Below are 72,089 nucleotides of genomic sequence, written 5' to 3'. Positions count from 1 at the left end.
TGGCCTGTTGCTCACTGTGACATGGCCATCACTGACCTGCTGCACACTGTGACATGGCCCCCATAGTGACATGGCCACCACTGACCTGCTGCCCACTGTGACATGGCCCCAACAGTGACATGGCCACCACTGACCCGCTGACCACTGTGACATAGCCCCACAGTGACTTGGGCACCACTGACCTGCTGCCCACTGTGACATGGCCCCCATAGTGACATGGCCACCACTGACCTGCTGCCCACTGTGACATGGCCCCCATAGTGACATGGCCACCACTGACCTGCTGCCCACTGTGACATAGCCCCCACAGTGACATGGCAACCAGTGGCCTGTTGCTCACTGTGACATGGCCATCACTGACCTGCTGCCCACTGTGACATGGCCCCCATAGTGACATTGGCACCACTGACCTGCTGCACACTGTGACATGACCTCACAGTGACATGGCCACCACTGACCTGCTGGCCACTGTGACATAGCCCCCATAGTGACATGGCCACCACTGACCTGCTGCCCACTGTGAAATGGCCCCCATAGTGACATGGCCAGCACTGACCTGCTGCAGACTGTGACATGGCCCCACAGTGACGTGGCCACTACTGACCTGCTGCCCACTGTGACATGGCCCCCATAGTGACATGGCCACCACTGACCTGCTGCCCACTGTGAGATGGCCCCCATAGTGACATGGCCACCACTGACCTGCTGCCCACTGTGACATAGCCCCCACAGTGACATGGCAACCAGTGGCCTGTTGCTCACTGTGACATGGCCACCACTGACCTGCTGCACACTGTGACATGGCCCCCATAGTGACATGGCCACTTTTGACCTGATGCCCACTGTGACATGGCCGCCATAGTGACATGACCACCACTGACCTGCTCCGCACTGTGACATAGCCCCTCAGTGACTTGGGCACCACTGACCTGCTGCCCACTTTGACATAGCCCCCACAGTGACATGGCAACCAGTGGCCTGTTGCTCACTGTGACATGGCCATCACTGACCTGCTGCACACTGTGACATGGCCCCACAGTGACGTGGCCACTACTGACCTGCTGCCCACTGTGACATGGCCCCCATAATGAAATGGCCACCACTGACCTGCTGCCCACTGTGACATGGCCCCCATAGTGACATGGCCACCACTGACCTGCTGCCCAATGTGACATAGCCCCCACAGTGACATGGCAACCAGTGGCCTGTTGCTCACTGTGACATGACCTCACAGTGACATGGCCACCACTGACCTGCTGCCCACTGTGAAATGGCCCCCATATTGACATGGCCAGCACTGACCTGCTGCCCACTGTGACATAGCCCCCACAGTGACATGGCAAGCAGTGGCCTGTTGCTCACTGTGACATGACCACCACTGACCTGCTGCCCAATGTGACATAGCCCCCATAGTGACATGGCCAGAACTGACCTGCTGCCCACTGTGACATAGCCCCCACATTGACATGGCAACCAGTGGCCTGTTGCTCACTGTGACATGGCCACCACTGACCTGCTGCCCAATGTGACATAGCCCCCATAGTGACATGGCCACCACTGACCTGCTCCCCACTGTGACATGGCCACCATAGTGACATGGCCAGCACTGACCTGCTGCCCAATGTGACATGGTCGCCACAGTGACATGGCCACCACTGATCCGCTGACACGGTGACATAGCCCCACAGTGACCTGGCCACCACTGACCTCCTTCCCACTCTGACATGGCCCCCATAGTGACATGGCCACCACTGACATGCTGCCCACTGCGACTTGGTCCCCACAGTGACATGTCCATCAGTGACCTGCTGCACACTGTGACATGGCCCCCATAGTGACGTGGCCACTACTGACCTGCTGCCCACTGTGATATGGCCCCCATAGTGACATGGCCACCTCTGACCTGCTGCCCACTGTGACATAGCCCCACAGTGACTTGGGCACCACTGACCTGCTGCCCACTGTGACATGGCGCCCATAGTGACATGGCAACCACTGACCTGCTGCCCACTGTGACATAGCCCGCACAGTGACATGGCAACCAGTGGCCTGTTGCTCACTGTGACATGGCCACCATTGACCTGCTGCCCACTGTGACATAGCCCCCACAGTGACATGGCAACCAGTGGCCTGTTGCTCACTGTGACATGGCCATCACTGACCTGCTGCACACTGTGACATGGCCCCCATAGTGACATGGCCACCACTGACCTGCTGCCCACTGTGACATGGCCCCAACAGTGACATGGCCACCACTGACCCGCTGACCACTGTGACATAGCCCCACAGTGACTTGGGCACCACTGACCTGCTGCCCACTGTGACATGGCCCCCATAGTGACATGGCCACCACTGACCTGCTGCCCACTGTGACATGGCCCCCATAGTGACATGGCCACCACTGACCTGCTGCCCACTGTGACATAGCCCCCACAGTGACATGGCAACCAGTGGCCTGTTGCTCACTGTGACATGGCCATCACTGACCTGCTGCCCACTGTGACATGGCCCCCATAGTGACATTGGCACCACTGACCTGCTGCACACTGTGACATGACCTCACAGTGACATGGCCACCACTGACCTGATGGCCACTGTGACATAGCCCCCATAGTGACATGGCCACCACTGACCTGCTGCCCACTGTGAAATGGCCCCCATAGTGACATGGCCAGCACTGACCTGCTGCAGACTGTGACATGGCCCCACAGTGACGTGGCCACTACTGACCTGCTGCCCACTGTGAAATGGCCCCCATAGTGACATGGCCACCACTGACCTGCTGCCCACTGTGAGATGGCCCCCATAGTGACATGGCCACCACTGACCTGCTGCCCACTGTGACATAGCCCCCACAGTGACATGGCAACCAGTGGCCTGTTGCTCACTGTGACATGGCCACCACTGACCTGCTGCACACTGTGACATGGCCCCCATAGTGACATGGCCACTTTTGACCTGATGCCCACTGTGACATGGCCGCCATAGTGACATGACCACCACTGACCTGCTCCGCACTGTGACATAGCCCCTCAGTGACTTGGGCACCACTGACCTGCTGCCCACTTTGACATAGCCCCCACAGTGACATGGCAACCAGTGGCCTGTTGCTCACTGTGACATGACCTCACAGTGACATGGCCACCACTGACCTGCTGCCCACTGTGAAATGGCCCCCATATTGACATGGCCAGCACTGACCTGCTGCCCACTGTGACATAGCCCCCACAGTGACATGGCAAGCAGTGGCCTGTTGCTCACTGTGACATGACCACCACTGACCTGCTGCCCAATGTGACATAGCCCCCATAGTGACATGGCCAGAACTGACCTGCTGCCCACTGTGACATAGCCCCCACAGTGACATGGCAACCAGTGGCCTGTTGCTCACTGTGACATGGCCACCACTGACCTGCTGCCCAATGTGACATAGCCCCCATAGTGACATGGCCACCACTGACCTGCTCCCCACTGTGACATGGCCACCATAGTGACATGGCCAGCACTGACCTGCTGCCCAATGTGACATGGTCGCCACAGTGACATGGCCACCACTGATCCGCTGACACGGTGACATAGCCCCACAGTGACCTGGCCACCACTGACCTCCTTCCCACTCTGACATGGCCCCCATAGTGACATGGCCACCACTGACATGCTGCCCACTGCGACTTGGTCCCCACAGTGACATGTCCATCAGTGACCTGCTGCACACTGTGACATGGCCCCCATAGTGACGTGGCCACTACTGACCTGCTGCCCACTGTGATATGGCCCCCATAGTGACATGGCCACCACTGACCTGTTGCCGACTGTGACATAGCCCCCACAATGACATGGCAACCAGTGGCCTGTTGCTCACTGTGACATGGCCACCACTGACCTGATGCCCACTGTGACATGGACCCATAGTGACATGGCCACCACTGATCCGCTGACCACTGTGACACAGCCCCACAGTGACCTGGCCACCACTGACCTGCTACCTACTGTGACATGGCCCCCAGAGTGACGTGGCCAATACTGACCTGCTGCCCACTGTGACATGGCCCCCATAGTGACATGGCCAGCACTGACCTGCTGCACACTGTGACATAGCCCCCACAGTGACATGGCAACCAGTGGCCTGTTGCACACTGTGACATGGCCCCACAGTGACGTGGCCACTACTGACCTGCTGCCCACTGTGACATGGCCCCCATAGTGACATGGCCACCACTGACCTGCTGCCCACTGTGACATGGCCCCAACAGTGACATGGCCACTACTGACCCGCTGACCACTGTGACATAGCCCCACAGTGACTTGGGCACCACTGACCTGCTGCCCACTGTGACATGGCCCCCATAGTGACATGGCCACCACTGACCTGCTGCCCAATGTGACATAGCCCCCACAGTGACATGGCAACCAGTGGCCTGTTGCTCACTGTGACATGGCCATCACTGACCTGCTGCACACTGTGACATGGCCCCACAGTGACGTGGCCACTACTGACCTGCTGCCCACTGTGACATGGTCGCCATAGTGACATGGCCACCACTGACCTGCTGCCCACTGTGACATGGCCCCCATAGTGACATGGCCATCACTGACCTGCTGCACACTGTGACATGGCCCCACAGTGACGTGGCCACTACTGACCCGCTGACCACTGTGACATGGCCCCCATAGTGACATGGCCACCACTGACCTGCTGCCCGCTGTGACATAGCTCCATAGTGACTTGGGCACCACTGACCTGCTACCCACTGTGACATGGCCCCCATAGTGACCTGGCCACCACTGACCTGCTACCCACTGTGACATGGCCCCCATAGTGACCTGGCCACCACTGACCTGCTACCCACTGTGACATGGTCCCCACAGTGACATGGCCACCACTGATCCGCTGACCACTGTGACATAGCCCCACAGTGACCTGGCCACCACTGACCTGCTACCCACTGTGACATGGCCCCCGTATTGACGTGGCCACTACTGACCTGCTGCCCACTGTGACATTGACCCCTTATTGACATGGCCAGCACTGACCTGATGACCACTGTGACATGGCCCCCATAGTGACATGGCCACCATTGAACTGCTGCCCACTGTGACATGGCCCCCATAGTGACATGGCCAGCACTGACCTGCTGCCCACTGTGACATAGCCCCCACAGTGACATGGCAACCAGTGGCCTGTTGCTCACTGTGACATGGCCATCACTGACCTGCTGCACACTGGGACATGGCCCCACAGTGACGTGGCCCCTACTGACCTGATGCTCACTGTGACATGGCCCCCATAGTGACATGGCCACCACTGACCTGCTGCCCACTGTGACATGGACCATAGTGACATTGCCTCAACTAACCTGCTGCCCACTGTGACTTGTTCCCCACTGTGACATGGCCACCACTGACCTGCTGCCCACTGTGACATAGCCCCCACAGTGACATGGCAACCAGTGGCCTGTTGCTCATTGTGACATGGCCATCACTGACCTGCTGCCCACTGTGACATGGACCCACAGTGACATGGCCACAATTGACCTGCTGACCACTGTGACATGGTCGCCACAGTGACATGGCCACCACTGATCCGCTGACCACTGTGTCATGGCACCCATAGTGACATTGCCACCACTGACCTGTTGCCCACTGTGACATAGACCCCACAGTGACATGGCAACCAGTGGCCTGTTGCTCGCTGTGACATGGCCACCACGGAGCTGCTGCACACTGTGACATGGTACCCACAGTGAAATGGCCACCACTGACCTGCTGCCCACTGTGACATAGCCCCCATAGTGACATGGCCACTACTGACCTGCTGCCCACTGTGACATGGCCCCCACAGTGACATGGCCATCACTGACCTGCTGCCCACTGTGACATAGCCCCCACAGTGACATGGCAACCAGTGGCCTGTTGCTCACTGTGACATGGCCACCACTGACCTGCTGCACACTGTGACATGACCTCACAGTGACATGGCCACCACTGACCTGCTGCCCAATGTGACATAGCCGCCATAGTGACATGGCCACCACTGACCTGCTGCCCACTGTGACATAGCCCCCACAGTGACATGGCAACCAGTGGCCTGTTGCTCACTGTGACATGGCCACCACTGACCTGCTGCCCACTGTGACATGGCCCCAACAGTGACATGGCCACCACTGACCCGCTGACCACTGTGACATAGCCCCACAGTGACTTGGGCACCACTGACCTGCTGCCCACTGTGACATGGCCCCCATAGTGACATGGCCACCACTGACCTGCTGCCCACTGTGACATAGCCCCCACAGTGACATGGCAACCAGTGGCCTGTTGCTCACTGTGACATGGCCACCATTGACCTGCTGCCCAATGTGACATGGCCCCCATAGTGACATGGCCAGCACTGACCTGCTGCCCACTGTGACATAGACCCAACAGTGACATGGCAACCAGTGGCCTGTTGCTCACTGTGACATGGCCATCACTGACCTGCTGCACACTGTGACATGGCCCCACAGTGACGTGGCCACTACTGACCTGCTGCCCACTGTGACATGACCCCATAGTGACATGGCCACCACTGACCTGCTGCCCACTGTGACATGGCCCCCATAGTGTCATGGCCACCACTGACCTGCTGCCCACTGTGACATAGCCCCCACAGTGACATGGCAACCAGTGGCCTGTTGCTCACTGTGACATGGCCACCACTGACCTGCTGCACACTGCGACATGACCTCACATTGACATGGCCACCACTGACCTGCTGCCCAATGTGACATAGCCCCCATAGTGACATGGCCACCACTGACCTGCTGCCCACTGTGACATAGCCCCCACAGTGACATGGCAACCAGTGGCCTGTTACTCACTGTGACATGGCCATCACTGACCTGCTGCACACTGTGACATGACCTCACAGTGACGTGGCCACTACTGACTTGCTGCCCACTGTGACATGGCCCCCATAGTGACATGACCACCACTGACCTGCTGCCAACTGTGACATGGCCCCCATAGTGACATGGCCACCACTGACCTGCTGCCCAATGTGACATAGCCCCCATAGTGACATGACCACCACTGACCTGCTCCCCACTGTGACATGGCCCCCATAGTGACACGGCCAGCACTGACCTGCTGCCCACTGTAACATAGCCCCCACAGTGACATGGCAACCAGTGGCCCGTTACTCACTGTGACATGGCCATCACTGAACTGCTGCACACTGTGACACGGCCCCACAGTGACATGGCCACTACTGACCTGCTGCACACTGTGACATAGCCCCATATAGACTTGGCCACAACTGACCTGCTGCCCACTGTGACATGGCCCCCACAGTGAAATGGCCACCACAGACCCGCTGACCACTGTGATTGGCCACCACAGTGACATGGCCACCAGTGGACTGTTGCTCATTGTGACATGCCCACAACTGATCTGCTTCCCACTGTGACATGACCTCACATTGACATGGCCACCACTGTCCCGCTGACACCTGTGACATGGCCCCCACAGTGACATGGCCACCACTGACCCGCTGACCACTGTGACATGGCCCCCATAGTGACATGGCCACCACTGACCTGCTGCCCACTGTGACATTGACCCCATAGTGACAAGGCCACCACTGACCTGCTGCCCAATGTGACATAGCCCCCATAGTGACATGGCCACCACTGACCTGCTGCCCACTGTGACATAGCCCCCACAGTGACATGGCAACCAGTGGCCTGTTGCTCACTGTGACATGGCCATCACTGACCTGCTGCACACTGTGACATGGCCCCACAGTGACGTGGCCACTACTGACATGCTGCCCACTGTGACATGGCCCCCATAGTGACATTGCCACCACTGACCTGCTGCACACTGTGACATGACCTCACAGTGACATGGCCACCACTGACCTGCTGCACACTGTGACATGGCCCCCATAGTGACATGGCCACCACTGACCTGCTGCCCACTGTGACATAGCCCCCACAGTGACATGGCAACCAGTGGCCTGTTGCTCACTGTGACATGGCCATCACTGACCTGTTGCACACTGTGACATGGCCCCACAGTGACGTGGCCTCTACTGACCTGCTGCCCACAGTGACATGGCCCCCATAGTGACATGGCCACCACTGACCTGCTGCCCACTATTACATGGCCCCCATAGTAACATGGCCACCACTGACCTGCTGCCCACTATTACATGGCCCCGATAGTAACATGGCCACCACTGACCTGCTGCCCACTGTGACATAGCCCCCACAGTGACATGGCAACCAGTGGCCTGTTGCTCACTGTGACATGGCCACCACTGACCTGCTGCAAACTGTGATATGACCTCACAGTGACATGGCCTCCACTGACCTGCTGCCCAATGTGACATAGCCCCCATAGTGACATGGCCACCATTGACCTGCTGCCCACTGTGACATGGCCCCCATAGTGACATGGCCACCACTGACCTGCTGCCCACTGTGACATAGCCCCCACAGTGACATGGCAACCAGTGGCCTGTTGCCCACTGTGACATGGCCCCCATAGTGACATGGCCACCACTGACCTGCTGCCCAATGTGACATAGCCCCCATAGTGACATGGCCACCACTGACCTGCTGCCCACTGTGACATAGCCCCACATTGACGTGACTACTACTGACCTGCTGCCCACTGTGACATGGCCCCCATAGTGACAAGGCCACCACTTACCTGCTGCCCACTGTGACATGGCCCCACAGTGACGTGACTACTACTGACCTGCTGCCCACTGTGACATGGCCACCATAGTGACATGGCCACCATTGACCTGCTGCCCACTGTGACATGGCCCCCACAGTGACATGGCAACCAGTGGCCTGTTGCTCACTGTGACATGGCCATCTCTGACCTGCTGCACACTGTGACATGGCCCCACAGTGACGTGACTACTACTGACCTGCTGCCCACTGTGACATGGCAATCATAGTGACATGGCCACCACTGACCTGCTGCCCACTGTGACATGGCCCCAACAGTGACATGGCCACTACTGACGCGCTGACCACTGTGACATAGCCCCACAGTGATATGGGCACCACTGACGTGCTGCCCACTGTGACATGGACCCATAGTGACTTGGTCACAACTGACCTGCTGCCCACTGTGACATAGGCCCCACAGTGACATGGCAACCAGTGGCCTGTTGCTCACTGTGATATGGCCACCACTGTCCTGCTGCACACTGTGACATGACCTCACAGTGACATGGCCACCACTGACCTGCTGCCCAATGTGACATGGCCCTCATAGTGACATGGCCACCATTGAACTGCTGCCCACTGTGACATGGCCCCCATAGTGACATGGCCACCATTGAACTGCTGCCCACTGTGACATGGCCCCCATAGTGACATGGCCACCACTGACATGTTGCCCACTGTGACATGGCCCCCACAGTGACATGGCCGCCACTGACCTGCTGCCCACTGTGATATAGCCCCCATAGTGACATGGCAACCAGTGGCCTGTTGCTCACTGTGACAATGCCACCACTGACCTGCTGCACACTGTGACATGACCTCACAGTGACATGGCAACCAGTGGCCTGTTACTCACTGTGACATGGCGATCACTGACCTGCTGCACACTGTGACATGGCCCCACAGTGACGTTGCCACTACTGACCTGCTGACCACTGTGACATGGCCCCCATAGTGACATGGCCACCACTGACCTGCTGCCCACTGTGACATGGCCCCCATGGTGACATGGCCAGCACTGACCTGCTGCCCACTGTGACATAGCCCCCACAGTGAAATGGCAACCAGTGGCCTGTTGCTCACTGTGACATGGCCACCACCGACCTGCTGCACACTGTGACATGACCTCTCAGTGACATGGCCACCACTGACCTGCTGCCCAATGTGACATAGCCCCCTTAGTGACATGGCCACCATTGACCTGCTGCCCACTGTGACATGGCCCCCATAGTGACATGGCCAAAACTGACCTGCTGCCCACTGTGACATAGCCCCCACAGTGACATGGCAACCAGTGGCCTGTTGCTCACTGTGACATGGCGATCACTGACGTGCTGCACACTGTGACATGGCCCCCCAGTGACGTGGCCACTACTGACCTGCTGCCCACTGTGACATGTCCCCCATAGTGACATGGCCACCACTGACGTGCTGCCCACTGTGACATGGCCCCAAGAGTGACATGGCCATTACTGACCCGCTGACCACTGTGACATAGCCCCACAGTGACTTGGGCACCACTGACCTGCTGTCCACTGTGACATGGCCCCCATAGTGACATGGCCACCACTGACCTGCTGCCCACTGTGACATGGCCCCCATATGACATGGCCACCACTTTCCTGCTGCCCACTGTGACATAGCCCCCACAGTGACATGGCAACCAGTGGCCTGTTGCTCACTGTGACATGGCCATCACTGACCTGCTGCACACTGTGACATGGCCCCACAGTGACGTGGCCACTACTGACCTGCTGCCCACTGTGACATGGCCCCCATAGTGACATGGCCACCACTGACCTGCTGCCCACTGTGACATAGCCCCACAGTGACTTGGGCACCACTGACCTGCTGCCCACTGTGACATGGCCCCCATAGTGACATGGCAACCACTGACCTGCTGCCCACTGTGACATAGCCCGCACAGTGACATGGCAACCAGTGGCCTGTTGCTCACTGTGACATGGCCACCACTGACCTGCTGCCCACTGTGACATAGCCCCCACAGTGACATGGCAACCAGTGGCCTGTTGCTCACTGTGACATGGCGATCACTGACCTGCTGCACACTGTGACATGGCCCCCATAGTGACATGGCCACCATTGACCTGCTGCCCACTGTGAAATAGCCCCCACAATGACATGGCAACCAGTGGCCTGTTGCTCACTGTGACATGGCCACCACTGACCTGATGCCCACTGTGACATGGACCCATAGTGACATGGCCACCACTGATCCGCTGACCACTGTGACACAGCCCCACAGTGACCTGGCCACCACTGACCTGCTACCTACTGTGACATGGCCCCCAGAGTGACGTGGCCAATACTGACCTGCTGCCCACTGTGACATGGCCCCCATAGTGACATGGCCAGCACTGACCTGCTGCACACTGTGACATAGCCCCCACAGTGACATGGCAACCAGTGGCCTGTTGCACACTGTGACATGGCCCCACAGTGACGTGGCCACTACTGACCTGCTGCCCACTGTGACATGGCCCCCATAGTGACATGGCCACCACTGACCTGCTGCCCACTGTGACATGGCCCCAACAGTGACATGGCCACTACTGACCCGCTGACCACTGTGACATAGCCCCACAGTGACTTGGGCACCACTGACCTGCTGCCCACTGTGACATGGCCCCCATAGTGACATGGCCACCACTGACCTGCTGCCCAATGTGACATAGCCCCCACAGTGACATGGCAACCAGTGGCCTGTTGCTCACTGTGACATGGCCATCACTGACCTGCTGCACACTGTGACATGGCCCCACAGTGACGTGGCCACTACTGACCTGCTGCCCACTGTGACATGGTCGCCATAGTGACATGGCCACCACTGACCTGCTGCCCACTGTGACATGGCCCCCATAGTGACATGGCCATCACTGACCTGCTGCACACTGTGACATGGCCCCACAGTGACGTGGCCACTACTGACCCGCTGACCACTGTGACATGGCCCCCATAGTGACATGGCCACCACTGACCTGCTGCCCGCTGTGACATAGCTCCATAGTGACTTGGGCACCACTGACCTGCTACCCACTGTGACATGGCCCCCATAGTGACCTGGCCACCACTGACCTGCTACCCACTGTGACATGGCCCCCATAGTGACCTGGCCACCACTGACCTGCTACCCACTGTGACATGGTCCCCACAGTGACATGGCCACCACTGATCCGCTGACCACTGTGACATAGCCCCACAGTGACCTGGCCACCACTGACCTGCTACCCACTGTGACATGGCCCCCGTATTGACGTGGCCACTACTGACCTGCTGCACACTGTGACATGGCCCCCACAGTGAGATGGCCAGCTCTGACCTGCTGCCCACTGTGACATTGACCCCTTATTGACATGGCCAGCACTGACCTGATGACCACTGTGACATGGCCCCCATAGTGACATGGCCACCATTGAACTGCTGCCCACTGTGACATGGCCCCCATAGTGACATGGCCAGCACTGACCTGCTGCCCACTGTGACATAGCCCCCACAGTGACATGGCAACCAGTGGCCTGTTGCTCACTGTGACATGGCCATCACTGACCTGCTGCACACTGGGACATGGCCCCACAGTGACGTGGCCCCTACTGACCTGATGCTCACTGTGACATGGCCCCCATAGTGACATGGCCACCACTGACCTGCTGCCCACTGTGACATGGACCATAGTGACATTGCCTCAACTAACCTGCTGCCCACTGTGACTTGTTCCCCACTGTGACATGGCCACAATTGACCTGCTGACCACTGTGACATGGTCGCCACAGTGACATGGCCACCACTGATCCGCTGACCACTGTGTCATGGCACCCATAGTGACATTGCCACCACTGACCTGTTGCCCACTGTGACATAGACCCCACAGTGACATGGCAACCAGTGGCCTGTTGCTCGCTGTGACATGGCCACCACGGAGCTGCTGCACACTGTGACATGGTACCCACAGTGAAATGGCCACCACTGACCTGCTGCCCACTGTGACATAGCCCCCATAGTGACATGGCCACTACTGACCTGCTGCCCACTGTGACATGGCCCCCACAGTGACATGGCCATCACTGACCTGCTGCACACTGTGACATAGCCCCCACAGTGACATGGCAACCAGTGGCCTGTTGCTCACTGTGACATGGCCACCACTGACCTGCTGCACACTGTGACATGACCTCACAGTGACATGGCCACCACTGACCTGCTGCCCAATGTGACATAGCCGCCATAGTGACATGGCCACCACTGACCTGCTGCCCACTGTGACATAGCCCCCACAGTGACATGGCAACCAGTGGCCTGTTGCTCACTGTGACATGGCCACCACTGACCTGCTGCCCACTGTGACATGGCCCCAACAGTGACATGGCCACCACTGACCCGCTGACCACTGTGACATAGCCCCACAGTGACTTGGGCACCACTGACCTGCTGCCCACTGTGACATGGCCCCCATAGTGACATGGCCACCACTGACCTGCTGCCCACTGTGACATAGCCCCCACAGTGACATGGCAACCAGTGGCCTGTTGCTCACTGTGACATGGCCACCACTGACATGCTGCCCAATGTGACATAGCCCCCATAGTGACATGGCCACCATTGACCTGCTGCCCACTATGACATGGCCCCCATAGTGACATGGCCAGCACTGACCTGCTGCCCACTGTGACATAGACCCAACAGTGACATGGCAACCAGTGGCCTGTTGCTCACTGTGACATGGCCATCACTGACCTGCTGCACACTGTGACATGGCCCCACAGTGACGTGGCCACTACTGACCTGCTGCCCACTGTGACATGACCCCATAGTGACATGGCCACCACTGACCTGCTGCCCACTGTGACATGGCCCCCATAGTGTCATGGCCACCACTGACCTGCTGCCCACTGTGACATAGCCCCCACAGTGACATGGCAACCAGTGGCCTGTTGCTCACTGTGACATGGCCACCACTGACCTGCTGCACACTGCGACATGACCTCACATTGACATGGCCACCACTGACCTGCTGCCCAATGTGACATAGCCCCCATAGTGACATGGCCACCACTGACCTGCTGCCCACTGTGACATAGCCCCCACAGTGACATGGCAACCAGTGGCCTGTTACTCACTGTGACATGGCCATCACTGACCTGCTGCACACTGTGACATGACCTCACAGTGACGTGGCCACTACTGACCCGCTGACCACTGTGACATGGCCCCCATAGTGACATGACCACCACTGACCTGCTGCCAACTGTGACATGGCCCCCATAGTGACATGGCCACCACTGACCTGCTGCCCAATGTGACATAGCCCCCATAGTGACATGACCACCACTGACCTGCTCCCCACTGTGACATGGCCCCCATAGTGACACGGCCAGCACTGACCTGCTGCCCACTGTAACATAGCCCCCACAGTGACATGGCAACCAGTGGCCCGTTACTCACTGTGACATGGCCATCACTGAACTGCTGCACACTGTGACACGGCCCCACAGTGACATGGCCACTACTGACCTGCTGCACACTGTGACATAGCCCCATATAGACTTGGCCACAACTGACCTGCTGCCCACTGTGACATGGCCCCCACAGTGAAATGGCCACCACAGACCCGCTGACCACTGTGATTGGCCACCACAGTGACATGGCCACCAGTGGACTGTTGCTCATTGTGACATGCCCACAACTGATCTGCTTCCCACTGTGACATGACCTCACATTGACATGGCCACCACTGTCCCGCTGACACCTGTGACATGGCCCCCACAGTGACATGGCCACCACTGACCCGCTGACCACTGTGACATGGCCCCCACAGTGACATGGCCAGCTCTGACCTGCTGCCCACTGTGACATTGACCCCATAGTGACAAGGCCACCACTGACCTGCTGCACACTGTGACATGACCTCACAGTGACATGGCCACCACTGACCTGCTGCACACTGTGACATGGCCCCCATAGTGACATGGCCACCACTGACCTGCTGCCCACTGTGACATAGCCCCCACAGTGACATGGCAACCTGTGGCCTGTTGCTCACTGTGACATGGCCATCACTGACCTGTTGCACACTGTGACATGGCCCCACAGTGACGTGGCCTCTACTGACCTGCTGCCCACAGTGACATGGCCCCCATAGTGACATGGCCACCACTGACCTGCTGCCCACTATTACATGGCCCCGATAGTAACATGGCCACCACTGACCTGCTGCCCACTGTGACATAGCCCCCACAGTGACATGGCAACCAGTGGCCTGTTGCTCACTGTGACATGGCCACCACTGACCTGCTGCAAACTGTGATATGACCTCACAGTGACATGGCCTCCACTGACCTGCTGCCCAATGTGACATAGCCCCCATAGTGACATGGCCACCATTGACCTGCTGCCCACTGTGACATGGCCCCCATAGTGACATGGCCACCACTGACCTGCTGCCCACTGTGACATAGCCCCCACAGTGACATGGCAACCAGTGGCCTGTTGCTCACTGTGACATGGCCACCACTGACCTGCTGCACACTTTGACATGAACTCACAGTGACATGGCCACCACTGACCTGCTGCCCAATGTGACATAGCCCCCATAGTGACATGGCCACCACTGACCTGCTGCCCACTGTGACATGGCCCCCATAGTGACATGGCCACCACTGACCTGCTGCCCACTGTGACATAGCCCCATAGTGACATGGCCACCACTGACATGTTGCCCACTGTGACATGGCCCCCATAGTGACATGGCCACCACTGACCTGCTGCCCACTGTGACATAGCCCCACATTGACGTGACTACTACTGACCTGCTGCCCACTGTGACATGGCCCCCATAGTGACAAGGCCACCACTTACCTGCTGCCCACTGTGACATGGCCCCACAGTGACGTGACTACTACTGACCTGCTGCCCACTGTGACATGGCCACCATAGTGACATGGCCACCATTGACCTGCTGCCCACTGTGACATGGCCCCCACAGTGACATGGCAACCAGTGGCCTGTTGCTCACTGTGACATGGCCATCTCTGACCTGCTGCACACTGTGACATGGCCCAACAGTGACGTGACTACTACTGACCTGCTGCCCACTGTGACATGGCAATCATAGTGACATGGCCACCACTGACCTGCTGCCCACTGTGACATGGCCCCAACAGTGACATGGCCACTACTGACCCGCTGACCACTGTGACATAGCCCCACAGTGATATGGGCACCACTGACGTGCTGCCCACTGTGACATGGACCCATAGTGACTTGGTCACAACTGACCTGCTGCCCACTGTGACATAGGCCCCACAGTGACATGGCAACCAGTGGCCTGTTGCTCACTGTGATATGGCCACCACTGTCCTGCTGCACACTGTGACATGACCTCACAGTGACATGGCCACCACTGACCTGCTGCCCAATGTGACATGGCCCTCATAGTGACATGGCCACCATTGAACTGCTGCCCACTGTGACATGGCCCCCATAGTGACATGGCCACCATTGAACTGCTGCCCACTGTGACATGGCCCCCATAGTGACATGGCCACCACTGACATGTTGCCCACTGTGACATGGCCCCCACAGTGACATGGCCGCCACTGACCTGCTGCCCACTGTGATATAGCCCCCATAGTGACATGGCAACCAGTGGCCTGTTGCTCACTGTGACATGGCGATCACTGACCTGCTGCACACTGTGACATGGCCCCACAGTGACGTTGCCACTACTGACCTGCTGACCACTGTGACATGGCCCCCATAGTGACATGGCCACCACTGACCTGCTGCCCACTGTGACATGGCCCCCATGGTGACATGGCCAGCACTGACCTGCTGCCCACTGTGACATAGCCCCCACAGTGAAATGGCAACCAGTGGCCTGTTGCTCACTGTGACATGGCCACCACCGACCTGCTGCACACTGTGACATGACCTCTCAGTGACATGGCCACCACTGACCTGCTGCCCAATGTGACATAGCCCCCTTAGTGACATGGCCACCATTGACCTGCTGCCCACTGTGACATGGCCCCCATAGTGACATGGCCAAAACTGACCTGCTGCCCACTGTGACATAGCCCCCACAGTGACATGGCAACCAGTGGCCTGTTGCTCACTGTGACATGGCGATCACTGACGTGCTGCACACTGTGACATGGCCCCCCAGTGACGTGGCCACTACTGACCTGCTGCCCACTGTGACATGTCCCCCATAGTGACATGGCCACCACTGACGTGCTGCCCACTGTGACATGGCCCCAAGAGTGACATGGCCACTACTGACCCGCTGACCACTGTGACATAGCCCCACAGTGACTTGGGCACCACTGACCTGCTGCCCACTGTGACATGGCCCCCATAGTGACATGGCCACCACTGACCTGCTGCCCACTGTGACATGGCCCCCATATGACATGGCCACCACTTTCCTGCTGCCCACTGTGACATAGCCCCCACAGTGACATGGCAACCAGTGGCCTGTTGCTCACTGTGACATGGCCATCACTGACCTGCTGCACACTGTGACATGGCCCCACAGTGACGTGGCCACTACTGACCTGCTGCCCACTGTGACATGGCCCCCATAGTGACATGGCCACCACTGACCTGCTGCCCACTGTGACATAGCCCCACAGTGACTTGGGCACCACTGACCTGCTGCCCACTGTGACATGGCCCCCATAGTGACATGGCAACCACTGACCTGCTGCCCACTGTGACATAGCCCGCACAGTGACATGGCAACCAGTGGCCTGTTGCTCACTGTGACATGGCCACCACTGACCTGCTGCCCACTGTGACATAGCCCCCACAGTGACATGGCAACCAGTGGCCTGTTGCTCACTGTGACATGGCGATCACTGACCTGCTGCACACTGTGACATGGCCCCCATAGTGACATGGCCACCATTGACCTGCTGCCCACTGTGAAATAGCCCCCACAGTGACATGGCAACCAGTGGCCTGTTGCTCACTGTGACATGGCCACCACTGTCCTGCTGCACACTGTGACATGACCTCACAGTGACATGGCCACCACTGACCTGCTGCCCAATTTGACATAGCCCCCATAGTGACATGGCCACCACTGACCTGCTGCCCACTGTGAAATGGCCCCCATAGTGACATGGCCAGCACTGACCTGCTGCACACTGTGACATGGCCCCACAGTGACGTGGCCACTACTGACCTGCTGCCCACTGTGACATGGCCCCCATAGTGACATGGCCACCACTGACCTGCTGCCCACTGTGACATGGCCCCCATAGTGACATGGCCACCACTGACCTGCTGCCCACTGTGAAATAACCCCCACAGTGACATTGCAACCAGTGGCCTGTTGCTCACTGTGACATGGCCACCACTGACCTGCTGCACACTGTGACATGGCCCCCATAGTGACATGGCCACCATTGACCTGCTGCCCACTGTGACATGGCCCCCACAGTGACATGGCCACCACTGACCAGCTGCCCACTGTGACATGGCCCCAACAGTGACATGGCTACCACTGACCCGCTGACCACTGTGACATAGCCCCACAGTGACTTGGGCACCACTGACCTGCTGCCCACTGTGACATGCCCCCCATAGTGACATGGGCACCTCTGACCTGCTGCCCACTGTGACATAGCCCCCACAGTGACATGGCAACCAGTGGCCTGTTGCTCACTGTGACATGGCCATCACTGACCTGCTGCACACTGTGACATGGCCCCACAGTGACGTGGCCACTACTGACCTGCTGCCCACTGTGACATAGCCCCCACAGTGACATGGCAATAAGTGGCCTGTTGCTCACAGTGACATGGCCACCACTGACCTGCTGCACACTGTGACATGACCTCACAGTGACATGGCCACCACTGACCTGCTGCCCAATGTGACATAGGCCCCATATTGACATGGCCACCACTGACCTGCTGCCCACTGTGACATAGCCCCCACAGTGACATGGCAACCAGTGGCCTGTTACTCACTGTGACATGGCCACCACTGACCTGCTGCACACTGTGACATGACCTCACAGTGACATGGCCACCACAGACCTGCTGCCCAATGTGATATAGCCCCCATAGTGACATGGCCACCACTGACCTGCTGCCCACTGTGATATTGCCCCCACAGTGACATGGCAACCAGTGGCCTGTTGCTCACTCTGACATGGCCATCACTGACCTGCTGCACACTGTGACATGGCCCCACAGTGACGTGGCCTCTACTGACCTGCTGCCCACAGTGACATGGCCCCCATAGTGACATGGCCACCACTGACCTGCTGCCCACTATTACATGGCCCCCATAGTAACATGGCCACCACTGACCTGCTGCCCACTGTGACATGGCCCCCATAGTGACATGGCCACCACTGACCTGCTGCCCACTGTGACATAGCGCCCACAGTGACATTGCAACCAGTGGCCTGTTGCTCACTGTGACATGGCCACCACTGACCTGCTGCAAACTGTGACATGACCTCACAGTGACATGGCCACCACTGACCTGCTGCCCAATGTGACATAGCCCCCATAGTGACATGGCCACCATTGACCTACTGTCCACTGTGACATGGCCCCCATAGTGACATGGCCACCACTGACCTGCTGCCCACTGTGACATAGCCCCCACAGTGACATGGCAACCAGTGGCCTGTTGCTCACTGTGACATGGCCACCACTGACCTGCTGCACACTTTGACATGAACTCACAGTGACATGGCCACCACTGACCTGCTGCCCAATGTGACATAGCCCCCATAGTGACATGGCCACCACTGACCTGCTGCCCACTGTGACATAGCCCCATAGTGACATGGCCACCACTGACCTGCTGCCCACTGTGACATAGCCCCACATTGACGTGACTACTACTGACATGCTGCCCACTGTGACATGGCCCCCATAGTGACATGGCCACCACTGACCTGCTGCCCACTGTGACATGGCCCCAACAGTGACATGGCCACTACTGACCCGCTGACCACTGTGACATAGCCCCACAGTGACATGGGCACCACTGACGTGCTGCCCACTGTGACATGGACCCATAGTGACTTGGTCACAACTGACCTGCTGCCCACTGTGACATAGGCCCCACAGTGACATGGCAACCAGTGGCCTGTTGCTCACTGTGATATGGCCACCACTGTCCTGCTGCACACTGTGACATGACCTCACAGTGACATGGCCACCACTGACCTGCTGCCCAATGTGACATGGCCCCCATAGTGACATGGCCACCATTGACCTGCTGCCCACTGTGACATAGCCCCCACAGTGACATGGCAACCAGTGGCCTGTTGCTCACTGTGACATGGCCATCACTGACCTGCTGCACACTGTGACATGGCCCCACAGTGACGTGGCCACTACTGACCTGCTGCCCACTGTGACATGGCCCCCATAGTGACATGGCCACCACTGACCTGCTGCCCACTGTGACATGGCCCCAACAGTGACATGGCCACTACTGACCCGCTGACCACTGTGACATAGCCCCACAGTGACTTGGGCACCACTGACCTGCTGCCCACTGTGACATAGCCCCCACAGTGACATGGCAACCAGTGGCCTGTTGCTCCCTGTGACATGGCCATCACTGACCTGCTGCACACTGTGACATGGCCCCACAGTGACGTGGCCACTACTGACATGCTGCGCACTGTGACATTGCCCCCATAGTGACATGGCCACCACTGACCTGCTGCCCACTGTGACAGGGCCCCCATAGTGACATGGCCACCACTGACCTGCTGCCCACTGTGACATAGCCCCCACAGTGACATGGCAACCAGTGGCCTGTTGCTCACTGTGACATGGCCACCACTGACCTGCTGCACACTGTGACATGACCTCACAGTGACATGGCCACCACTGACCTGCTGCCCAATGTGACATAGCCCCCATAGTGACATGGCCACCACTTTCCTGCTGCCCATTGTGACATAGCCCCCACAGTGACATGGCAACCAGTGGCCTGTTGCTCACTGTGACATGGCCATCACTGACCTGCTGCACACTGTGACATGGCCCCACAGTGACGTAGCCACTACTGACCTGCTGCCCACTGTGACATGGCCCCCATAGTGACATGGCCACCACTGACCTGCTGCCCACTGTGACATGGCCCCCATAGTGACATGGCAACCACAGACCTGCTGCCCACTGTGACATAGCCCGCACAGTGACATGGCAACCAGTGGCCTGTTGCTCACTGTGACATGGCCACCACTGACCTGCTGCCCACTGTGACATAGCCCCCACAGTGACATGGCAACCAGTGGCCTGTTGCTCACTGTGACATGGCGATCACTGACCTGCTGCACACTGTGACATGGCCCCCATAGTGACATGGCCACCATTGACCTGCTGCCCACTGTGAAATAGCCCCCACAGTGACATGGCAACCAGTGGCCTGTTGCTCACTGTGACATGGCCACCACTGTCCTGCTGCACACTGTGACATGACCTCACAGTGACATGGCCACCACTGACCTGCTGCCCAATGTGACATAGCCCCCATAGTGACATGGCCACCACTGATCTGCTGCCCACTGTGACATAGCCCCCACAGTGACATGGCAACCAGTGGCCTGTTGCTCACTGTGACATGGCCATCACTGACCTGCTGCCCACTGTGACATGGCCCCACAGTGACGTGGCCACTACTGACCTGATGCCCACTGTGACATGGCCCCCATAGTGACATGGCCACCACTGACCTGCCGCCCACTGTGACATGGCCCCCATAGTGACATGGCCACCACTGACCTGCTGCCCACTGTGACATAGCCCCACAGTGACTTGGGCACCACTGACCTGCTGCACACTGTGACATGACCTCACAGTGACATGGCCACCATTGACCTGCTGCCCACTGTGACATTGCCCCCACAGTGACATGGCAACCAGTGGCCTGTTGCTCACTGTGACATGGCCACCACTGACCTGCTGCCCACTGTGACATAGCCCCCACAGTGACATGGCAACCAGTGGCCTGTTGCTCACTGTGACATGGCGATCACTGACCTGCTGCACACTGTGACATGGCCCCCATAGTGACATGGCCACCACTGACAAGCTGCCCACTGTGACATGGCCCCCATAGTGACATGGCCACCATTGACCTGCTGCCCACTGTGAAATAGCCCCCATAGTGACATGGCAACCAGTGGCCTGTTGCTCACTGTGACATGGCCACCACTGTCCTGCTGCACACTGTGACATGACCTCACAGTGACATGGCCACCACTGACCTGCTGCCCAATGTGACATAGCCCCCATAGTGACATGGCCAGCACTGATCTGCTGCCCACTGTGACATAGCCCCCACAGTGACATGGCAACCAGTGGCCTGTTGCTCACTGTGACATGGCCATCACTGACCTGCTGCCCACTGTGACATGGCCCCACAGTGACGTGGCCACTACTGACCTGATGCCCACTGTGACATGGCCCCCATAGTGACATGGCCACCACTGACCTGCCGCCCACTGTGACATGGCCCCCATAGTGACATGGCCACCACTGACCTGCTGCCCACTGTGACATAGCCCCACAGTGACTTGGGCACCACTGACCTGCTGCCCACTGTGACATTGCCCCCACAGTGACATGGCAACCAGTGGCCTGTTGCTCACTGTGACATGGCCATCACTGACCTGCTGCACACTGTGACATGGCCCCACAGTGACGTGGCCACCACTGACCTGCTGCCCACTGTGACATAGCCCCACAGTGACTTGGGCACCACTGACCTGCTGCCCACTGTGACATGGCCCCCATAGTGACATGGCCACCACTTTCCTGCTGCCCACTTTGACATAGCCCGCACAGTGACATGGCAACCAGTGGCCTGTTGCTCACTGTGACATGGCCACCACTGACCTGCTGCACACTGTGACATGACCTCACAGTGACATGGCAACCAGTGGCCTGTTACTCACTGTGACATGGCGATCACTGACCTGCTGCACACTGTGACATGGCCCCACAGTGACGTTGCCACTACTGACCTGCTGACCACTGTGACATGGCCCCCATAGTGACATGGCCACCACTGACCTGCTGCCCACTGTGACATGGCCCCCATAGTGACATGGCCACCACTGACCTGCTGCCCACTGTGATATAGCCCCCACAGTGACATGGCAACCAGTGGCCTGTTGCTCACTGTGACATGGCCATCACTGACCTGCTGCACACTGTGACATGGCCCCACAGTGACGTGGCCACTACTGACCTGCTGCCCACTGTGACATGGCCCCCATAGTGACATGGCCACCACTGACCAGCTGCCCACTGTGACATGGCCCCCATAGTGACATGGCCACCATTGACTTGCTGCCCACTGTGACATAGCCCCCACAGTGACATGGCAACCAGTGGCCTGTTGCTCAGTGTGACATGGCCATCACTGACCTGCTGCACACTGTGACATGGCCCCACAGTGACGTGGCCACTACTGACCTGCTGGCCACTGTGACATGGCCCCCATAGTGACATGGCCACCACTGACCTGTTGCCCACTGTGACATGGCCCCAACAGTGACATGGCCACTACTGACCCGCTGACCACTGTGACATAGCCCCACAGTGACTTGGGCACCACTGACCTGCTGCCCACTGTGACATAGCCCCCACAGTGACATGGCAACCAGTGGCCTGTTGCTCACTGTGACATGGCCACCACTGACCTGCTGCACACTGTCACATTGCCTCACAGAGACATGGCCACCACTAACCTGCTGCCCAATGTGACATAGCCCCCATAGTGACATGGCCACCATTGACCTGCTGCTCACTGTGACATGGCCCCCATAGTGACATGGCCAGCACTGACCTGCTGCCCACTGTGACATAGCCCCCACAGTGACATGGCAACCAGTGGCCTGTTGCTCACTGTGACATGGCCATCTCTGACCTGCTGCACACTGTGACATGGCCCCACAGTGACGTGACTACTACTGACCTGCTGCCCACTGTGACATGGCCCCCATAGTGACATGGCCACCACTGACCTGCTGCCCACTGTGACATGGCCCCAACAGTGACATGGCCACTACTGACCCGCTGACCACTGTGACATAGCCCCACAGTGACATGGGCACCACTGACGTGCTGCCCACTGTGACATGGCCCCCATAGTGACATGGCCACCACTGACCTGCTACCCAATGTGACATAGCCCCCACAGTGACATGGCAACCAGTGGCCTGTTGCTCACTGTGATATGGCCACCACTGTCCTGCTGCACACTGTGACATGACCTCACAGTGACATGGCCACCACTGACCTGCTGCCCAATGTGACATGGCCCCCATAGTGACATGGCCACCATTGAACTGCTGCCCACTGTGACATGGCCCCCATAGTGACATGGCCACCACTGACCTGCTGCCCACTGTGACATAGCCCCCACAGTGACATGGCAACCAGTGGCCTGTTGCTCACTGTGACATGGCCACCACTGACCTGCTGCACACTGTGACATTACCTCACAGTGACATGGCCACCACTGACCTGCTGCCCACTAAGACATGGCCCCCATAGTGACATGGCCACCACTGACATGTTGCCCACTGTGACATGGCCCCCACAGTGACATGGCCGCCACTGACCTGCTGCCCAATGTGACATAGCCCCCATAGTGACATGGCAACCAGTGGCCTGTTGCTCACTGTGACATGGCCATCACTGACCTGCTGCACACTGTGACATGGCCCCCATAGTGACATGGCCACCACTGACCTGCTGCCCACTGTGACATAGACCCACAGTGACATGGCCATCACTGACCTGCTGCCCACTGTGACATGGCCCCCATAGTGACATGGCCACCATTGACCTGCTGCCCACTGTGACATGGCCCCCACAGTGACATGGCCACCACTGACCTGCTGCCCACTGTGACATAGCCCCCACAGTGACATGGCAACCAGTGGCCTGTTGCTCACTGTGACATGGCGATCACTGACGTGCTGCACACTGTGACATGGCCCCACAGTGACGTGGCCACTACTGACCTGCTGCCCACTGTGACATGGCCGCCATAGTGACATGGCCACCACTGACCTGCTGCCCACTGTGACATAGCCCCCACAGTGACATGGCAACCAGTGGCCTGTTGCTCACTGTGACATGGCCATCACTGACCTGCTGCACACTGTGACATGGCCCCACAGTGACGTGGCCACTACTGACCTGCTGCCCACTGTGACATGGCCCCCATAGTGACATGGCCACCACTGACCTGCCGCCCACTGTGACATGGCCCCCATAGTGACATGGCCACCACTGACCTGCTGCCCAATGTGACATAGCCCCCACAGTGACATGTCAACCAGTGGCCTGTTGCTCACTGTGACATGGCCATCACTGTCCTTCTGCACACTGTGACATTACCTCACACTGACATGGCCACCACTGACCTGCTGCCCAATGTGACATAGCCCCCATAGTGACATGGCCACCATTGAACTGCTGCACACTGTGACATGGCCCCCATAGTGACATGGCCACCACTGACCTGCCGCCCACTGTGACATGGCCCCCATAGTGACATGGCCACCACTGACCTGCTGCCCACTGTGACATAGCCCCCACAGTGACATGGCAACCAGTGGCCTGTTGCTCACTGTGACATGGCGATCACTGACGTGCTGCACACTGTGACATGGCCCCACAGTGACGTGGCCACTACTGACATGCTGCCCACTGTGACATAGCCCCCACAGTGACATGGCAACCAGTGGCCTGTTGCTCACTGTGACATGGCCACCACTGTCCTGCTGCACACTGTGACATGACCTCACAGTGACATGGCCACCACTGACCTGCTGCCCAATGTGACATAGCCCCCGTAGTGACATGGCCACCACTGATCTGCTGCCCACTGTGACATAGCCCCCACAGTGACATGGCAACCAGTGGCCTGTTGCTCACTGTGACATGGCCATCACTGACCTGCTGCCCACTGTGACATGGCCCCACAGTGACGTGGCCACTACTGACCTGATGCCCACTGTGACATGGCCCCCATAGTGACATGGCCACCACTGACCTGCCGCCCACTGTGACATGGCCCCCATAGTGACATGGCCACCACTGACCTGCTGCCCACTGTGACATAGCCCCACAGTGACTTGGGCACCACTGACCTGCTGCACACTGTGACATGACCTCACAGTGACATGGCCACCATTGACCTGCTGCCCACTGTGACATTGCCCCCACAGTGACATGGCAACCAGTGGCCTGTTGCTCACTGTGACATGGCCACCACTGACCTGCTGCCCACTGTGACATAGCCCCCACAGTGACATGGCAACCAGTGGCCTGTTGCTCACTGTGACATGGCGATCACTGACCTGCTGCACACTGTGACATGGCCCCCATAGTGACATGGCCACCACTGACAAGCTGCCCACTGTGACATGGCCCCCATAGTGACATGGCCACCATTGACCTGCTGCCCACTGTGAAATAGCCCCCATAGTGACATGGCAACCAGTGGCCTGTTGCTCACTGTGACATGGCCACCACTGTCCTGCTGCACACTGTGACATGACCTCACAGTGACATGGCCACCACTGACCTGCTGCCCAATGTGACATAGCCCCCATAGTGACATGGCCAGCACTGATCTGCTGCCCACTGTGACATAGCCCCCACAGTGACATGGCAACCAGTGGCCTGTTGCTCACTGTGACATGGCCATCACTGACCTGCTGCCCACTGTGACATGGCCCCACAGTGACGTGGCCACTACTGACCTGATGCCCACTGTGACATGGCCCCCATAGTGACATGGCCACCACTGACCTGCCGCCCACTGTGACATGGCCCCCATAGTGACATGGCCACCACTGACCTGCTGCCCACTGTGACATAGCCCCACAGTGACTTGGGCACCACTGACCTGCTGCCCACTGTGACATTGCCCCCACAGTGACATGGCAACCAGTGGCCTGTTGCTCACTGTGACATGGCCATCACTGACCTGCTGCACACTGTGACATGGCCCCACAGTGACGTGGCCACCACTGACCTGCTGCCCACTGTGACATAGCCCCACAGTGACTTGGGCACCACTGACCTGCTGCCCACTGTGACATGGCCCCCATAGTGACATGGCCACCACTTTCCTGCTGCCCACTTTGACATAGCCCGCACAGTGACATGGCAACCAGTGGCCTGTTGCTCACTGTGACATGGCCACCACTGACCTGCTGCACACTGTGACATGACCTCACAGTGACATGGCAACCAGTGGCCTGTTACTCACTGTGACATGGCGATCACTGACCTGCTGCACACTGTGACATGGCCCCACAGTGACGTTGCCACTACTGACCTGCTGACCACTGTGACATGGCCCCCATAGTGACATGGCCACCACTGACCTGCTGCCCACTGTGACATGGCCCCCATAGTGACATGGCCACCACTGACCTGCTGCCCACTGTGATATAGCCCCCACAGTGACATGGCAACCAGTGGCCTGTTGCTCACTGTGACATGGCCATCACTGACCTGCTGCACACTGTGACATGGCCCCACAGTGACGTGGCCACTACTGACCTGCTGCCCACTGTGACATGGCCCCCATAGTGACATGGCCACCACTGACCAGCTGCCCACTGTGACATGGCCCCCATAGTGACATGGCCACCATTGACTTGCTGCCCACTGTGACATAGCCCCCACAGTGACATGGCAACCAGTGGCCTGTTGCTCAGTGTGACATGGCCATCACTGACCTGCTGCACACTGTGACATGGCCCCACAGTGACGTGGCCACTACTGACCTGCTGGCCACTGTGACATGGCCCCCATAGTGACATGGCCACCACTGACCTGTTGCCCACTGTGACATGGCCCCAACAGTGACATGGCCACTACTGACCCGCTGACCACTGTGACATAGCCCCACAGTGACTTGGGCACCACTGACCTGCTGCCCACTGTGACATAGCCCCCACAGTGACATGGCAACCAGTGGCCTGTTGCTCACTGTGACATGGCCACCACTGACCTGCTGCACACTGTCACATTGCCTCACAGAGACATGGCCACCACTAACCTGCTGCCCAATGTGACATAGCCCCCATAGTGACATGGCCACCATTGACCTGCTGCTCACTGTGACATGGCCCCCATAGTGACATGGCCAGCACTGACCTGCTGCCCACTGTGACATAGCCCCCACAGTGACATGGCAACCAGTGGCCTGTTGCTCACTGTGACATGGCCATCTCTGACCTGCTGCACACTGTGACATGGCCCCACAGTGACGTGACTACTACTGACCTGCTGCCCACTGTGACATGGCCCCCATAGTGACATGGCCACCACTGACCTGCTGCCCACTGTGACATGGCCCCAACAGTGACATGGCCACTACTGACCCGCTGACCACTGTGACATAGCCCCACAGTGACATGGGCACCACTGACGTGCTGCCCACTGTGACATGGCCCCCATAGTGACATGGCCACCACTGACCTGCTACCCAATGTGACATAGCCCCCACAGTGACATGGCAACCAGTGGCCTGTTGCTCACTGTGATATGGCCACCACTGTCCTGCTGCACACTGTGACATGACCTCACAGTGACATGGCCACCACTGACCTGCTGCCCAATGTGACATGGCCCCCATAGTGACATGGCCACCATTGAACTGCTGCCCACTGTGACATGGCCCCCATAGTGACATGGCCACCACTGACCTGCTGCCCACTGTGACATAGCCCCCACAGTGACATGGCAACCAGTGGCCTGTTGCTCACTGTGACATGGCCACCACTGACCTGCTGCACACTGTGACATTACCTCACAGTGACATGGCCACCACTGACCTGCTGCCCACTAAGACATGGCCCCCATAGTGACATGGCCACCACTGACATGTTGCCCACTGTGACATGGCCCCCACAGTGACATGGCCGCCACTGACCTGCTGCCCACTGTGACATAGCCCCCATAGTGACATGGCAACCAGTGGCCTGTTGCTCACTGTGACATGGCCATCACTGACCTGCTGCACACTGTGACATGGCCCCCATAGTGACATGGCCACCACTGACCTGCTGCCCACTGTGACATAGACCCACAGTGACATGGCCATCACTGACCTGCTGCCCACTGTGACATGGCCCCCATAGTGACATGGCCACCATTGACCTGCTGCCCACTGTGACATGGCCCCCACAGTGACATGGCCACCACTGACCTGCTGCCCACTGTGACATAGCCCCCACAGTGACATGGCAACCAGTGGCCTGTTGCTCACTGTGACATGGCGATCACTGACGTGCTGCACACTGTGACATGGCCCCACAGTGACGTGGCCACTACTGACCTGCTGCCCACTGTGACATGGCCGCCATAGTGACATGGCCACCACTGACCTGCTGCCCACTGTGACATAGCCCCCACAGTGACATGGCAACCAGTGGCCTGTTGCTCACTGTGACATGGCCATCACTGACCTGCTGCACACTGTGACATGGCCCCACAGTGACGTGGCCACTACTGACCTGCTGCCCACTGTGACATGGCCCCCATAGTGACATGGCCACCACTGACCTGCCGCCCACTGTGACATGGCCCCCATAGTGACATGGCCACCACTGACCTGCTGCCCAATGTGACATAGCCCCCACAGTGACATGTCAACCAGTGGCCTGTTGCTCACTGTGACATGGCCATCACTGTCCTTCTGCACACTGTGACATTACCTCACACTGACATGGCCACCACTGACCTGCTGCCCAATGTGACATAGCCCCCATAGTGACATGGCCACCATTGAACTGCTGCACACTGTGACATGGCCCCCATAGTGACATGGCCACCACTGACCTGCCGCCCACTGTGACATGGCCCCCATAGTGACATGGCCACCACTGACCTGCTGCCCACTGTGACATAGCCCCCACAGTGACATGGCAACCAGTGGCCTGTTGCTCACTGTGACATGGCGATCACTGACGTGCTGCACACTGTGACATGGCCCCACAGTGACGTGGCCACTACTGACATGCTGCCCACTGTGACATGGCCCCCATAGTGACATGGCCACCACTGACCTGCTGCCCACTGTGACATGGCCCCCATAGTGACATGGCCACCACTGACCTGCTGCCCACTGTGACATGGCCCCCATAATGAAATGGCCACCACTGACCTGCTGACCACTGTGACATAGCCCCCACAGTGACATGGCAACCAGTGGCCTGTTGCTCACTGTGACATGGCCACCACTGACCTGCTGCACACTGTGACATTGCCTCACAGTGACATGGCCACCACTGACCTGCTGCCCAATGTGACATAGCCCCCATAGTGACATGGCCACCACTGACCTGCTGCCCACTGTGACATGGCCCCCATAGTGACATGGCCACCACTGACCTGCTGCCCACTGTGACATAGCCCCCACAGTGACACGGCAACCAGTGGCCTGTTACTCACTGTGACATGGCCATCACTGACCTGCTGCCCACTGTGACATGGCCCCCATAGTGACATGGCCACCACTGACCTGCTGCCCACTGTGACATGGCCCCCACATTGACATGGCCACCATTGACCTGCTGCCCACTGTGACATAGCCCCCACAGTGACATGGCAACCAGTGGCCTGTTGCTCACTGTGACATGGCCACCACTGTCCTGCTGCACACTGTGACATGACCTCACAGTGACATGGCCACCACTGACCTGCTGCCCACTGTGACATGGCCCCCATAGTGACATGGCCAGCACTGACCTGCTGCCCACTGTGACATAGCCCCCACAGTGACATGGCAACCAGTGGCCTGTTGCTCACTGTGACATGGCCATCACTGACCTGCTGCAGACTGTGACATGGCTCCACAGTGACGTGGCCACTACTGACCTGCTGCCCACTGTGACATGGCCCCCATAGTGACTTGGGCACCACTGACCTGCTGCCCACTGTGACATGGCCCCCATAGTGACATGGCCAAAACTGACCTGCTGCCCACTGTGACTTAGCCCCCACAGTGACATGGCAACCAGTGGCCTGTTGCTCACTGTGACATGGCCATCACTGACCTGCTGCACACTGTGACATGGCCCCACAGTGACGTGGCCACTACTGACCTGCTGCCCACTGTGACATGGCCGCCATAGTGACATGGCCACCACTGACCTGCTGTCCACTGTGACATGGCCCACATAGTGACATGGCCACCACTGTCCTGCTGCACACTGTGACATGACCTCACAGTGACATGGCCACCACTGACCTACTGCACACTGTGACATGGCCCCCATAGTGACATGGCCAGCACTGACCTGCTGCCCACTGTGACATGGCCCCCATAGTGACATGGCCACCACTGACCTGCTGCCCACTGTGACATGGCCCCCATAGTGACATGGCCACCACTGACCTGCTGCCCACTGTGACATAGCCCCCACAGTGACATGGCAACCAGTGGCCTGTTGCTCACTGTGACATGGCCACCACTGACCTGCTGCACACTGTGACATGTCCTCACAGTGACATGGCCACCACTGACCTGCTGCCCAAAGTGACATAGCCCCCATAGTGACATGGCCACCACTTTCCTGCTGCCCACTTTGACATAGCCCGCACAGTGACATGGCAACCAGTGGCCTGTTGCTCACTGTGACATGGCCACCACTGACCTGCTGCACACTGTGACATGACCTCACAGTGACATGGCAACCAGTGGCCTGTTACTCACTGTGACATGGCGATCACTGACCTGCTGCACACTGTGACATGGCCCCACAGTGACGTTGCCACTACTGACCTGCTGACCACTGTGACATGGCCCCCATAGTGACATGGCCACCACTGACCTGCTGCCCACTGTGACATGGCCCCCATAGTGACATGGCCACCACTGACCTGCTGCCCACTGTGATATAGCCCCCACAGTGACATGGCAACCAGTGGCCTGTTGCTCACTGTGACATGGCCATCACTGACCTGCTGCACACTGTGACATGGCCCCACAGTGACGTGGCCACTACTGACCTGCTGCCCACTGTGACATGGCCCCCATAGTGACATGGCCACCACTGACCAGCTGCCCACTGTGACATGGCCCCCATAGTGACATGGCCACCATTGACTTGCTGCCCACTGTGACATAGCCCCCACAGTGACATGGCAACCAGTGGCCTGTTGCTCAGTGTGACATGGCCATCACTGACCTGCTGCACACTGTGACATGGCCCCACAGTGACGTGGCCACTACTGACCTGCTGGCCACTGTGACATGGCCCCCATAGTGACATGGCCACCACTGACCTGTTGCCCACTGTGACATGGCCCCAACAGTGACATGGCCACTACTGACCCGCTGACCACTGTGACATAGCCCCACAGTGACTTGGGCACCACTGACCTGCTGCCCACTGTGACATAGCCCCCACAGTGACATGGCAACCAGTGGCCTGTTGCTCACTGTGACATGGCCACCACTGACCTGCTGCACACTGTCACATTGCCTCACAGAGACATGGCCACCACTGACCTGCTGCCCAATGTGACATAGCCCCCATAGTGACATGGCCACCATTGACCTGCTGCTCACTGTGACATGGCCCCCATAGTGACATGGCCAGCACTGACCTGCTGCCCACTGTGACATAGCCCCCACAGTGACATGGCAACCAGTGGCCTGTTGCTCACTGTGACATGGCCATCTCTGACCTGCTGCACACTGTGACATGGCCCCACAGTGACGTGACTACTACTGACCTGCTGCCCACTGTGACATGGCCCCCATAGTGACATGGCCACCACTGACCTGCTGCCCACTGTGACATGGCCCCAACAGTGACATGGCCACTACTGACCCGCTGACCACTGTGACATAGCCCCACAGTGACATGGGCACCACTGACGTGCTGCCCACTGTGACATGGCCCCCATAGTGACATGGCCACCACTGACCTGCTACCCAATGTGACATAGCCCCCACAGTGACATGGCAACCAGTGGCCTGTTGCTCACTGTGATATGGCCACCACTGTCCTGCTGCACACTGTGACATGACCTCACAGTGACATGGCCACCACTGACCTGCTGCCCAATGTGACATGGCCCCCATAGTGACATGGCCACCATTGAACTGCTGCCCACTGTGACATGGCCCCCATAGTGACATGGCCACCACTGACCTGCTGCCCACTGTGACATAGCCCCCACAGTGACATGGCAACCAGTGGCCTGTTGCTCACTGTGACATGGCCACCACTGACCTGCTGCACACTGTGACATTACCTCACAGTGACATGGCCACCACTGACCTGCTGCCCACTAAGACATGGCCCCCATAGTGACATGGCCACCACTGACATGTTGCCCACTGTGACATGGCCCCCACAGTGACATGGCCGCCACTGACCTGCTGCCCACTGTGACATAGCCCCCATAGTGACATGACAACCAGTGGCCTGTTGCTCACTGTGACATGGCCATCACTGACCTGCTGCACACTGTGACATGGCCCCCATAGTGACATGGCCACCACTGACCTGCTGCCCACTGTGACATAGACCCACAGTGACATGGCCATCACTGACCTGCTGCCCACTGTGACATGGCCCCCATAGTGACATGGCCACCATTGACCTGCTGCCCACTGTGACATGGCCCCCACAGTGACATGGCCACCACTGACCTGCTGCCCACTGTGACATAGCCCCCACAGTGACATGGCAACCAGTGGCCTGTTGCTCACTGTGACATGGCGATCACTGACGTGCTGCACACTGTGACATGGCCCCACAGTGACGTGGCCACTACTGACCTGCTGCCCACTGTGACATGGCCGCCATAGTGACATGGCCACCACTGACCTGCTGCCCACTGTGACATAGCCCCCACAGTGACATGGCAACCAGTGGCCTGTTGCTCACTGTGACATGGCCATCACTGACCTGCTGCACACTGTGACATGGCCCCACAGTGACGTGGCCACTACTGACCTGCTGCCCAATGTGACATAGCCCCCATAGTGACATGGCCACCATTGAACTGCTGCACACTGTGACATGGCCCCCATAGTGACATGGCCACCACTGACCTGCCGCCCACTGTGACATGGCCCCCATAGTGACATGGCCACCACTGACCTGCTTCCCACTGTGACATAGCCCCCACAGTGACATGGCAACCAGTGGCCTGTTGCTCACTGTGACATGGCGATCACTGACGTGCTGCACACTGTGACATGGCCCCACAGTGACGTGGCCACTACTGACATGCTGCCCACTGTGACATGGCCCCCATAGTGACATGGCCACCACTGACCTGCTGCCCACTGTGACATGGCCCCCATAATGAAATGGCCACCACTGACCTGCTGACCACTGTGACATAGCCCCCACAGTGACATGGCAACCAGTGGCCTGTTGCTCACTGTGACATGGCCACCACTGACCTGCTGCACACTGTGACATTGCCTCACAGTGACATGGCCACCACTGACCTGCTGCCCAATGTGACATAGCCCCCATAGTGACATGGCCACCACTGACCTGCTGCCCACTGTGACATGGCCCCCATAGTGACATGGCCACCACTGACCTGCTGCCCACTGTGACATAGCCCCCACAGTGACACGGCAACCAGTGGCCTGTTACTCACTGTGACATGGCCATCACTGACCTGCTGCCCACTGTGACATGGCCCCCATAGTGACATGGCCACCACTGACCTGCTGCCCACTGTGACATGGCCCCCACATTGACATGGCCACCATTGACCTGCTGCCCACTGTGACATAGCCCCCACAGTGACATGGCAACCAGTGGCCTGTTGCTCACTGTGACATGGCCACCACTGTCCTGCTGCACACTGTGACATGACCTCACAGTGACATGGCCACCACTGACCTGCTGCCCACTGTGACATGGCCCCCATAGTGACATGGCCAGCACTGACCTGCTGCCCACTGTGACATAGCCCCCACAGTAACATGGCAACCAGTGGCCTGTTGCTCACTGTGACATGGCCATCACTGACCTGCTGCAGACTGTGACATGGCTCCACAGTGACGTGGCCACTACTGACCTGCTGCCCACTGTGACATGGCCCCCATAGTGACTTGGGCACCACTGACCTGCTGCCCACTGTGACATGGCCCCCATAGTGACATGGCCAAAACTGACCTGCTGCCCACTGTGACTTAGCCCCCACAGTGACATGGCAACCAGTGGCCTGTTGCTCACTGTGACATGGCCATCACTGACCTGCTGCACACTGTGACATGGCCCCACAGTGACGTGGCCACTACTGACCTGCTGCCCACTGTGACATGGCCGCCATAGTGACATGGCCACCACTGACCTGCTGTCCACTGTGACATGGCCCACATAGTGACATGGCCACCACTGTCCTGCTGCACACTGTGACATGACCTCACAGTGACATGGCCACCACTGACCTGCTGCACACTGTGACATGGCCCCCATAGTGACATGGCCAGCACTGACCTGCTGCCCACTGTGACATGGCCCCCATAGTGACATGGCCACCACTGACCTGCTGCCCACTGTGACATGGCCCACATAGTGACATGGCCACCACTGACCTGCTGCCCACAGTGACATAGCCCCCACAGTGACATGGCAACCAGTGGCCTGTTGCTCACTGTGACATGGCCACCACTGACCTGCTGCACACTGTGACATGTCCTCACAGTGACATGGCCACCACTGACCTGCTGCCCAAAGTGACATAGCCCCCATAGTGACATGGCCACCATTGACCTGCTGCCCACTGTGACATGGCCCCCATAGTGACATGGCCACCATTGACCTGCTGCCCACTGTGACATAGCCCCCATAGTGACATGGCCACCACTGACCTGCTGCCCACTGTGACATGGCCCCCATAGTGACATGGCCACCATTGAACTGCTGCCCACTGTGACATGGCCCCCATAGTGACATGGCCACCATTGACCTGCTGCCCACTGTGACATGGCCCCCATAGTGACATGGCCACCACTGACCTGCTGCCCACTGTGACATAGCCCCCACAGTGACATGGCAACCAGTGGCCTGTTGCTCACTGTGACATGGCCATCACTGACCTGCTGCACACTGTGACATGGCCCCACAGTGACGTGGCCACTACTGACCTGCTGCCCACTGTGACATGGCCCCCATAGTGACATGGCCACCACTGACCTGCTGCCCACTGTGACATGGCCCCAACAGTGACATGGAACTACTGACCCGCTAACCACTGTGACATAGCCCCACAGTGACTTGGGCACCACTGACCTGCTGCCCACTGTGACATAGCCCCCACAGTGACATGGCAACCAGTGGCCTGTTGCTCACTGTGACATGGCCACCACTGACCTGCTGCACACTGTGACATGGCCCCCATAGTGACATGGCCACCACTGACGTGCTGCCCACTGTGACATGGCCCCCATAGTGACATGGCCACCATTGACCTGCTGCCCAGTGTGACATGGCCCCCATAGTGACATGGCCACCATTGACCTGCTGCCCACTGTGACATGGCCCCCATAGTGACATGGCCACCACTGACCTGCTGCACACTGTGACATGACCTCACAGTGACATGGCCACCACTGACCTGCTGCCCAATGTGACATAGCCCCCATAGTGACATGGCCACCATTGACCTGCTGCCCACTGTGACATGGCCCCCATAGTGACATGGCCAGCAGTGACCTGCTGCCCACTGTGACATGGCCCCAACAGTGATATGGCCACTACTGACCCGCTGACCACTGTGACATAGCCCCACAGTGACTTAGGCACCACTGACCTGCTGCCCACTGTGACATGGCCCCCATAGTGACATGGCCACCACTGACCTGCTGCCCACTGTGACATAGCCCCCACAGTGACATGGCAACCAGTGGCCTGTTGCTCACTGTGACATGGCCACCACTGACCTGCTGCCCAATGTGACATAGCCCCCATAGTGACATGGCCATCACTGACCTGCTGCCCACTGTGACATGGCCCCCATAGTGACATGGCCACCATTGACCTGCTGCCCACTGTGACATGGCCCCCATAGTGACATGGCCACCACTGACCTGCTGCCCACTGTGACATGGCCCCCATAGTGACATGGCCACCATTGACCTGCTGCCCACTGTGACATGGCCCCCATAGTGACATGGCCACCATTGACCTGCTGCCCACTGTGACATGGCCCCCATAGTGACATGGCCAGCACTGACCTGCTGCACACTGTGACATGACCTCACAGTGACATGGCCACCACTGACTTGCTGCCCAATGTGACATAGCCCCCATAGTGACATGGCCACCATTGACCTGCTGCCCACTGTGACATGGCCCCCATAGTGACATGGCCAGCACTGACCTGCTGCCCACTGTGACATAGCCCCCACAGTGACATGGCAACCAGTGGCCTGTTGCTCACTGTGACATGGCCATCACTGACCTGCTGCAGACTGTGACATGGCCCCACAGTGACGTGACCACTACTGACCTGCTGCCCACTATGACATGGCCCCCGTAGTGACATGGCCACCACTGACCTGCTGCCCACTGTGACATGGCCCCCATAGTGACATGGCCACCACTGACCTGCTGCCCACTGTGACATGACCTCACAGTGACATGGCCACCACTGACCTGCTGCCCAATGTGACATAGCCCCCATAGTGATATGGCCACCATTGACCTGCTGCCCACTGTGACATGGCCCCCATAGTGACATGGCCACCACTGACCTGCTGCCCACTGTGACATAGCCCCCACAGTGACATGGCAACCAGTGGCCTGTTGCTCACTGTGACATGGCCATCACTGACCTGCTGCACACTGTGACATGGCCACACAGTGACGTGGCCACTACTGACCTGCTGCCCACTGTGACATGGCCCCCATAGTGACATGGCCACCACTGACCTGCTGCCCACTGTGACATGGCCCCCATAGTGACATGGCCACCACTGACCTGCTGCACACTGTGACATAGCCCCCACAGTGACATGGCAACCAGTGGCCTGTTGCTCACTGTGACATGACCTCACAGTGATATGGCCACCACTGACCTGCTGCCCAATGTGACATAGCCCCCATAGTGACATGGCCACCACTGACCTGTTGCCCACTGTGACATGGCCCCCATAGTGACATGGCCACCACTGACCTGCTGCCCACTGTGACATAGCCCCCACAGTGACATGGCAACCAGTGGCCTGTTGCTCACTGTGACATGGCCATCACTGACCTGCTGCACACTGTGACATGGCCCCACAGTGACGTGGCCACTACTGACCTGCTGCCCACTGTGACATGGCCCCCATAGTGACATGACCATCACTGACCTGTTGCCCACTGTGACATGGCCCCCATAGTGACATGGCAACCACTGACCTGCTGCCCACTGTGACATAGCCCCCACAGTGACATGTCAACCAGTGGCCTGTTGCTCACTGTGACATGGCCACCACTGACCTGCTGCACACTGTGACATGACCTCACAGTGACATGGCCACCACTGACCTGCTGCCCAATGTGACATAGCCCCCATAGTGACATGGCCACCATTGACCTCCTGCCCACTGTGACATGGCCCCCATAGTGACATGGCCAGCACTGACCTGCTGCCCACTGTGACATGGCCCCCATAGTGACATGGCCACCACTGACCTACTGCCCAATGTGACATGGCCCCAACAGTGACATGGCCACCACTGACCCGCTGACCACTGTGACATAGCCCAACAGTGACTTGGGCACCACTGACCTGCTGCCCACTGTGACATGGCCCCCATAGTGACATGGCCACCACTGACCTGCTACCCACTGTGACATAGCCCCCACAGTGACGTGGCAATCAGTGGCCTGTTGCTCACTGTGACATGGCAATCACTGACCTGCTGCAGACTGTGACATGTCCCCACAGTGACGTGGCCACTACTGACATGCTGCCCACTGTGACATGGCCCCCATAGTGACATGGCCAGTACTGACCTGGTGCCCACTGTGACATAGCCCCCACAGTGACATGGCAACCAGTGGCCTGTTGCTCACTGTGACATGACCTCACAGTGATATGGCCACCACTGACCTGTTGCCCAATGTGACATAGCCCCCATAGTGACATGGCCACCACTGACCTGTTGCCCACTGTGACATGGCCCCCATAGTGACATGGCCACCACTGACCTGCTGCCCACTGTGACATAGACCCAACACTGACATGGCAACCAGTGGCCTGTTGCTCACTGTGACATGGCCATCACTGACCTGCTGCACACTGTGACATGGCCCCACAGTGACGTGGCCACTACTGACCTGCTGCCCACTGTGACATGGCCCCCATAGTGACATGGCCACCACTGACATGCTCCCCACTATGACATGGCCCCAACAGTGACATGGCCACTACTGACCCGCTGCCCACTGTGACATAGCCCCAGAGTGACATGGCCACCACTGACCTGCTCCCCACTGTGACATAGCCCCTCAGTGACTTGGGCACCACTGACATGCTGCCCACTGTGACATGGCCCCCATAGTGACATGGCCACCACTGACCTGTTGCACACTGTGACATGGCCCCCATAGTGACATGGCCACCACTGACCTGCTGCCCACTGTGACATAGCCCCCACAGTGACATGGCCAGCACTGACCTGCTGCACACTGTGACATGACCTCACAGTGACATGGCCACCACTGACCTGCTGCCCAATGTGACATAGCCCCCATAGTGACATGGCCACCACTGACCTGATGCCCACTGTGACATGGCCACCATAGTGACACGGCCAGCACTGACCTGCTGCCCACTGTGACATAGCCCCCACAGTGACATGGCAACCAGTGGCCTGTTGCTCACTGTGACATGGCCACCACTGACCTGCTGCACACTGTGACATGACCTCACAGTGACATGGCCACCTCTTACCTGCTGCCCAATGTCACATAGCCCCCATTGTGACATGGCCACCATTGACCTGCTGCCCACTGTGACATGGCCCCCATAGTGACATGGCCAGCACTGACCTGCTGCCCACTGTGACATAGACCCAACAGTGACATGGCAACCAGTGGCCTGTTGCTCACTGTGACATGACCTCACAGTGATATGGCCACCACTGACCTGTTGCCCAATGTGACATAGCCCCCATAGTGACATGGCCACCACTGACCTGTTGCCCACTGTGACATGGCCCCCATAGTGACATGGCCACCACTGACCTGCTGCCCACTGTGACATAGACCCAACAGTGACATGGCAACCAGAGGACTGTTGCTCACTGTGACATGGCCATCACTGACCTGCTGCACACTGTGACATGGCCCCACAGTGACGTGGCCACTACTGACCTGCTGCCCACTGTGACATGGCCCCCATAGTGACATGGCCACCACTGACCTGCTCCCCACTATGACATGGCCCCAACAGTGACATGGCCACTACTGACCCGCTGCCCACTGTGACATAGCCCCAGAGTGACATGGCCACCACTGACCTGCTCCCCACTGTGACATAGCCCCTCAGTCAATTGGGCACCACTGACATGCTGCCCACTGTGACATGGCCCCCATAGTGACATGGCCACCACTGACCTGTTGCACACTGTGACATGGCCCCCATAGTAACATGGCCACCACTGACGTGCTGCCCACTGTGACATAGCCCCCACAGTGACATGGCAACCAGTGGCCTGTTGCTCACTGTGACATGGCCACCACTGACCTGCTGCACACTGTGACATGGCCCCACAGTAACGTGGCCACTACTGACCTGCTGCCCACTATGACATGGCCCCCATAGTGACATGGCCACCATTGACCTGCTCCCCACTGTGACATAGCCCCACAGTGACGTGGCCACTACTGACCTGCTGCCCACTGTGACATGACCCCCATAGTGACATGGCCACCACTGACCTGCTGCCCACTGTGACATGGCCCCCATAGTGACATGGCCACCACTGACCTGCTACCCACTGTGACATAGACCCCACAGTGACATGGCAACCAGTGGCCTGTTGCTCACTGTGACATGGCCACCACTGACCTGGTGCACACTGTGACATGACCTCACAGTGACATGGCCACCACTGACCAGCTGCCCGCTGTGACACAGCCCCCATAGTGACATGGCCAGCACTGACCTGTTGCCCACTGTGACATTGCCTCCATAGTGACATGGCCACCACTGACCTGCTGCCCAAAGTGACATAGGCCCCACAGTGACATGGCAACCAGTGGCCTGTTGCTCACTGTGACATGGCCACCACTGACCTGCTGCACACTGTGACATGACCTCACAGTGACATGGCCACCACTGACCTGCTGCCCAAAGTGACATGGCCCCCATAGTGACATTGCCAAAACTGACCTGCTGCCCACTGTGACATGGCCCCCATAGTGACATGGCCACCACTGACCTGCTGCACACTGTGACATGACCTCACAGTGACATGGCCACCACTGACCTGCTGCCCAAAGTGACATAGCCCCCATAGTGACATGGCCACCATTGACCTGCTGCCCACTGTGACATGCCCCCATAGTGACATGGCAACCAGTGGCCTGTTGCTCACTGTGACATGCCGATCACTGAACTGCTGCTCACTGTGACATGGCCCCCATAGTGACATGGCCACCACTGACCCGCTGACCACTGTGACATAGCCCCACAGTGACTTGGGCACCACTGACCTGCTGCCCACTGTGACATAGCCCCCACAGTGACATGGCAACCAGTGGCCTGTTGCTCACTGTGACATGGCCATCACTGACCTGCTGCACACTGTGACATGGCCCCACAGTGACGTGGCCACTACTGACCTGCTGCCCACTGTGACATGGCCCCCATAGTGACATGGCAACCACTGACCTGCTGCCCACTGTGACATAGCCCCCACAGTGACATGGCCAGCACTGACCTGCTGCCCACTGTGACATGACCTCACAGTGACATGGCCACCACTGACCTGCTGCACACTGTGACATGACCTCACAGTGACATGGCCACCACTGACCTGCTGCCCAATGTGACATAGCCCCCATAGTGACATGGCCACCATTGACCTCCTGCCCACTGTGACATGGCCCCCATAGTGACATGGCCAGCACTGACCTGCTGCCCACTGTGACATAGACCCAACTGTGACATGGCAACCAGTGGCCTGTTGCTCACTGTGACATGGCCATCACTGACATGCTGCACACTGTGACATGGCCCCACAGTGACGTGGCCACTACTGACCTGCTGCCCACTGTGACATGGCCCCCATAGTGACATGGCCACCACTGACCTGCTGCCCACTGTGACATAGCCCCCACAGTGACATGGCAACCAGTGGCCTGTTGCTCACTGTGACATGGCCACCACTGACCTGCTGCACACTGTGACATGACCTCACAGTGACATGGCCACCACTGACCTGCTGCCCAATGTGACATAGCCCCCATAGTGACATGGTCACCATTGACCTCCTGCCCACTGTGACATGGCCCCCATAGTGACATGGCCAGCACTGACCTGCTGCCCACTGTGACATAGACCCAACACTGACATGGCAACCAGTGGCCTGTTGCTCACTGTGACATGGCCATCACTGACCTGCTGCACACTGTGACATGGCCCCACAGTGACGTGGCCACTACTGACCTGCTGCCCACTGTGACATGGCCCCCATAGTGACATGGCCAGCACTGACCTGCTGCCCACTGTGACATGGCCCCCATAGTGACATGGCCACCACTGACCTACTGCCCAATGTGACATGGCCCCAACAGTGACATGGCCACCACTGACCCGCTGACCACTGTGACATAGCCCAACAGTGACTTGGGCACCACTGACCTGCTGCCCACTGTGACATGGCCCCCATAGTGACATGGCCACCACTGACCTGCTACCCACTGTGACATAGCCCCCACAGTGACGTGGCAATCAGTGGCCTGTTGCTCACTGTGACATGGCAATCACTGACCTGCTGCAGACTGTGACATGTCCCCACAGTGACGTGGCCACTACTGACATGCTGCCCACTGTGACATGGCCCCCATAGTGACATGGCCAGTAGTGACCTGCTGCCCACTGTGACATAGCCCCCACAGTGACATGGCAACCAGTGGCCTGTTGCTCACTGTGACATGACCTCACAGTGATATGGCTACCACTGACCTGTTGCCCAATGTGACATAGCCCCCATAGTGACATGGCCACCACTGACCTGTTGCCCACTGTGACATGGCCCCCATAGTGACATGGCCACCACTGACCTGTTGCCCACTGTGACATGGCCCCCATAGTGACATGGCCACCACTGACATGCTCCCCACTATGACATGGCCCCAACAGTGACATGGCCACTACTGACCCGCTGCCCACTGTGACATAGCCCCAGAGTGACATGGCCACCACAGACCTGCTCCCCACTGTGACATAGCCCCTCAGTGACTTGGGCACCACTGACATGCTGCCCACTGTGACATGGCCCCCATAGTGACATGGCCACCACTGACCTGTTGCACACTGTGACATGGCCCCCATAGTGACATGGCCACCACTGACCTGCTGCCCACTGTGACATAGACCCAACAGTGACATGGCAAGCAGTGGACTGATGCTCACTGTGACATGGCCATCACTGACGCGCTGCACACTGTGACATGGCCCCACAGTGACGTGGCCACTACTGACCTGCTGCCCACTGTGACATGGCCCCCATAGTGACATGGCCACCACTGACCTGCTGCCCACTGTGACATAGCCCCCACAGTGACATGGCAACCAGTGGCCTGTTGCTCACTGTGACATGGCCACCACTGACCTGCTGCACACTGTGACATGACCTCACAGTGACATGGCCACCACTTACCTGCTGCCCAATGTCACATAGCCCCCATTTTGACATGGCCACCATTGACCTGCTGCGCACTGTGACATGGCCCCCATAGTGACCTGGCCACCACTGAACTGCTCCCCACTGTGACATGGCTCCCATAGTGATATGGGCACCACTGACATGCTGCCCACTGTGACATGGCCCCCATAGGGACTTGGCCACAACTGACCTGCTGCCCACTGTGACATGGTCCCCACAGTGACATGGCCACCACTGATCCGCTGACCACTGTGACATAGCCCCACAGTGACCTGGCCACCACTGACCTGCTACCCACTGTGACATGGCCCCCGTATTGACGTGGCCACTACTGACCTGCTGCACACTGTGACATGACCTCACAGTGACATGGCCACCACTGACCAGCTGCCCAATGTGACATAGCCCCCATAGTGACATGGCCACCACTGACCTGCTACCACTGTGACATGGCCCCCATAGTGACATCGGCACCACTGACCTGCTGCCCACTGTGACATGGCCCCCATAGTGACGTGGCCAACACTGACCTGCTGCCCACTATGACTGGCCACAACAGTGACATGGCCACCAGTGGACTGTTGCTCATTGTGACATGGCCACAACTGATCTGCTGCCCAATGTGACATGACTTCACAGTGACATGGCCACCACTGACCCGCTGACACTTGTGACATGGCCCCCACAGTGACATGGCCACCACTGACCCGCTGACCACTGTGACATGGCCCCCACAGGGACATGGCCACCACTGACCTGCTGCCCACTGTGACATAGCCCCCACAGTGACATTGCAACCAGTGGCCTGTTTCTCACTGTGACATGGCCATCAGTGACCTGCTGCACACTGTGACATGGCCCCCATAGTGACATGGCCACCACTGATCTGCTACCCACTGTGGCATGGCCCCCATAGTGACATGGCCACCACTGACCAGCTGCCTAATGTGACATAGCCCACATAGTGACATGGCCACTACTGACCTGCTGCCCACTGTGACATGCACCCATAGTGACATGGCCACAACTGACCTGCTGCACACTGTGACACGGCCCCACAGTGACGTGGCCACTACTGACCTGCTGCCCACTGTGACATGGCCCCCATAGTGACATGGCCACCACCGACCTCCTGCCCACTGTGACATGGCCCCCATAGTGACATGGCCAAAACTGACCTGCTACCCACTGTGACATGGTCCCCACAGTGACATGGCCACCACTGATCCGCTGACCACTGTGACATAGCCCCACAGTGACCTGGCCACCACTGACCTGCTACCCACTGTGACATGGCCCCCGTATTGACGTGGCCACTACTGACCTGCTGCCCACTGTGACATGACCTCACAGTGACATGGCCACCACTGACCAGCTGCCCAATGTGACATAGCCCCCATAGTGACATGGCCAGCACTGACCTGCTGCCCACTGTGAAATAGCCCCCACAGTGACATGGCAAGCAGTGGCCTGTTGCTCACTGTGACATGGCCACCACTGACCTGCTGCCTACTGTGACATGGACCCATAGTGACATGTCCACAACTGACCTGCTGCCCACTGCGACTGGCCAGCACAGTGACATGGCCACCAGTGTACTGTCGCTCATTGTGACATGGCCACAACTGATCTGCTGCCCACTGTGACATGACCTCACAGTGACATGGCCACCACTGACCCGCTTACACCTGTGACATGGCCGCAGAGTGACATGGCCCACCACTGACCTACTGCCCACTGTGACATGGCCCACATAGTGACATGGCCCCCACAGTGACATGGCCACCACTGACCCTCTGACCACTGTGACATGGCCCCCACATTGACATGGCCACCACTGACCCGCTGACCACTGTGACATGGCCCCATAGTGACATGGCCACCACTGACCTGCTGCTCACTGTGACATAGCCCCCACAGTGACATGGCAAACAATGGCCTGTTGCTCACTGTGACATGGCCACCACTGACCTGCTGCACACTGTGACATAGCCCCCACAGTGACATGGCAAACAATGGCCTGTTGCTCACTGTGACATGGCCACCACTGACCTGCTGCACAGTGTGACATGGCCCCACAGTGACGTGGCCACTACTGACCTGCTGCCCACTGTGACATGGCCCCCATAGTGACATGGCAACCAGTAGCCTGTTGCTCACTGTGACATGGCCACCACTGACCTGCTGCACACTGTGACATGACCTCACAGTGACATGGCCACCACTGACCTGCTGCCCAATGTGACATAGACCCTATAGTGACATGGCCACCACTGACCTGCTGCCCACTGTGACATGGCCCCCATAGTGACATGGCCAAAACTGACCTGCTGCCCACTGTGACATAGCCCCCACAGTGACATGGCAACCAGTGGCCTGTTGCTCACTGTGACATGGCCATCACTGACCTGCTGCACACTGTGACATGGCCCCACAGTGATGTGGCCACTACTGACCTGCTGCCCACTGTGACATGGCCCCAACAGTGACATGGCCACTACTGACCCGCTGACCACTGTGACATAGCCCCACAGTGACTTGGGCACCACTGACCTGCTGCCCACTGTGACATAGCCCCCACAGTGACATGGCAACCAGTGGCCTGTTGCTCACTGTGACATGGCCACCACTGACCTGCTGCACACTGTGACATGACCTCACAGTGACATGGCCACCACTGACCTGCTGCCCAATGTGACATAGCCCCCATAGTGACATGGCCACCATTGACCTGCTGCCCACTGTGACATTGCCCCCACAGTGACATGGCAACCAGTGGCCTGTTGCTCACTGTGACATGGCCATCACTGACCTGCTGCACACTGTGACATGGCCCCGCAGTGACGTGGCCACTACTGACCTGCTGCCCACTGTGACATGGCTGCCATAGTGACATGGCCACCACTGACCTGCTGCCCACTGTGACATAGCCCCACAGTGACTTGGGCACCACTGACCTGCTGCCCACTGTGACATAGCCCGCACAGAGACATGGCAACCAGTGGCCTGTTACTCACTGTGACATGGCGATCACTGACCTGCTGCACACTGTGACATGGCCCCACAGTGACGTTGCCACTACTGACCTGCTGACCACTGTGACATGGCCCCCATAGTGACATGGCCACCACTGACCTGCTGCCCACTGTGACATGGCCCCCATAGTGACATGGCCACCACTGACCTGCTGCCCACTGTGACATGGCCCCCATAGTGACATGGCCACCATTGACCTGCTGCCCACTGTGACATAGCCCCCACAGTGACATGGCAACCAGTGGCCTGTTGCTCACTGTGACATGGCCACCACTGACCTGCTGCACACTGTGACATTGCCTCACAGTGACATGGCCACCACTGACCTGCTGCCCAATGTGACATAGCCCCCATAGTGACATGGCCACCACTGACCTGCTGCCCACTGTGACATGGCCCCCATAGTGACATGGCCACCATTGACCTGCTGCCCACTGTGACATAGCCCCCACAGTGACATGGCAACCATTGGCCTGTTGCTCACTGTGACATGGCCACCACTGACCTGCTGCACACTGTGACATGACCTCACAGTGACATGGCCACCACTGACCTGCTGCCCAATGTGACATAGCCCCCATAGTGACATGGCCACCATTGACCTGCTGCCCACTGTGACATTGCCCCCACAGTGACATGGCAACCAGTGGCCTGTTGCTCACTGTGACATGGCCATCACTGACCTGCTGCACACTGGGACATGGCCCCACAGTGACGTGGCCACTACTGACCTGCTGCCCACTGTGACATGGCCCCCATAGTGACATGGCCACCACTGACAAGCTGCCCACTGTGACATGGCCCCACAGTGACATGGCCACCATTGACCTGCTGCCCACTGTGACATGGCCCCAACAGTGACATGGCCACTACTGACCTGCTGCCCACTGTGACATAGACACCACAGTGACATGGCAACCAGTGGCCTATTGCTCACAGTGACATGGCCACCACTGACCTGCTGCCCAATGTGACATAGCACCCATAGTGACATGGCCACCACTGACCCGCTGACCACTGTGAAATAGCCCCACAGTGACCTGGCCACCACTGACCTGCTGCCCACTGTGACATGGCCCCCATAGTGACATGGCCACCACTGACATGCTCCCCACTATGACATGGCCCCAACAGTGACATGGCCACTACTGACCCGCTGCCCACTGTGACATAGCCCCAGAGTGACATGGCCACCACAGACCTGCTCCCCACTGTGACATAGCCCCTCAGTGACTTGGGCACCACTGACATGCTGCCCACTGTGACATGGCCCCCATAGTGACATGGCCACCACTGACCTGTTGCACACTGTGACATGGCCCCCATAGTGACATGGCCACCACTGACCTGCTGCCCACTGTGACATAGACCCAACAGTGACATGGCAAGCAGTGGACTGATGCTCACTGTGACATGGCCATCACTGACGCGCTGCACACTGTGACATGGCCCCACAGTGACGTGGCCACTACTGACCTGCTGCCCACTGTGACATGGCCCCCATAGTGACATGGCCACCACTGACCTGCTGCCCACTGTGACATAGCCCCCACAGTGACATGGCAACCAGTGGCCTGTTGCTCACTGTGACATGGCCACCACTGACCTGCTGCACACTGTGACATGACCTCACAGTGACATGGCCACCACTTACCTGCTGCCCAATGTCACATAGCCCCCATTTTGACATGGCCACCATTGACCTGCTGCGCACTGTGACATGGCCCCCATAGTGACCTGGCCACCACTGAACTGCTCCCCACTGTGACATGGCTCCCATAGTGATATGGGCACCACTGACATGCTGCCCACTGTGACATGGCCCCCATAGGGACTTGGCCACAACTGACCTGCTGCCCACTGTGACATGGTCCCCACAGTGACATGGCCACCACTGATCCGCTGACCACTGTGACATAGCCCCACAGTGACCTGGCCACCACTGACCTGCTACCCACTGTGACATGGCCCCCGTATTGACGTGGCCACTACTGACCTGCTGCACACTGTGACATGACCTCACAGTGACATGGCCACCACTGACCAGCTGCCCAATGTGACATAGCCCCCATAGTGACATGGCCACCACTGACCTGCTACCACTGTGACATGGCCCCCATAGTGACATCGGCACCACTGACCTGCTGCCCACTGTGACATGGCCCCCATAGTGACGTGGCCAACACTGACCTGCTGCCCACTATGACTGGCCACAACAGTGACATGGCCACCAGTGGACTGTTGCTCATTGTGACATGGCCACAACTGATCTGCTGCCCAATGTGACATGACTTCACAGTGACATGGCCACCACTGACCCGCTGACACTTGTGACATGGCCCCCACAGTGACATGGCCACCACTGACCCGCTGACCACTGTGACATGGCCCCCACAGGGACATGGCCACCACTGACCTGCTGCCCACTGTGACATAGCCCCCACAGTGACATTGCAACCAGTGGCCTGTTTCTCACTGTGACATGGCCATCAGTGACCTGCTGCACACTGTGACATGGCCCCCATAGTGACATGGCCACCACTGATCTGCTACCCACTGTGGCATGGCCCCCATAGTGACATGGCCACCACTGACCAGCTGCCTAATGTGACATAGCCCACATAGTGACATGGCCACTACTGACCTGCTGCCCACTGTGACATGCACCCATAGTGACATGGCCACAACTGACCTGCTGCACACTGTGACACGGCCCCACAGTGACGTGGCCACTACTGACCTGCTGCCCACTGTGACATGGCCCCCATAGTGACATGGCCACCACCGACCTCCTGCCCACTGTGACATGGCCCCCATAGTGACATGGCCAAAACTGACCTGCTACCCACTGTGACATGGTCCCCACAGTGACATGGCCACCACTGATCCGCTGACCACTGTGACATAGCCCCACAGTGACCTGGCCACCACTGACCTGCTACCCACTGTGACATGGCCCCCGTATTGACGTGGCCACTACTGACCTGCTGCCCACTGTGACATGACCTCACAGTGACATGGCCACCACTGACCAGCTGCCCAATGTGACATAGCCCCCATAGTGACATGGCCAGCACTGACCTGCTGCCCACTGTGAAATAGCCCCCACAGTGACATGGCAAGCAGTGGCCTGTTGCTCACTGTGACATGGCCACCACTGACCTGCTGCCTACTGTGACATGGACCCATAGTGACATGTCCACAACTGACCTGCTGCCCACTGCGACTGGCCAGCACAGTGACATGGCCACCAGTGTACTGTCGCTCATTGTGACATGGCCACAACTGATCTGCTGCCCACTGTGACATGACCTCACAGTGACATGGCCACCACTGACCCGCTTACACCTGTGACATGGCCGCAGAGTGACATGGCCCACCACTGACCTACTGCCCACTGTGACATGGCCCACATAGTGACATGGCCCCCACAGTGACATGGCCACCACTGACCCTCTGACCACTGTGACATGGCCCCCACATTGACATGGCCACCACTGACCCGCTGACCACTGTGACATGGCCCCATAGTGACATGGCCACCACTGACCTGCTGCTCACTGTGACATAGCCCCCACAGTGACATGGCAAACAATGGCCTGTTGCTCACTGTGACATGGCCACCACTGACCTGCTGCACACTGTGACATAGCCCCCACAGTGACATGGCAAACAATGGCCTGTTGCTCACTGTGACATGGCCACCACTGACCTGCTGCACAGTGTGACATGGCCCCACAGTGACGTGGCCACTACTGACCTGCTGCCCACTGTGACATGGCCCCCATAGTGACATGGCAACCAGTAGCCTGTTGCTCACTGTGACATGGCCACCACTGACCTGCTGCACACTGTGACATGACCTCACAGTGACATGGCCACCACTGACCTGCTGCCCAATGTGACATAGACCCTATAGTGACATGGCCACCACTGACCTGCTGCCCACTGTGACATGGCCCCCATAGTGACATGGCCAAAACTGACCTGCTGCCCACTGTGACATAACCCCCACAGTGACATGGCAACCAGTGGCCTGTTGCTCACTGTGACATGGCCATCACTGACCTGCTGCACACTGTGACATGGCCCCACAGTGATGTGGCCACTACTGACCTGCTGCCCACTGTGACATGGCCCCAACAGTGACATGGCCACTACTGACCCGCTGACCACTGTGACATAGCCCCACAGTGACTTGGGCACCACTGACCTGCTGCCCACTGTGACATAGCCCCCACAGTGACATGGCAACCAGTGGCCTGTTGCTCACTGTGACATGGCCACCACTGACCTGCTGCACACTGTGACATGACCTCACAGTGACATGGCCACCACTGACCTGCTGCCCAATGTGACATAGCCCCCATAGTGACATGGCCACCATTGACCTGCTGCCCACTGTGACATTGCCCCCACAGTGACATGGCAACCAGTGGCCTGTTGCTCACTGTGACATGGCCATCACTGACCTGCTGCACACTGTGACATGGCCCCGCAGTGACGTGGCCACTACTGACCTGCTGCCCACTGTGACATGGCTGCCATAGTGACATGGCCACCACTGACCTGCTGCCCACTGTGACATAGCCCCACAGTGACTTGGGCACCACTGACCTGCTGCCCACTGTGACATAGCCCGCACAGAGACATGGCAACCAGTGGCCTGTTACTCACTGTGACATGGCGATCACTGACCTGCTGCACACTGTGACATGGCCCCACAGTGACGTTGCCACTACTGACCTGCTGACCACTGTGACATGGCCCCCATAGTGACATGGCCACCACTGACCTGCTGCCCACTGTGACATGGCCCCCATAGTGACATGGCCACCACTGACCTGCTGCCCACTGTGACATGGCCCCCATAGTGACATGGCCACCATTGACCTGCTGCCCACTGTGACATAGCCCCCACAGTGACATGGCAACCAGTGGCCTGTTGCTCACTGTGACATGGCCACCACTGACCTGCTGCACACTGTGACATTGCCTCACAGTGACATGGCCACCACTGACCTGCTGCCCAATGTGACATAGCCCCCATAGTGACATGGCCACCACTGACCTGCTGCCCACTGTGACATGGCCCCCATAGTGACATGGCCACCATTGACCTGCTGCCCACTGTGACATAGCCCCCACAGTGACATGGCAACCATTGGCCTGTTGCTCACTGTGACATGGCCACCACTGACCTGCTGCACACTGTGACATGACCTCACAGTGACATGGCCACCACTGACCTGCTGCCCAATGTGACATAGCCCCCATAGTGACATGGCCACCATTGACCTGCTGCCCACTGTGACATTGCCCCCACAGTGACATGGCAACCAGTGGCCTGTTGCTCACTGTGACATGGCCATCACTGACCTGCTGCACACTGGGACATGGCCCCACAGTGACGTGGCCACTACTGACCTGCTGCCCACTGTGACATGGCCCCCATAGTGACATGGCCACCACTGACAAGCTGCCCACTGTGACATGGCCCCACAGTGACATGGCCACCATTGACCTGCTGCCCACTGTGACATGGCCCCAACAGTGACATGGCCACTACTGACCTGCTGCCCACTGTGACATAGACACCACAGTGACATGGCAACCAGTGGCCTATTGCTCACAGTGACATGGCCACCACTGACCTGCTGCCCAATGTGACATAGCACCCATAGTGACATGGCCACCACTGACCCGCTGACCACTGTGAAATAGCCCCACAGTGACCTGGCCACCACTGACCTGCTGCCCACTGTGACATGGACCCTTAGTGACATGGCCACCACTGACCTGCTGCCCACTGTGACATGGCCCCCATAGTGACACGGCCACCACTGACCTGCTGCCAACTGTGACATGGCCCCCATAGTGACATGGCCACCACTGACCTGCTGCCCACTGTGACATAGACACCACAGTGACATGGCAACCAGTGGCCTATTGCTCACTGTGACATGGCCACCACTGACATGCTGCACACTGTGACATGACCTCACAGTGACATGGCCACCACTGACCCGCTGACCACTGTGACATAGCCCCACAGTGAACTGGCCACCACTGACCTGCTGCCCACTGTGACATGGACCCATAGTGACATTGCCACAACTAACCTGCTGCCCAATGTGACTTGGTCCCCACAGTGACGTGGCCACCACTGACCTGCTGCCCACTGTGACATAGCCCTCACAGTGACATGGCAACCAGTGGCCTGTTGCTCACTGTGACATGGCCACCACTCTCCTGCTGCCCACTGTGACATAGCCCCCACAGTGACATGGCAACCAGTAGCCTGTTGCTCACTGTGACATGGCCACCACTGACCTGCTGCACACTGTGACATGACCTCACAGTGACATGGCCACCACTGACCTGCTGCCCAATGTGACATAGCCCCCATAGTGACATGGCCACCACTGACCTGCTGCCAACTGTGACATGGCCCCCATAGTGACATGGCCACCACTGACAAGCTGCCCACTGTGACATAGCCCCCACAGTGACATGGCAACCAGTGGCCTGTTGCTCACTGTGACATGGCCATCACTGACCTGCTGCCCACTGTGACATGGCCCCAATAGTGACATGGCCACCACTGACCTGCTGCCCACTGTGACATGGCCCCCATAGTGACATGGCCAGCACTGACCTGCTGCCCACTGTGACATAGCCCCCACAGTGACATGGCAACCAGTGGCCTGTTGCTCACTGTGACATGGCCATCACTGACCTGCTGCACACTGTGACATGGCCCCACAGTGACGTGGCCACTACTGACCTGCTGCCCACTGTGACATGGCCCCCATAGTGACATGGCCACCACTGACCTGCTGCCCACTGTGACATAGCCCCCACAGTGACATGGCAACCAGTGGCCTGTTGCTCACTGTGGCATGGCCATCACTGACCTGCTGCACACTGTGACATGACCTCACAGTGACATGGCCACCACTGACCTGCTGCCCAATGTGACATAGCCCCCATTGTGACATGGCCATCACTGACCTGCTGCCCACTGTGACATAGCCCGCACAGAGACATGGCAACCAGTGGCCTGTTACTCACTGTGACATGGCGATCACTGACCTGCTGCACACTGTGACATGGCCCCACAGTGACGTTGCCACTACTGACCTGCTGACCACTGTGACATGGCCCCCATAGTGACATGGCCACCACTGACCTGCTGCCCACTGTGACATGGCCCCCATAGTGACATGGCCACCACTGACCTGCTGCCCACTGTGACATGACCTCACAGTGACATGGCCACCACTGACCTGCTGCCCACTGTGACATAGCCCCCACAGTGACATGGCAACCAGTGGCCTGTTGCTCACTGTGACATGGCCACCACTGACCTGCTGCACACTGTGACATTGCCTCACAGTGACATGGCCACCACTGACCTGCTGCCCAATGTGACATAGCCCCCATAGTGACATGGCCACCACTGACCTGCTGCCCACTGTGACATGGCCCCCATAGTGACATGGCCACCATTGACCTGCTGCCCACTGTGACATAGCCCCCACAGTGACATGGCAACCATTGGCCTGTTGCTCACTGTGACATGGCCACCACTGACCTGCTGCACACTGTGACATGACCTCACAGTGACATGGCCACCACTGACCTGCTGCCCAATGTGACATAGCCCCCATAGTGACATGGCCACCATTGACCTGCTGCCCACTGTGACATTGCCCCCACAGTGACATGGCAACCAGTGGCCTGTTGCTCACTGTGACATGGCCATCACTGACCTGCTGCACACTGTGACATGGCCCCACAGTGACGTGGCCACTACTGACCTGCTGCCCACTGTGACATGGCCCCCATAGTGACATGGCCACCACTGACAAGCTGCCCACTGTGACATTGCCCCACAGTGACATGGCCACCATTGACCTGCTGCCCACTGTGACATGGCCCCAACAGTGACATGGCCACTACTGACCTGCTGCCCACTGTGACATAGACACCACAGTGACATGGCAACCAGTGGCCTATTGCTCACAGTGACATGGCCACCACTGACCTGCTGCCCAATGTGACATAGCACCCATAGTGACATGGCCACCACTGACCCGCTGACCACTGTGAAATAGCCCCACAGTGACCTGGCCACCACTGACCTGCTGCCCACTGTGACATGGACCCTTAGTGACATGGCCACCACTGACCTGCTGCCCACTGTGACATGGCCCCCATAGTGACACGGCCACCACTGACCTGCTGCCCACTGTGACATGGCCCCCATAGTGACATGGCCACCACTGACCTGCTGCCCACTGTGACATAGACACCACAGTGACATGGCAACCAGTGGCCTATTGCTCACTGTGACATGGCCACCACTGACATGCTGCACACTGTGACATGACCTCACAGTGACATGGCCACCACTGACCCGCTGACCACTGTGACATAGCCCCACAGTGAACTGGCCACCACTGACCTGCTGCCCACTGTGACATGGACCCATAGTGACATTGCCACAACTAACCTGCTGCCCAATGTGACTTGGTCCCCACAGTGACGTGGCCACCACTGACCTGCTGCCCACTGTGACATAGCCCTCACAGTGACATGGCAACCAGTGGCCTGTTGCTCACTGTGACATGGCCACCACTCTCCTGCTGCCCACTGTGACATAGCCCCCACAGTGACATGGCAACCAGTAGCCTGTTGCTCACTGTGACATGGCCACCACTGACCTGCTGCACACTGTGACATGACCTCACAGTGACATGGCCACCACTGACCTGCTGCCCAATGTGACATAGCCCCCATAGTGACATGGCCACCACTGACCTGCTGCCAACTGTGACATGGCCCCCATAGTGACATGGCCACCACTGACCTGCTGCCCACTGTGACATAGCCCCCACAGTGACATGGCAACCAGTGGCCTGTTGCTCACTGTGACATGGCCATCACTGACCTGCTGCCCACTGTGACATGGCCCCAATAGTGACATGGCCACCACTGACCTGCTGCCCACTGTGACATGGCCCCCATAGTGACATGGCCAGCACTGACCTGCTGCCCACTGTGACATAGCCCCCACAGTGACATGGCAACCAGTGGCCTGTTGCTCACTGTGACATGGCCATCACTGACCTGCTGCACACTGTGACATGGCCCCACAGTGACGTGGCCACTACTGACCTGCTGCCCACTGTGACATGGCCCCCATAGTGACATGGCCACCACTGACCTGCTGCCCACTGTGACATAGCCCCCACAGTGACATGGCAACCAGTGGCCTGTTGCTCACTGTGGCATGGCCATCACTGACCTGCTGCACACTGTGACATGACCTCACAGTGACATGGCCACCACTGACCTGCTGCCCAATGTGACATAGCCCCCATTGTGACATGGCCATCACTGACCTGCTGCACAATGTGACATGGCCCCACAGTGACTTGGCCACTACTGACCCGCTGACCACTGTGACATGGCCCCCATAGTGACATGGCCACCACTGACCTGCTGCCCACTGTGACATAGCCCCCACAGTGACATGGCAACCTGTGGCCTGCTGCTCACTGTGACATGGCCCAACAGTGACGTGGCCTCTACTGACCTGCTGCCCACTGTGACATGGCCCCCATAGTGACATGGCCACCACTGACCTGCTGCCCACTGTGACATGACCTCACAGTGACATGGCCACCACTGACCTGCTGCCCAATGTGACATAGCCCCCATAGTGACATGGCCACCACTGACCTGCTGCCCACTGTGACATGGACCCATAGTGACATGGCCACAACTGACCTGCTGCCCACTGTGACTTAGCCCCCACAGTGACATGGCAACCAGTGGCCTGTTACTCACTGTGGCATGGCCATCACTGACCTGCTGCACACTGTGACATGGCCCCACAGTGAGGTGGCCACTACTGACCTGCTGCCCACTGTGACATGGCCCCCATAGTTACATGGCCACCACTGACCTGCTGCCCACTGTGACATGGCCCCCATAGTGACATGGCCACCATTGACCTGCTGCCCACTGTGACATAGCCCCCACAGTGACATGGCAACCATTGGCCTGTTGCTCACTGTGACATGGCCACCACTGACCTGCTGCACACTGTGACATGACCTCACAGTGACATGGCCACCACTGACCTGCTGCCCAATGTGACATAGCCCCCATAGTGACATGGCCACCATTGACCTGCTGCCCACTGTGACATTGCCCCCACAGTGACATGGCAACCAGTGGCCTGTTGCTCACTGTGACATGGCCATCACTGACCTGCTGCACACTGTGACATGGCCCCACAGTGACGTGGCCACTACTGACCTGCTGCCCACTGTGACATGGCCCCCATAGTGACATGGCCACCACTGACAAGCTGCCCACTGTGACATTGCCCCACAGTGACATGGCCACCATTGACCTGCTGCCCACTGTGACATGGCCCCAACAGTGACATGGCCACTACTGACCTGCTGCCCACTGTGACATAGACACCACAGTGACATGGCAACCAGGGGCCTATTGCTCACAGTGACATGGCCACCACTGACCTGCTGCCCAATGTGACATAGCACCCATAGTGACATGGCCACCACTGACCCGCTGACCACTGTGAAATAGCCCCACAGTGACCTGGCCACCACTGACCTGCTGCCCACTGTGACATGGACCCTTAGTGACATGGCCACCACTGACCTGCTGCCCACTGTGACATGGCCCCCATAGTGACACGGCCACCACTGACCTGCTGCCCACTGTGACATGGCCCCCATAGTGACATGGCCACCACTGACCTGCTGCCCACTGTGACATAGACACCACAGTGACATGGCAACCAGTGGCCTATTGCTCACTGTGACATGGCCACCACTGACATGCTGCACACTGTGACATGACCTCACAGTGACATGGCCACCACTGACCCGCTGACCACTGTGACATAGCCCCACAGTGAACTGGCCACCACTGACCTGCTGCCCACTGTGACATGGACCCATAGTGACATTGCCACAACTAACCTGCTGCCCAATGTGACTTGGTCCCCACAGTGACGTGGCCACCACTGACCTGCTGCCCACTGTGACATAGCCCTCACAGTGACATGGCAACCAGTGGCCTGTTGCTCACTGTGACATGGCCACCACTCTCCTGCTGCCCACTGTGACATAGCCGCCACAGTGACATGGCAACCAGTAGCCTGTTGCTCACTGTGACATGGCCACCACTGACCTGCTGCACACTGTGACATGACCTCACAGTGACATGGCCACCACTGACCTGCTGCCCAATGTGACATAGCCCCCATAGTGACATGGCCACCACTGACCTGCTGCCAACTGTGACATGGCCCCCATAGTGACATGGCCACCACTGACCTGCTGCCCACTGTGACATAGCCCCCACAGTGACATGGCAACCAGTGGCCTGTTGCTCACTGTGACATGGCCATCACTGACCTGCTGCCCACTGTGACATGGCCCCAATAGTGACATGGCCACCACTGACCTGCTGCCCACTGTGACATGGCCCCCATAGTGACATGGCCAGCACTGACCTGCTGCCCACTGTGACATAGCCCCCACAGTGACATGGCAACCAGTGGCCTGTTGCTCACTGTGACATGGCCATCACTGACCTGCTGCACACTGTGACATGGCCCCACAGTGACGTGGCCACTACTGACCTGCTGCCCACTGTGACATGGCCCCCATAGTGACATGGCCACCACTGACCTGCTGCCCACTGTGACATAGCCCCCACAGTGACATGGCAACCAGTGGCCTGTTGCTCACTGTGGCATGGCCATCACTGACCTGCTGCACACTGTGACATGACCTCACAGTGACATGGCCACCACTGACCTGCTGCCCAATGTGACATAGCCCCCATTGTGACATGGCCATCACTGACCTGCTGCACAATGTGACATGGCCCCACAGTGACTTGGCCACTACTGACCCGCTGACCACTGTGACATGGCCCCCATACTGACATGGCCACCACTGACCTGCTGCCCACTGTGACATAGCCCCCACAGTGACATGGCAACCTGTGGCCTGCTGCTCACTGTGACATGGCCCAACAGTGACGTGGCCTCTACTGACCTGCTGCCCACTGTGACATGGCCCCCATAGTGACATGGCCACCACTGACCTGCTGCCCACTGTGACATGACCTCACAGTGACATGGCCACCACTGACCTGCTGCCCAATGTGACATAGCCCCCATAGTGACATGGCCACCACTGACCTGCTGCCCACTGTGACATGGACCCATAGTGACATGGCCACAACTGACCTGCTGCCCACTGTGACTTAGCCCCCACAGTGACATGGCAACCAGTGGCCTGTTACTCACTGTGGCATGGCCATCACTGACCTGCTGCACACTGTGACATGGCCCCACAGTGAGGTGGCCACTACTGACCTGCTGCCCACTGTGACATGGCCCCCATAGTTACATGGCCACCACTGACCTGCTGCCCACTGTGACATGGCCCCCATAGTGACATGGCCACCACTGACCTACTGCCCACTGTGACATAGACACCACAGTGACATGGCAACCAGTGGCCTATTGCTCACAGTGACATGGCCACCACTGACCTGCTGCCCAATGTGACATAGCACCCATAGTGACATGGCCACCACTGACACGCTGACCACTGTGAAATAGCCCCACAGTGACCTGGCCACCACTGACCTGCTGCCGACTGTGACATGGACCCTTAGTGACATGGCCACCACTGACCTGCTGCCCAATGTGACATGGCCCCCATAGTGACACGGCCACCACTGACCTGCTGCCCACTGTGACATGGCCCCCATAGTGACATGGCCACAACTGACCTGCTGCCCACTGTGACATAGACACCACAATGACATGACAACCAATGGCCTATTGCTCACTGTGACATGGCCACCACTGACATGCTGCACACTGTGACATGACCTCACAGTGACATGGCCACCACTGACCCGCTGACCACTGTGACATAGCCCCACAGTAAACTGGCCACCACTGACCTGCTGCCCACTGTGACATGGACCCATAGTGACATTGCCACAACTAACCTGCTGCCCAATGTGACTTGGTCCCCACTGTGACATGGCCACCACTGACCTGCTGCCCACTGTGACATAGCCCCCACAGTGACATGGCAACCAGTAGCCTGTTGCTCACTGTGACATGGCCACCACTGACCTGCTGCACACTGTGACATGACCTCACAGTGACATGGCCACCACTGACCTGCTGCCCAATGTGACATAGCCCCCATAGTGACATGGCCACCACTGACCTGCTGCCCACAGTGACATGGCCCCCATAGTGACATGGCCACCACTGACCTGCTGCCCACTGTGACATGGCCCCAACAGTGACATGGCCACTACTGACCCGCTGACCACTGTGACATAGCCCCACAGTGACTTGGGCACCACTGACCTGCTGCCCACTGTGACATAGCCCCCACAGTGACATGGCAACCAGTGGCCTGTTGCTCACTGTGACATGGCCACCACTGACCTGCTGCACACTGTGACATGACCTCACAGTGACATGGCCACCACTGACCTGCTGCCCACTGTGACATGGCCCCAACAGTGACATGGCCACTACTGACCTGCTGACCACTGTGACATAGCACCACAGTGACTTGGGCACCACTGACCTGCTGCCCACTGTGAAATGGCCCTCATAGTGACATGGCCACCACTGACCTGCTGCCCACTGTGACATGGCTCCACAGTGACATGGCCACCACTGACCCGCTGACCATTGTGACATAGCCCCACAGTGAATTGGGCACCATTGACCTGCTGCCCACTGTGACATGGCCCCCATAGTGACATGGCTAGCACTGACCTGCTGCCCACTGTGATATAGCCCCCACAGTGACATGGCAACCAGTGGCCTGTTGCTCACTGTGACATGGCCACCACTGACCTGCTGCACACTGTGACATGGCCCCACAGTGACGTGGCCACTACTGACCTGCTGCACACTGTGACATGGCCGCCATAGTGACATGGCCAACATTGACCTGCTGCCCACTGTGACATGGCCCCCATAGTGACATGGCCACCACTGACCTGCTGCCCACTGTGACATAGCCCCCACAGTGACATGGTAACCAGTGGCCTGTTGCTCACTGTGACAATGTCACCACTGACCTGCTGCACACTGTGACATGACCTCACAGTGACATGGCCACCACTGACCTGCTGCCCAATGTGAAATAGCCCCCATAGTGACATGGCCACCACTGACCTGCTGCCCACTGTGACATAGCCCCACAGTGACTTGGGCACCACTGACCTGCTGCCCACTGTGACATGGCCCCCACAGTGACATGGCAACCAGTGGCCTGTTACTCACTGTGACATAGCTCCCACAGTGACATGGCAACCAGTGGCCTGTTGCTCACTGTGACATGGCCACCACTGACCTGCTGCAAACGGTGACATGGCCCCACAGTGACATGGCCAGCACTGACATGCTGCCCACTGTGACATGGACCCATAGTGACATGGCCACAACTGACCTGCTGCCCACTGTGATATGGTCCCCACAGTGACATGGCCACCACTGATCCGCTGACCACTGTGACATAGCACCACAGTGACGTGGCCACCACTGACCTCCTTCCCACTGTGACATGAACCCCACAGTGACATGGCCACCACTGATCCGCTGACCACTGTGATATAGCCCCACAGTGACATGGCCACCACTGATCTGCTACCCACTGTTACATAGCCCCCATAGTGACATGAGCACCACTGACCTGCTGCCCACTGTGACATGGCCCCATAGTGACATGGCCAGCACTGACCTGCTGCCCACTGTGACATAGCCCCCACAGTGACATGGCAACCAGTGGCGTGTTTCTCACTGTGACATGTCCACCACTGACATGCTGCCCACTGTGACATGGCCCCCATAGGGACTTGGCCACAACTGACCTGCTGCCCACTGTGACATGGTCCCCACAGTGACATGGCCACCACTGACCTGCTACCCACTGTGACATGGCCCCCGTATTGACGTGGCCACTACTGACCTGCTGCCCACTGTGACATGGACCCACAGTGACATGGCCACAATTGACCTGCTGACCACTGTGACATGGTCCCCACAGTGACATGGCCACCACTGATCCGCTGACCACTGTCACATAGCACCACAGTGACATGGCCACCACTGACATGCTACCCACTGTGACATGGCCCCTATAGTGACCTGGCCACCACTGACATGTTGCCCACTATGACATGGCCCCCATAGTGACATGGCCACCACTGACCTGCTGCCCACTGTGACATAGCCCCCACAGTGACATGGCAAGCAGTGGCCTGTTGCTCACTGTGACATGGCCACCACTGAACTTCTGCACACTGTGACATGACCTCACAGTGACATGGACACCACTGACCTGCTGCCCAATGTGACCTAGCCCCCTTAGTGACATGGCCACCACTGACCTGCTGCCCACTGTGACATAGCCCCCATAGTGACATGGCAACCAGTGGCCTGTTTCTCACAGTGACATGGCCACCACTGACCGGCTGCCCACTGCGTCATGGCACCCATAGTGACATTGCCACCACTGACCTGTTGCCCACTGTGACATAGACCCCACAGTGACATGGCAACCAGTGGCCTGTTGCTCACTGTGACATGGCCACCACGGAGCTGCTGCACACTGTGACATGGTACCCACAGTGAAATGGCCACCACTGACCTGCTGCCCACTGTGACATAGCCCCCATAGTGACATGGCCACTACTGACCTGCTGCCCACTGTGACATGGCCCCCACAGTGACATGGCCATCACTGACCTGCTGCCCACTGTGACATAGCCCCCACAGTGACACGGCAACCAGTGGCCTGTTGCTCACTGTGACATGGCCATCACTGACCTGCTGCACAATGTGACATGGCCCCACAGTGATGTGGCCACTACTGACCTGCTGCCCACTGTGACATGGCCCCCACAGTGACATGGCCACCACTGATCCGCTGACCACTGTGACATAGCCCCACAGTGACCTGGCCACCACTGACCTCCTTCCCACTGTGACATGGCCCCCATAGTGACATGGGCACCACTGACCTGCTGCCCACTGTGACATGGACTAATAGTGACATGGCCACAACTGACCTGCTGCCCACTGTGACATGACTTCACAGTGTCATGGCCACCACTGACCTGCTGCCCACTGTGACATAGACCCACAGTGACATGGCAACCAGAGGCCTGTTGCTCACTGTGACATGGCCACCACAGACCTGCTGCACACTGTAACATGGTACCCACAGTGACATGGCCACCACTGATCCGCTGACCACTGTGACTTAGCCCCACAGTGACATGGCCACCACTGACCTGCTACCCACTGTGACATGGCCCCCATAGTGACCTGGCCACCACTGACCTGCTACCCACTGTGACATGGCCCCCATAGTGACCTGGCCACCACTGACCTGCTGCCCATTGTGACATGGCCCCCATAGGGACTTGGCCACAACTGACCTGCTGCCCACTGTGACATGGTCCCCACAGTGACATGGCCACCACTGATCCGCTGACCACTGTGACATAGCCCCCACAGTGACATGGCAAGCAGTGGCCTGTTGCACACTGTGACATGGCGACCACTGACCTGCTGCACACTGTGACATGGACCCACAGTGACATGGCCACAACTGATCTGCTGACCACTGTGACATGGTCCCCACAGTGTCATGGCCACCACTGATCCGCTGACCACTGTGACATAGCCCCACAGTGACCTGGCCACCACTGACCTCCTTCCCACTGTGACATGGCCCCCATAGTGACATGGCCACAACTGACCTGCTGAGCACTGTGACATGGCCCCCACAGTGACATGGCCAGCTCTGACCTGCTGCCCACTGTGACATTGACCCCATAGTGACAAGGCCACCACTGACCTGCTGCCCAATGTGACATAGCCCCCATAGTGACATGGCAACCAGTGGCCTGTTGCTCACTGTGACATGGCCACCACTGTCCTGCTGCACACTGTGACATGACCTCACAGTGACATGGCCACCACTGACCTGCTGCCCACTGTGACATATGCCCACAGAGACATGGCCACCACTGATCCGCTGACCACTGTGACATAGCACCACAGTGACGTGGCCACCACTGACCTCCTTCCCACTGTGACATGGTCCCCACAGTGACATGGCCACCACTGATCCGCTGACCACTGTGATATAGCCCCACAGTGACATGGCCACCACTGATCTGCTACCCACTGTTACATAGCCCCCATAGTGACATGAGCACCACTGACCTGCTGCCCACTGTGACATGGCCCCATAGTGACATGGCCAGCACTGATCTGCTGCCCACTGTGACATAGCCCCCACAGTGACATGGCAACCAGTGGCGTGTTTCTCACTGTGACATGTCCACCACTGACATGCTGCCCACTGTGACATGGCCCCCATAGGGACTTGGCCACAACTGACCTGCTGCCCACTGTGACATGGTCCCCACAGTGACATGGCCACCACTGACCTGCTACCCACTGTGACATGGCCCCCGTATTGACGTGGCCACTACTGACCTGCTGCCCACTGTGACATGGACCCACAGTGACATGGCCACAATTGACCTGCTGACCACTGTGACATGGTCCCCACAGTGACATGGCCACCACTGATCCGCTGACCACTGTCACATAGCACCACAGTGACATGGCCACCACTGACATGCTACCCACTGTGACATGGCCCCCATAGTGACCTGGCCACCACTGACATGTTGCCCACTATGACATGGCCCCCATAGTGACATGGCCACCACTGACCTGCTGCCCACTGTGACATAGCCCCCACAGTGACATGGCAAGCAGTGGCCTGTTGCTCACTGTGACATGGCCACCACTGAACTTCTGCACACTGTGACATGACCTCACAGTGACATGGACACCACTGACCTGCTGCCCAATGTGACCTAGCCCCCTTAGTGACATGGCCACCACTGACCTGCTGCCCACTGTGACATAGCCCCCATAGTGACATGGCAACCAGTGGCCTGTTTCTCACAGTGACATGGCCACCACTGACCGGCTGCCCACTGCGTCATGGCACCCATAGTGACATTGCCACCACTGACCTGTTGCCCACTGTGACATAGACCCCACAGTGACATGGCAACCAGTGGCCTGTTGCTCACTGTGACATGGCCACCACGGAGCTGCTGCACACTGTGACATGGTACCCACAGTGAAATGGCCACCACTGACCTGCTGCCCACTGTGACATAGCTCCCCTAGTGACATGGCCACTACTGACCTGCTGCCCACTGTGACATGGCCCCCACAGTGACATGGCCATCACTGACCTGCTGCCCACTGTGACATAGCCCCCACAGTGACACGGCAACCAGTGGCCTGTTGCTCACTGTGACATGGCCATCACTGACCTGCTGCACAATGTGACATGGCCCCACAGTGATGTGGCCACTACTGACCTGCTGCCCACTGTGACATGGCCCCCACAGTGACATGGCCACCACTGATCCGCTGACCACTGTGACATAGCCCCACAGTGACCTGGCCACCACTGACCTTCTTCCCACTGTGACATGGCCCCCATAGTGACATGGGCACCACTGACCTGCTGCCCACTGTGACATGGACTAATAGTGACATGGCCACAACTGACCTGCTGCCCACTGTGACATGACTTCACAGTGTCATGGCCACCACTGACCTGCTGCCCACTGTGACATAGACCCACAGTGACATGGCAACCAGAGGCCTGTTGCTCACTGTGACATGGCCACCACAGACCTGCTGCACACTGTAACATGGTACCCACAGTGACATGGCCACCACTGATCCGCTGACCACTGTGACTTAGCCCCACAGTGACATGGCCACCACTGACCTGCTACCCACTGTGACATGGCCCCCATAGTGACCTGGCCACCACTGACCTGCTACCCACTGTGACATGGCCCCCATAGTGACCTGGCCACCACTGACCTGCTGCCCATTGTGACATGGCCCCCATAGGGACTTGGCCACAACTGACCTGCTGCCCACTGTGACATGGTCCCCACAGTGACATGGCCACCACTGATCCGCTGACCACTGTGACATAGCCCCCACAGTGACATGGCAAGCAGTGGCCTGTTGCACACTGTGACATGGCGACCACTGACCTGCTGCACACTGTGACATGGACCCACAGTGACATGGCCACAACTGATCTGCTGACCACTGTGACATGGTCCCCACAGTGTCATGGCCACCACTGATCCGCTGACCACTGTGACATAGCCCCACAGTGACCTGGCCACCACTGACCTCCTTCCCACTGTGACATGGCCCCCATAGTGACATGGCCACAACTGACCTGCTGAGCACTGTGACATGGCCCCCACAGTGACATGGCCAGCTCTGACCTGCTGCCCACTGTGACATTGACCCCATAGTGACAAGGCCACCACTGACCTGCTGCCCAATGTGACATAGCCCCCATAGTGACATGGCAACCAGTGGCCTGTTGCTCACTGTGACATGGCCACCACTGTCCTGCTGCACACTGTGACATGACCTCACAGTGACATGGCCACCACTGACCTGCTGCCCACTGTGACATATGCCCACAGTGACTTGGGCACCACTGACCTGCTGCCCACTGTGACATGGCCCCCATAGTGACATGGCCACCACTGACCTGCTGCCCACTGTGACATAGCCCCCACAGTGACATGGCAAGCAGTGGCCTGTTGCTCACTGTGACATGGCCACCACTGAACTTCTGCACACTGTGACATGACCTCACAGTGACATGGACACCACTGACCTGCTGCCCAATGTGACCTAGCCCCCTTAGTGACATGGCCACCACTGACCTGCTGCCCACTGTGACATAGCCCCCATAGTGACATGGCAACCAGTGGCCTGTTTCTCACAGTGACATGGCCACCACTGACCAGCTGCCCACTGCGTCATGGCACCCATAGTGACATGGCAACCAGTGGCCTATTGCTCACAGTGACATGGCCACCACTGACCTGCTGCCCAATGTGACATAGCACCCATAGTGACATGGCCACCACTGACCCGCTGACCACTGTGAAATAGCCCCACAGTGACCTGGCCACCACTGACCTGCTGCCCACTGTGACATGGACCCTTAGTGACATGGCCACCACTGACCTGCTGGCACTGTGACATGGCCCCCATAGTGACACGGCCACCACTGACCTGCTGCCCACTGTGACATGGCCCCCATAGTGACATGGCCACCACTGACCTGCTGCCCACTGTGACATAGACACCACAGTGACATGGCAACCAGTGGCCTATTGCTCACTGTGACATGGCCACCACTGACATGCTGCACACTGTGACATGACCTCACAGTGACATGGCCACCACTGACCTGCTGCCCACTGTGACATAGCCCCCACAGTGACATGGCAACCAGTGGCCTGTTGCTCACTGTGACATGGCCACCACTGACCTGCTGCACACTGTGACATTGCCTCACAGTGACATGGCCACCACTGACCTGCTGCCCAATGTGACATAGCCCCCATAGTGACATGGCCACCACTGACCTGCTGCCCACTGTGACATGGCCCCCATAGTGACATGGCCACCATTGACCTGCTGCCCACTGTGACATAGCCCCCACAGTGACATGGCAACCAGTGGCCTGTTGCTCACTGTGACATGGCCACCACTGACCTGCTGCACACTGTGACATGACCTCACAGTGACATGGCCACCACTGACCTGCTGCCCAATGTGACATGGCCCCCATAGTGACATGGCCACCATTGACCTGCTGCCCACTGTGACATTGCCCCCACAGTGACATGGCAACCACTGGCCTGTTGCTCACTGTGACATGGCCACCACTGACCTGCTGCACACTGTGACATTGCCTCACAGTGACATGGCCACCACTGACCTGCTGCCCAATGTGACCTAGCCCCCTTAGTGACATGGCCACCACTGACCTGCTGCCCACTGTGACATAGCCCCCATAGTGACATGGCAACCAGTGGCCTGTTTCTCACAGTGACATGGCCACCACTGACCGGCTGCCCACTGCGTCATGGCACCCATAGTGACATTGCCACCACTGACCTGTTGCCCACTGTGACATAGACCCCACAGTGACATGGCAACCAGTGGCCTGTTGCTCACTGTGACATGGCCACCACGGAGCTGCTGCACACTGTGACATGGTACCCACAGTGAAATGGCCACCACTGACCTGCTGCCCACTGTGACATAGCCCCCATAGTGACATGGCCACTACTGACCTGCTGCCCACTGTGACATGGCCCCCACAGTGACATGGCCATCACTGACCTGCTGCCCACTGTGACATAGCCCCCACAGTGACACGGCAACCAGTGGCCTGTTGCTCACTGTGACATGGCCATCACTGACCTGCTGCACAATGTGACATGGCCCCACAGTGATGTGGCCACTACTGACCTGCTGCCCACTGTGACATGGCCCCCACAGTGACATGGCCACCACTGATCCGCTGACCACTGTGACATAGCCCCACAGTGACCTGGCCACCACTGACCTCCTTCCCACTGTGACATGGCCCCCATAGTGACATGGGCACCACTGACCTGCTGCCCACTGTGACATGGACTAATAGTGACATGGCCACAACTGACCTGCTGCCCACTGTGACATGACTTCACAGTGTCATGGCCACCACTGACCTGCTGCCCACTGTGACATAGACCCACATTGACATGGCAACCAGAGGCCTGTTGCTCACTGTGACATGGCCACCACAGACCTGCTGCACACTGTAACATGGTACCCACAGTGACATGGCCACCACTGATCCGCTGACCACTGTGACTTAGCCCCACAGTGACATGGCCACCACTGACCTGCTACCCACTGTGACATGGCCCCCATAGTGACCTGGCCACCACTGACATGCTGCCCATTGTGACATGGCCCCCATAGGGACTTGGCCACAACTGACCTGCTGCCCACTGTGACATGGTCCCCACAGTGACATGGCCACCACTGATCCGCTGACCACTGTGACATAGCCCCCATAGTGACATGACCACCACTGACCTGCTGCCCACTGTGACATGGACCCATAGTGACATGACCACAACTGACCTGCTGCCCACTGTGACATAGCCCCCACAGTGACATGGCAAGCAGTGGCCTGTTGCACACTGTGACATGGCGACCACTGACCTGCTGCACACTGTGACATGGACCCACAGTGACATGGCCACAACTGATCTGCTGACCACTGTGACATGGTCCCCACAGTGTCATGGCCACCACTGATCCGCTGACCACTGTGACATAGCCCCACAGTGACCTGGCCACCACTGACCTCCTTCCCACTGTGACATGGCCCCCATAGTGACATGGCCACAACTGACCTGCTGACCACTGTGACATGGCCCCCACAGTGACATGGCCAGCTCTGACCTGCTGCCCACTGTGACATTGACCCCATAGTGACAAGGCCACCACTGACCTGCTGCCCAATGTGACATAGCCCCCATAGTGACATGGCAACCAGTGGCCTGTTGCTCACTGTGACATGGCCACCACTGTCCTGCTGCACACTGTGACATGACCTCACAGTGACATGGCCACCACTGACCTGCTGCCCACTGTGACATATGCCCACAGTGACTTGGGCACCACTGACCTGCTGCCCACTGTGACATGGCCCCCATAGTGACATGGCCACCACTGACCTGCTGCCCACTGTGACATAGCCCCCACAGTGACATGGCAACCAGTGGCCTGTTGCTCACTGTGACATGGCCACCACTGACCTGCTGCACACTGTGACATTGCCTCACAGTGACATGGCCACCACTGACCTGCTGCCCAATGTGACATAGCCCCCATAGTGACATGGCCACCACTGACCTGCTGCCCACTGTGACATGGCCCCCATAGTGACATGGCCACCATTGACCTGCTGCCCACTGTGACATAGCCCCCACAGTGACATGGCAACCAGTGGCCTGTTGCTCACTGTGATATGGCCACCACTGACCTGCTGCACACTGTGACATGACCTCACAGTGACATGGCCACCACTGACCTGCTGCCCAATGTGACATAGCCCCCATAGTGACATGGCCACCACTGACAAGCTGCCCACTGTGACATGGCCCCACAGTGACATGGCCACCATTGACCTGCTGCCCACTGTGACATGGCCCCAACAGTGACATGGCCACCACTGACCTGCTGCCCACTGTGACATAGACACCACAGTGACATGGCAACCAGTGGCCTATTGCTCACAGTGACATGGCCACCACTGACCTGCTGCCCAATGTGACATAGCACCCATAGTGACATGGCCACCACTGACCCGCTGACCACTGTGAAATAGCCCCACAGTGACCTGGCCACCACTGACCTGCTGCCCACTGTGACATGGACCCTTAGTGACATGGCCACCACTGACCTGCTGGCACTGTGACATGGCCCCCATAGTGACACGGCCACCACTGACCTGCTGCCCACTGTGACATGGCCCCCATAGTGACATGGCCACCACTGACCTGCTGCCCACTGTGACATAGACACCACAGTGACATGGCAACCAGTGGCCTATTGCTCACTGTGACATGGCCACCACTGACATGCTGCACACTGTGACATGACCTCACAGTGACATGGCCACCACTGACCCGCTGACCACTGTGACATAGCCCCACAGTGAACTGGCCACCACTGACCTGCTGCCCACTGTGACATGGACCCATAGTGACATTGCCACAACTAACCTGCTGCCCAATGTGACTTGGTCCCCACAGTGACGTGGCCACCACTGACCTGCTGCCCACTGTGACATAGCCCTCACAGTGACATGGCCACCAGTGGCCTGTTGCTCACTGTGACATGGCCACCACTCTCCTGCTGCCCACTGTGACATAGCCCCCACAGTGACATGGCAACCAGTAGCCTGTTGCTCACTGTGACATGGCCACCACTGACCTGCTGCACACTGTGACATGACCTCACAGTGACATGGCCACCACTGACCTGCTGCCCAATGTGACATAGCCCCCATAGTGACATGGCCACCACTGACCTGCTGCCCACTGTGACATGGCCCCAACAGTGACATGGCCACTACTGACCCGCTGACCACTGTGACATAGCCCCACAGTGACATGGCAACCAGTGGCCTGTTGCTCACTGTGACATGGCCACCACTGACCTGCTGCCCACTGTGACATGGCCCCCATAGTGACATGGCCACCACTGACCTGCTGCCCACTGTGACATAGCCCCCACAGTGACATGGCAACCAGTGGCCTGTTGCTCACTGTGACATGGCCATCACTGACCTGCTGCACACTGTGACATGGCCCCACATTGACGTGGCCACTACTGACCTGCTGCCCACTGTGACATGGCCCCCATAGTGACATGGCCACCACTGACCTGCTGCCCACTGTGACATAGCCCCCACAGTGACATGGCAACCAGTGGCCTGTTGCTCACTGTGGCATGGCCATCACTGACCTGCTGCACACTGTGACATGACCTCACAGTGACATGGCCACCACTGACCTGCTGCCCACTGTGACATGGCCCCAACAGTGACATGGCCACTACTGACCTGCTGACCACTGTGACATAGCACCACAGTGACTTGGGCACCACTGACCTGCTGCCCACTGTGAAATGGCCCTCATAGTGACATGGCCACCACTGACCTGCTGCCCACTGTGACATGGCTCCACAGTGACATGGCCACCACTTTACCCGCTGACCATTGTGACATAGCCCCACAGTGAATTGGGCACCACTGACCTGCTGCCCACTGTGACATGGCCCCCATAGTGACATGGCTAGCACTGACCTGCTGCCCACTGTGATATAGCCCCCACAGTGACATGGCAACCAGTGGCCTGTTGCTCACTGTGACATGGCCACCACTGACCTGCTGCACACTGTGACATTGCCTCACAGTGACATGGCCACCACTGACCTGCTGCCCAATGTGACATAGCCCCCATAGTGACATGGCCACCACTGACCTGCTGCCCACTGTGACATGGCCCCCATAGTGACATGGCCACCATTGACCTGCTGCCCACTGTGACATAGCCCCCACAGTGACATGGCAACCAGTGGCCTGTTGCTCACTGTGACATGGCCACCACTGACCTGCTGCACACTGTGACATGACCTCACAGTGACATGGCCACCACTGACCTGCTGCCCAATGTGACATAGCCCCCATAGTGACATGGCCACCATTGACCTGCTGCCCACTGTGACATTGCCCCCACAGTGACATGGCAACCAGTGGCCTGTTGCTCACTGTGACATGGCCATCACTGACCTGCTGCACA

The sequence above is a fragment of the Strix uralensis genome, unplaced genomic scaffold (assembly GCF_047716275.1).
Source record: "Strix uralensis isolate ZFMK-TIS-50842 unplaced genomic scaffold, bStrUra1 scaffold_132, whole genome shotgun sequence".
Classification (NCBI taxonomy): domain Eukaryota; kingdom Metazoa; phylum Chordata; class Aves; order Strigiformes; family Strigidae; genus Strix; species Strix uralensis.
This window is presented reverse-complemented; position numbering follows the sequence as displayed.